This window comes from Cryptomeria japonica, chromosome 3, assembly GCF_030272615.1.
Source record: "Cryptomeria japonica chromosome 3, Sugi_1.0, whole genome shotgun sequence".
NCBI classification, from domain to species: Eukaryota; Viridiplantae; Streptophyta; class Pinopsida; order Cupressales; family Cupressaceae; genus Cryptomeria; species Cryptomeria japonica.
This window is the reverse complement of record NC_081407.1, coordinates 601,270,658-601,342,746: the sequence shown is the minus strand read 5'-3', so window position 1 is coordinate 601,342,746 and position 72,089 is coordinate 601,270,658.

Here is a 72,089-nt window from a genome sequence, read left to right as displayed (position 1 = left end):
AATCTAACGGCCCATGTGAATTCACAATGGTAAAGTGCTCGTTTTTTATGCCCTACGAAATAGCAAAAAGGTTTTTGGGCCCCGAAGACAGATAGAGCATGAAGTTAAAAGGGGATCAACTCCATTTTGATCCAAGGGCTTGTGTTGTTTCGTGGTTGCGAACCAACCGAAGGATATGCTTCGTGAAATAGCAAAAGGAAGAGAAGGTTGGTCTAGGTGTAGTGCTAGATGGTGACATGTCGATTGACACGTGGTCTTAGAAGAAAGTGAGGGCCCGCCAGGGTGTAAACGACATGTGGCTGACATTGAACTAAACTCGAATAGTTTTCAAAGCTAATGGTTGAATGCCATGTGGTATTCGGTAACCAATGAAAGAGGGGCATAAGTAAAGCAAGCATAAAGGTCTCCCTTAAAGTATGAGCATCTCTGATTTGATCCAACGCTTTGCATTTTTTTGTGGCCCAAAGTTGAAAGAAGGTTAAGCTATGCAAAATAGCGAAAGACCACTAGCCGTCAAGATAAAGGCGCAGTTAATGAAGAAGTTGACGGTCCCGGTAAGAGTTAAATGCCAAGTAGTTAAAGTTCCATCCAGCACCTGGTGCAGCTCCATGAAGGAAAAGTGCTCGAAGGATAAAGTCCACGAAATGATGAAAAGGAAGTGGGGCCTGGTGCTAAGGCAAAGCTGTTAAGTCGATGTAAAGACCGATCAAGTTTCATTTGATTGGATGGTTGGTGTGATTTCGTTTAATGAAATTGCCCGAAATTTATGCTCTACAAAACAGCAAAAGAGTGAAAGGGAAAATGTACAGGTATGTTGTGACCCATTGGAGCGAAAAATTTGAATTCTCTCATGAATTCAATTTTGAAGGGACGGCCGAAGCATGCAGTATCAATGTCGCAGTTAAGAGCCTGAGTACCATATATGATCTCATATCAATTGAGTGAAGGTATCATTCCAAAGAATTATTGCAGAGGAGCGGTTGCAGAGCTATTTTCTTCAGATACAGAGCAAATTCATTCAATTGTAGAGCGGATTCCTTCAGGCTAAAAACAAGTTTTCTTGCACTCTTGTTTGGCAATTTATTACCAGTGTGTTTTAATTGAGGTCTTGATTTGTCACAAAACCAATTGGGGGTAATAATTAAATTGCTTGCATATTTTAAGATGGCACCTAAGAGAGAGTTCTCAAGGAAAGTTAATTACCAGGAAAGGGCCATTTGTGATGATTTTCTCGAATAGTTGACATTGTCAACTAATCAGGCATCGAAAGTGAAAGAACTAGTGCCAAGAGCTCCTCATTTGAAGATTGGAGAAGGGTTATATGATAAGGGCAATTGGTTGAGAGACCCACAGGTTGGGTTGTCTAGGTTGGGGTTGTTCAAAGTTGGATTTGGCATGAGAAATTCCCCAGCCCCACAGAATAGCATCTGGGAGTTAGATGTGGGAAAATTGGTAGTTCTAGGAGTATTCATGGATATGAATCTCCTGACTTAGATTGCACATAATTATGATCCAGTCACAAGGAGCATTAGGGATATAAATGGGAAAGCCCTCATTAAAATAAATAATGAGGAATTCAGAAGTGCTTTTGGGCTTAATGAGTTTACTAATTTTCTAGAACCTATCAACTTCAAATCACTAGCTCAAGTATACAGTGCACAGAGGAACCACCTAAGAAATGGGCCTCTTAAAGAATTATTTGTGAAGATGGGTGGGTTGAAAGTTGTAGGACCCAACACTGCAGAGCCCTTCTCCTTGAATCTGTTCACCCTTAGGGCTAAGGGATTGTACTAGTCACTTTGCCAGATCTTAGGAGAGGATGCTGAGGCAAATATGCCCAATCATTACATGCTAATGATTGCTCAGATTTTGAATCCTTCTCTTGCAGTAACTTTTGATTATGCTTCTTTTATTATTGATGCTATCCATGGAGGGTTGATAGGAATAAAGAATGGGAAGGTTGATAGGCCTTTTGGATGGTATTCCCTCCTCATGCATATGTTTTTATTCAAAGGTGGTGATTATTTTGCGAGTGGAATGGACCTTATAAAAGAGAAAGATGGAGAAAAGATGTCGGTGCAATTATGGAGTACAGTGCTGTCATGGGACAAAGATGATGCTAGTTTCTTAAAATTTGATAAATATTTTGCATCAAAGATTAGGACTCTCCTCTGTTCAGAAAATCCAAGAATCCCCAAGGTTCTTTTGGAATTTATTAGACCAAAAGAATTTGTAGAAAATATAAAAATTGTCCATAATTGGGGTGATATTTACTTGTACCTTGTCTCCACAGTTTTCACAGTATTTGGTTTCAGAGGCACTCCATTTTTATTGCCTTATCCAGTCCCTCTCAAAGTGGGAACTGCAAAAATCCTCAGACAAATTGGTAGTGTGCAAGAAGTAGAGCTAATGGGTAGGGGTAAAGGGACTATTTTCCCTACGGTTACCATAGCCCACCAATTTGTAATAACCAAGGGAAGTTGGAATTGTTTTGAGGATTTTCTTAAACCTTATCATTTGTCAACTGCAGTGTCCAGGTGTGCCAATCCTAAAGATTTCTTTAATGGCATGTTTAGAAAGAGAGCAGTGTGCAGAGGTAGACCCCATCAGTTCTAGTTTCCTGAAGACCTCATTAGAAATGAGTTTGATCTAGATGAGTAGGAGTTGAGGAAGGAAAAATGGGTGGCTTATAAAAAGGCCTTAGATTTTGTACATCAGTTTGATACCAGTTATGACCCATTGTCTAGCTTTTTCCTTTTTGAGGAGAAAATAAAGTTCCTAATTCTTTTCTTTGAGGATGTAATGCAAACTCTAAAAGAAAAGAGGGAGGTTGTGATTAAAAAAAACCCTGAAAAAGCAAGAATGGTTCTAAGTAGGTCTACCCCCACTAGAGAAATCCCTCCTAGTGACTATACGTTGCACAAGAAGTCTAATTATAGTGTGTTGATGCCTACAACAGGGGAGCCCTCTACCTCTAAAGGAAAGAGGAAGATATAAGATGTCATTGACATCCAAGATAGCCCAAAGAAGCAGAGAGTAGGAAAAGAAATACAATCTGATACACCCTTGTACTCTCCATCCCAATCCCCTATTCATATAGGAGATGAACAGGCAGCAGCTGAGTAGCAGATACAGTTAGGTAGCCTAGGAGAAGTAGCCTACACATACGATGAAGTAGAAGAAGGAATGCCAGAAGAGCCCCTTGCTACTGAGATGAACATCACTACCAATGAGTTTAAGGGCCAGGAGTGGGATCCTAAGATCAAACAGGCCAATGAGGACTTATTGGCTGACAATAACTTTGTTACATCAGGACCATTCATGTAGTTTGTATGGAAGCAAAACATTGACAAATACAATGCAAGATGTGAGAAGAGAAAAGGTGAGCAGCGTCATAAAGATCTAGCTGTGGTTGAGGAGGAAATAAAGCAAGAAATGATGGATGAGTTGAAGACCATCACTCCTGAGCAAGGAAGAGATATGGTGGCACAAGCTGGAGTACTTATTCTCCTTGAGTGGGACATAGCAGATGCCTTGGTATTGGAGGCAGTGAGAAAAGAAACCAAACCCATGGAGGGAATCACTTTTAGCAAAGACAATGTTGCATTGGTCATGCAGTCCCTCAAAAGAGATGAAAATAGGAGAAATAAGGACACCCCAGGGTCAAGTTACCTTGGTGGAATGATAGTAAAAAGAGTGCAAAACACAGGGGTGGTGGAAGCTACTAGCCCTGTGCTAGAAACTACAAAGTTTAGTGTTGTAGTAGTAGAAAGGGAAGCTAAGGAAAAAGAAGACCTCCAAGTCAAGTTGGAGATAATTTTGAAGGCTTACAACAGTGCTAAGGAAGAGGTAAGGGGTAAAGATAGCATCATTGCTAAGCTGCAAAGCCAGTTGATAGGACAGTACCATCAAGGTGAGTCTTCAACACTGATGATCTCCTCTTCTCCTGCAAGACCTCCACCTACCAACCCCATTATTGAGTTCCCACCATCTCCAGCACCTTCTAGTTCTCAAATGATCGAGATCACTCCCTAAGAATTGGAGAATTTAAAACAAGCTCAAGCCTTGTATGCCAAGAAGTATGAAGAAAGAGTAAGGGCTACCATTTCAAGTTTTGTAGACACCATGAGTGCCTCACTATTATACAACAACATCAGAAAAATTTTGGATATGTGGAATGAGCTTAATGGAGATAAGGCCATTTTGATGCCTATTTTTGACAAGTGGAAGCCTAGAGAGAAGGATTTGGAGCTTATTTGTGTATCTTATGATGAAGCAGGGGCTGATCCTATAATCAAATCCACTTGTGACATCACCAAGGACCTAGTAAAATTGGCAGAAGGGGTGGACAATGCTGAGAAGAAGATCAATTTTTACAAAAAGGAGTACACTAATCAGGTTTTTGAATTGCTCCCAGGAGTTTTTGTTAGCCCAAATCAATTGAAGGTTAAACAAGTGTGGCTTAAGGAATTAGAGGCCAAATTGTCAGCCAGAATAAAAGGAATTGTTGACTTAGATGATGCTTCCTTTTTTGTTGTAACAATTTAGGAGATAGAGAGAATCAAATCTCATTACAGTTTTCTCAATTCAGAGGTTAACAAGATGAGGAATTCATGGAAAAGGTTAACCAAGGCTAAAGCAAAAGTGATTAATTTCACATGCCCGGCTGATGATGTATACAACGCATGGACAAGAAAATATGCCATCCAGGATGTAGAACAGTTAGAAGGTGCTCCTGAACAGTTAGAAGAGGTTGCAACCAGACAACAGGTAGAAGAAGCTGCAGAGGTCGAAAAGGACTTGTAACTGTTTTTGTAAAAGATTTTGTAACTTCTTCTTGAGAAGCAATAATTGTAACAAATTCTCCTAGGAAAGTTCGAAGCTATGTGCATCCATATTGTTATAAATGGATACCAGGACTAGTGAAAAATGATCGCAAAGAATTGTAAGAAAATGCTGCAGAAATTTATCTGAGCTTTTCCAAGTTTTAATGGAGAATATTCGAAGGTTTCTTGTAATACTTTTTTGAAGAAAATATCAATATACAAACCATTGGTTTTGAGTAAAAACTTTGTGCTATCTTCATATATGTTTGCATGTGTTTATTGTTTCATTCTAAATGATCCAGGGTTATTTCATTTGAATAGAGGTTGTAAGGCAATCTTCAGTAGGTGTGTTTCTTATCTTTTCTCTTCAAGAGGGAAATTAAATATGCAGGAATCACTTCTTCCAGTAAATTCCTTGTGAGATATTTTGAATCTTGATGAGCATAGTTTACTTTGGTATGCATAAATTCTTATATGTGTCAAGCATATATAGGGATCTACAGAAGCCAAACTAATGGGATACATATAGATATTCGACTCTTAGAGTGTTATTTGAAACTTAGATGACTCTGTGACCTTGGATAAGGCACTGGTATAGATCGAGGTTGTCTATTACATGTTTTGTAGGTCAAAATACTGAATATGAGTACAATTTTCATTCCTTTGTTTCAGTAAGTTTTAAGTTGATTATATCCACTGGTTTTCTGGATTGGTTTGCTGTGGATTTATCTTTTTAAAGTGTGAATTTAGTTCACAAAGGTATACCCGCCTGGACTCTGAGTAGGTCTGAAGTGTAGAAGGTTAAATCAAACCTTGTCATATGTTTTCCTAAGAGTTTCCTTCCCTTTAATATCTCTTCTACACAGAGTTATCATATTATTATAAGGATATTGAAGTGAATCAGATTTTGAGAACAACAGTTCTTATAAGTTGCATAGACAAGAAATAGTCTAACAGCTTCAATTCTAGCTATAGGTGAAAATTTCTCACCATAATCAATTCCTTCCATTTGATAATATCCTTTACAAACCAATCTAGCCTTGTTTCTTACAACTTGACCATCTTCATTTAGTTTATTCCTAAAAACCTATTTAGTTCCAATAACATTCTTATTTTTAGGTGCGGGAACTAAGGTCCAAGTCTCATTCTTCTCTATCTGATCTAATTCATCTTCCATATCTTTTAACCAATGTTTATCTTTACAGGCTTCAATAATAGATGTCGATTCAATTTGAGAAATAAGGCATACCTCTTCATTTGCAAGTCTTCTTCTTGTCATAACTCCCTTGTTCCTATGTCCAATGATTTGATCTTCAGAATGATTTAATCTTACATACCTTGGTGTCTTGTGAACTTTAGGTTCACTGCTCTGATCATTAGTCACAGTTGAATTTTCTGATTGTGTCGGTGTAACTGTCTCAGTTTCCTATACCGGTTGAGGCATTGTCGGTTCTCTATCATATGATATAGATTGATTTATGTATTTTTCATCCACTTTCACATTAGCACTCTCCACAATTTTTTGAAATCTTTTGTTATAACATCTATATGCTTTTCTTTGAATTGAATAACCAAGAATTATCCCTTCATCACATCTAGGATCAAACTTTCCAATTGAATTATCTCTTTTGATATAGCATTTACTTCCAAAAATTCTGACATATTTAACAGTAGGTGTATGTCCAAACCATAATTCATAAGGGGTCTTACTGGTTTCACCTTTGATGTGAACTCTATTGAATGTGTAGACTGATGTAATCATTGCTTGTCTCCAAGTAGATGTAAGGAAATTTGGCTTCCATCATCATAGATCTTGCTGCATTCAAAATGGTTTTGTTCTTTATTTCCACTACTCCATTCTGTTGATGAGTCTGAAGTGTAGATAATTGTCTCCTAATTCCATTTGTCTCACAATAACTATTAAATTCATGAGAAGTGAAATCACCACCTTGATCTGATCTTAGACATTTGATTTTCAATTCAGTTTCTGTTTCAACCTTTGCTTTAACGATCTTGAATTTCTCGAAAGCTTCAGACTTCTCCCTTACAAAAGTCACCCATATCATTCTAGAATAGTCATCAATAATCAGCATGAAATACCTATCACCTTGAAAGCTTCTAGTCCTTGTTGGACCACATAAGCTAGTGCGAATCAAATCAAGTACATCATTAGATTTATCATGTATGCTTGTATGATGAAAGAATAAGTATCCAGTCAACTACTACGAGGGGGTTGGGAGTGAATCAGTAGATAGAAAAACTGATACAAACTTCACCAATCTCAAAAACCAATCTCTCAAAATAAACTTAGAACTAACAATGTAATACCCCTGTCAAGATAAAAACTCATAAGATAAACCTGTTGACTATTACAACAAATTCATAGTAAACAACTTTTTCATTTCTTAATACTTCCGGTTATCACGACTTATCAAAATAGTTAAGTAGTTAAGTAAATCAACCATGAAAACATAACCACAAAAACATTCACCACTTGACACAAATATTATTGACGTGGAAACCAGAATAGGTAAAAACCACGGTGAGATGAGACTCACAAGATAACTATCTGAACTCTTCTCAAGTTTACCCTGTTAGGAGCCTAGCCTGTTAAAGCTTTACAAAAAGTCATGTTAAGAAATGATCCTATTAGGAATCACCTGTTTAAGGGATTGACTATAAATGCCTTGTTAGAAACAATAACCTGTAAGGAGTAACCTAGGTAGAGGATTTGAAAATCCAATCTAATGGATCACCTTGTTAGAGGATTTGAATAACACCAAGCTTGTTAGAGCTTACCCAGTTAGGGGATTTCAATTCTACTATAATTGTTTGAAAATAATAGGAGTTTGTTTATCTGTCTGAATAGCACTACACTTACTTGATTAGATCCATTTCATGCTCCTATTTGCCTTTACTCAAACTGCAGATACATCAACCAATTCGGCAACCACACACTCAATTGAACAGTGTCTATCTCTTTGCCAACTCATTAAACTAAACAACTTCATCGACCTTATAAACAAATCAATTAGGTCAGCAACACAACACAAACCTAATTCTCATAGAGATTACAAAAAAATTGGTTCAAGTATGACTGTTGGATTACATAGCAATCTCTTCACGTCAATCAAGAAAACCTTGATCGCTCCTTGATCACCGCTTCATCAAACTTAGTAACTCAACACGCGCTTTGCATTAGATGCAATATATTTTCTCATTCCCTCGATGGAAACTGTTACAACAACTCACCAAAATCTCTTGGAATTGTCTTCATAAAATAATCATACGTGTCATAATCATTACCGCTCATCATCAGATCATAAACCAATATAGCCAATTCACTAGACTTAATCGGTTAGGGTTTATAAAAAACAACAGGTAGGCTTTATTGGTTACCAGTTCACTCCACAAATTCTTCCTACCGATTACAGTAACAATATTACAATAATATCAACAATATCATTACCAGTTTAATTGACATCAATGACAACATAACATATCATTAATGCAATCTTCATGCAAATTCCAACAATCTCCCCCTTTGGCATTGATGGTAATACAAATATCAATACCATTGATTACTGCAAGATTGTGAATAGGAATCTCAGTTTACATTACCAAGTATTCACCATCCTCTCCATGTCTCCAGCTTGTCGCTATTTCTCCTTCCCATAATCACATAATTCTTCAGCCCCTTTGATAGAAATGCCAAATTGAAAGTAAAACATGTAATGTCAAATTTCACTGTGCATCATCAACATTCTGCAACTTGATGCTCCCCCTGTGGAATAAATCCACTTCTACACCAATCCTTTTGTAAAATTATACAAGTAGCTCTGAGACTAATGTAATCTACATTATACGTAACTGACTTCACAAAGAGGGACAACCCCTAACTGACTTCTAAGATACTCAAATGTAGTCTTTGGCAGAGGTTTAGTAAAAAAGTCTGCAAGATGTTCCTTGGTAGAAACATGCTCCAAGATCACATCTTTACTTTGTACTTTTTCCCTCAAGAAATGATACTTCAATTCAATATGCTTGGTTCATGCATGCAAAACAAGGTTCTTGGAAATATTTATGGCACCTGTATTATCACATAAAATCTTTATAGGTTCTGAAATCTTCATCTTAAGAACTTCCAAAATGTGCCTTGTCCATATAGCCTATGTACAAATCATGTAAGATACAACATACTCAACTTTAGTAGTAGATTGTGAAGTACAACTTTGCTTCTTACTACTCCATGAAACAAGTCTTCCTCCAAGAAAAAATGCTCCACCGATTGTGCTTTCCGGTCATCAACATTTCCTGCCCAATCTGCATATGTGTACACATTCAAGTCAAAATTTCCTCCATATGGATACCATTACCCATAATCAACAGTACCTTTTAGATATCTAAAAATTCTTTTGGTTTCTATCAGATGTGTTTCCTTAGGATTCTTCTGGAATCTAGCAACTATGCCAACTGCATGAGCTATGTCCGGTCTGCTATGAACAACATAGTGCAATTTCCCAATCATTGATGTGTATTCCTTCTCATCAACATATTTGGACTCATCTTCCTTAGATAACTTACAACTTGTAACCATAGGTGTCCCAACTGGTTTACAGTCACTCATGCCAAATATCTTCAAGACCTCTTTCACATACTTAGACTGTGTGACAAAAATACCATTCTTCATTTGTTGTATTTGCAAGCCTATGAAATTTTTTATTTCTCCCACTAAAGACATTTCAAACTCATTTTCCATTTCATCTGCAAAACTGTTGCTCATGTCATCATTACCTCCAAATATGATATCATTGACAAATACTTCATTGACTAGTATTTTATCTCCTTCAGATTTGAGATAAATGTTACTATCATCATTGGTTCTCAAAAAGCCTATCTTCATCAGATGTGTATGAATAATTTCATACCATGCTCTCAGTGCCTTCTTTAATCCATATAAAGCTTTATGCAATCTGCATACCATGTCTTTCTTATCAGTCAGAGCATAACCATCTGGTTGCTCAATGTATACTTCTTCTCCTAGTATCCCATTCAAAAATGCAGACTTACCATCCATCTGGTATACCTTAAATTTCTTGTGTGCTGCAAATGCAAGTAAAGTTCTGACACCTTCTAGTGTTACCATTGGTGCAAAAGTCTCACCATAGCCTTCTCCTTCCTCTTGTGCATAACCTTTGCAAACCAACCTAGCTTTGTTGTGAACTACAACACCATCTTCATTCAACTTGTCCTGAAAACCCACTTAGTACCTATCGCAGTTTTATTTACTGGTCGGGGTACTAGGGTCCATGTGTTGTTCTTCTCAATTTTATCTAATTCCTCCTCCATAACTTTAACCCAATGATCATCACCAAATGCTTCCTTAGCAGTTCTTGATTCAATAGTGGAGATCATGCAAGAATTCTCTTTGATTCGTCTTCTGGTTAGTACTCCAACATCCTTATCCCCAATAATCTGTTCGGGATTGTGATTCAATCTCACATATCTTAGAATAACATGATCATTATCTTTAGGTTCAACTTCTTCATTATCATCATATTCTTTTGAATTTATCTATTTCGGTTGAATTGGTACATCAATATTTGCTTTACCGGTTTCAGATTTTACAGTTTCTGGTTCCAAAAAAAAAATGCAAGGATCTTCATCCTTTTTCTTTGAATTGGTTTCCTCTGAGACTTTAGGATTTTCATCCACTCGAACATCAACACTCTTAATAATTCTTTGTGTCCAGTTGTTAAAACACTTGTAGGCCTTACTCTTGGTGGAATAGCCAAGAAATATACCTTTATCACTTTTAGCCTCAAATTTGCTAATATAATCACCTCTCTTAATAAAACATTTGCTTCCAAATATTCTGAAATAACTAACGTCAGGTGATCTACCATACCAATATTCATAAGGAGTCTTGTCCTTACCTCTCTTTACCAGAATCTGGTTCATAGTGTAGACAATTGTGCTGACAACTTCTCTCCATAAATTTTTTGCTACACCTCCTTGTAGCAACATTGTCCTAGCAACTTAAACAACTGACCGGTTGTTTCTCTCTGTGATACCATTCTGTTGTGGTGTCCTTGGTGTCGAAAGTTGTCCTTTGATACCATTTTCTTCACAATACCTAGTGAATTCCTAAGAAGTAAATTCTCTGCCTTGATCTTCTTACCGCTCTCTTTCTTGGCTAGGGCCTTGAATGCCTTGAACTTACCAAAAGCTTCAGTCTTATTCTTGAAGAATGTGACCCACATCATCCTTGAGAAATCATCAGTGAAGATCATAAAATATCTGTCACCTACAAATATTTTTGTTCTTATTGGTCCACAAAGATCTGTATGAACCAAATCTAACAAATGTTCTACTCAAAAATATTTGCTCTTGAAAGTTGAGGATGTCCTCTTTCCCAACTAACATTCTTTGCACAAAGTTTTAACTAGTTTGTCTAACTGAGGCAAACCTCTCAATGTATTTGAATTACTCACTTTAACAATGTTATCAAAGTTTATATGACAAAATCTCCTATGCCATGTTGAAAACAGAATACCAGTGAGAGGGGGGTGAATCAGTGGTTCCTAACCTTTGACTTTACTGATCTAACTTTAGACTATCAGTTATTCACTTAACCATTAAACAATCATACTAGTAATACAAGAAAGAAAGCCATAGAGATCATTCACACAAAAGTAACTCACAACTCCAGATTTATGAGGAAAACCCAATATGGGAGAAACCTTGGTGAGAAAAGTTGCTGGAGACTAGTGCTCCAATCCAGCCTCATAGGTAAAATACTGACTTACAAAGATTCTGGGCACCAACCCAAGGAGAACCAACTCCTAAAATTTTAGGGAACCAACCCAAGGAGCACCAACCCTTGCACCAAGCTTCAACTTGGCGATGTGTATTGAAATACTATTTGAATACAATCAAGGCTTCTTGTTGTAAATGAATTCTGCAACTCTTTAATCAAACAACTCTCTGCTGGTTGATAGTCTTTTCTCCTTCATTGAATCTCACACTGTCGGTTATGAGATTACTCTCTCTAATTCTTGACCTCTGTTATCTTTCTCTCCCTCTCACATATAGTCTCTCAACATACTGTGTCACACTTGTATGTTTCTTGATCTGCCACACCTTGCCGGTTATGCTCAACTGCAAGATTATAGTTCTGCGGTAGAATCCTCTCACTGGTACTCTTGGTCACACACACTGCAAATTTCTTAGAACTCTCTCTATGGCTCACAATTCTTCTCCTTTCTCACTCTCTCTTCTTTTCTCCTTCTTTGCAACATCAAATCCTTCTGTCTTGAGCTCTCATTTCTTATACCGTGATTTCCTGCCAGAACGCAATTCAAAAACCTGAGTGATAAGGGTATCCTCTTTCTGACACAATCTTCATGAGATCCAATCCCACCAAACTTGGATTGATCACCTATCCTTCAAGGATGAACTTGTACATAGTTTCCATTATCCAATGCACATTTTTTGGAAATGGTAATCTCGAATCAAATCTTTTGTCATGAAATCAGTCGGCACATGAAGTGCTTCAGTAGTTTCCTTTTCGAGGACTTCCTAAATTGGATTTCCTTTGCATTGATTCAAGCGCTAACTACTCCCTGATCTTCCTTTGTCATTCCTTCTTCCTCAAGCCACAATCAGTCAGATACAATCTCATGATTTGTGGCTCCTTCATTAATGGTGATTATCTATTTCATCAACCCTGTCGATGAGGCTTCACCAACCACAACATGTTTTCCACCTATTCTCCACATGACATCACAATGATCAAGACATGGACAACCAAGACACAGTTGGTTTGGAAAACACATACTGGTACATCCCTTTGCCAGTCGATTTTTCTTCTTCTGTTAACTGATAGAGCACACTATACCGGTAGCACATCTTCACCTTAGTGATTTGTGACAACTTTCAAATTCTGCCTCTTCATCATAAACAAGCAACCAACCTTCAAATCAGTTTGTACTTTACCGGTAGGCCTTCATTCTTTATGCTCACCCTTAATTGAATATCCATCATGCTAGTTGACATAAATGACAACTTAGTGCCAAAATGCCAACAATCTCCCCCTTTGGCATTGATGTCAACTTCTCACGATACACTCCATACTGGTACATTTCTCCCCCTTTGACACAATGACAAAGGGTATTATGAACTCCCCCTTTGATCCATACCAAGCTCCCCTTGAGCCACATAAAGCCTGCCTAGATAGATGACACAACTCCCAACTTGTGTCGGAGGTACTCAAAAGTGCTTACCAGTAATGGTTTGGTGAAAATGTCTTCTACTTGTTCACCAATAGGAAAATGATCCATCCTTACCTCTTGTCCTTCAACCTTCTCTCTAAGAAAGTGATACTTGATAGCAATGTGCTTCATTCTGGAATGCATGACTAGATTCTTTGCTATGTTGATTGCACTCAAATTGTCACACCAGATGAGAATAGGATCAATGATGTCCACTTGTATGTCTTTGAGAGTCTGCTTCATCCAAATCACATGAGAGCAGCATGTAGCAGCAACAATGTACTCAACTTTTGTAGTAGATAGAGAGACTGAGTCCTACTTCTTTCTATGCCATGAGACCAACCGATCACCTAGAAAGAATGCACCACCACTTGTGCTCTTTCTATCATCAATGCATCCTGCCCAATCAGCATCAGTGTATGCTTCCAAGATAGAATCTCCTTGTTTAGGATACCACAAGCCATAGCGGAGTGTTCCTTGTAGATATCTAAAAATTATGCTAACAACATTCATATGTGACTCTTTTGGTGCAGCTTGGAATCTAGCCACCATGCACACTTCTTGAACTATATCCAGTCTTGAAGCAGTTAGATACAGTAGACTTCCAATCATGGATTTGTACAGAGTCTGATCCACCACCGGTGATTCATCATTCTTGCTCAATTTACTGTCTGCACTCCCCTTTTTGAATCCCTACTCCTTTAGGTACTGATCTAATCTTGAATACCATGCTCTAGGAGCTTGCTTTAGACCATACAAGGCCTTCTCTAACCTGCACACAAATGACTCATCATCATACAGCAGAAACCCTTTTGACTTCTCCATGTACACTTCTTCCAAATTTCCATTTAGAAAGGTAGATTTTACATCCATTTGCTATACTTTATAACCTTTGTAGGCAGAGAAGGCTAGAAACATTCTATTTGCTTCTAATCTAGCTACCGGTGCAAATGTTTCTTCAAATTCAATTCCCTCTACCTAAGAGTATCCCTTGCACACTAGCCTATATTTATGCCGAACAATTTTACCTTCTTCATTCATCTTATTCCGGTATACCCATTTTGTGCCAATGATGTTCTTGTCTTTCGGTCAAGGGACTAATTCCCAAGTCTTGTTTTTCTCAATCTGTTGCAGTTCTTCTTCCATGGCATCCATCCATTCTTGTGTTTTGCTAGCCTCATTGAATGTTTTGGGTTCAACTTCAATCACGAGGCATAGGTTGACTTGTTCATCATTCCAGGCAAGTTTTCTTCTAGTCTACACACCATCACTCTTATTTCCCAGAATTTTCTCTTTGGGGTGATTTAGCTGTACATACCAGTTGGGGACCTTCTTGGATGCCACCTCTAGTTCAGTATCTAAGTGAACTTTATCATGTTCATTACCAAAGTCATCATACCAGTTAGCTTGTGGTTGACATCCTCTGTACATATCTTCATCAACTTTTACATGCACTTGTAGGCTTTGCTGTTAGATGAGTAACCAAGGAAGATTCCTTCATCACTTCTGGAGTCAAAACTTCCTAGATCATCCACATCTTTCTTGATAAAGAACTTGCTTCCAAATAATTTGAAGTATTTGTCTAATGGCTTCCGGTCATACCATAACTCATAAGATGTCATTTTGTTGTTTTTTCTTAATTGAACCCGATTCAAAGTATATGCAGCAGTATGAACAACTTCTTTTCGATATGTGTCTAGTAGACTAGCCTCATTTAACATTATTTTGGCCATCTCCTTGACTGTCATGTTCTTCCTTTTGATAACTCAATGATAAACCACGAGTACCAAACTGGTACTGAGAGGGGGAGGTGAATCAGTACAAACACAAATTTAGTCCAAAACCGGTTTGACAGCAAATACCCCAAATGACTGACAAACAAGGATACCTGTAAAATAGAGTGCAACCGGTAACATCCAGTATAGCTCAATCAGTCATGAACCGGTCACTCAATAAGCTACCCTCTTAGCTCAATACTATAGTATCATTTTATTCTCATGCATAAACAGGTGAACTTTAACCATCAGATCTGAACAACAGTGAGTTCAATATGTTTTATAGACAGGCATAAAATATAAAACCTTCATATGCTTAATAGGTAAAACAAAGCATCACAAGACAAAAGCATTTCACATGACACGCATATTTTTCATGTGGAAACCCAACTGGGAAAAAACATGGTGGGGATGAATACCCACAAGCTACTTTTTGAACTCTTTAGAAGTCTGCTCTGTTAGGAGAATTGTCCGATTAAAGACATTACAATAGGTTCTGCTAGGAATCTATCCTATTAGGGATCACCCGATTAAGGGTTAAAACTCGGTAGGGTCACCTTGTTAGAGGATTTCAAGAACTCAATAGCTGAAAGGATCTCCTAAGCTCTCTAGCTTCTCAGAACTCATTAGCTTCGAGTTACCCAGTTAAGGGATTTGAATCAAGCTGGTTAAGACCACCCAATTTAAGGGATTTTAAATCAAGCCAGTTAAGGCTACCCTGTTAGGGGATTTTACAACTGTTGAAGTGGTTAGAGATCAACAGGAATTACAATGATCTGTTAACAACACTCAATGCTAATGCAGATCCATTTTGGCTCCTCTTCACCTTCTACACATTCACTTTGTAGATATCTCTTCTCTCCTTTGGTTTGGCAAGAATCACGTATCACTTCCCTTGGATACACACTCACAACTTTTGCCAACAACCTTAGAAAGAAACACAACATCAACCTTATAGGAAACATACAGGTCGGTAGAAAAAACCTTAAACCCTAAACCTATTAGGTTAAGCAATTCAAAGGGTTCGATCCTGACCGTTGAATCATACTGCATTAAATGCAACAATCTTGAATCGATCTCAAGACATTCTCCATCATCCATTATCCATCAATTTCATGGTGGCTGATAACCCATCACGCGTTATCACTGTTTGACAAACTTCACACATTCCCGAGGTAGATAGGAATAGTCTTCTTCATGCAAGATCCTTCACGCACATAGAGCTTACGTGGCAACATGATCTGTCCTCCATCATACTGCTAACTCATCACACAAAGATCACCGATTGAGTCACACAAACTTGAGGTACTCCAACTAGAAACCCTGAAGTGGAAGCTACCTATCAACCTATAGTCATACAATGCTTCCATGTGCTGGTTCCCATAACTACATGTCGGTTCACCTTAAACAAATATGCCACTTCACTTTGGCATATAAACTAGTTCATACAAATGTCAGTTCCTCTCTCTCTTCACTTATCACATGTGCCGGTTCACACTATGTTTCATATTGACATCAATGACAACATACAATATCATTATGTCTTCATGCCGGTTCACATAATACCAACACCTTTCTACCACACCATTTAGTTGTGGTGTTCTAGGAGCAGAGTATTGCCTTCCAATTCCATGTTTTTTGCAATAATCTTCAAATTCATTTGATGTGAACTCTCTGTTGAGCATCAAATCTGAATTAAGTAAAATATCTTGATTTGAGAAATTAAACCATAAAAGCCCCCTATTGTTAGAAGAAATCATCATTTTCATTAATACCATGATAGCTCACAAGTCATCAAGTGGGTTTAATAGTGTCCTATAAAGATATCCGGATTCAAATAGTATCGATGATACCCAACGATGTCTCATCAATATAGAAAGGCCATCAAAGAAAGAAAATGCCGATGAACTTCAGAAAGGACTCACCGAAGATAGTACTTCCATCAACAAAAGATATCGAGGAAAGTGGAGATGGTTTTCATCAACGGGAAAAGGTCTTCGAGGAGATAATACCATCGTTGCAAAGGGACTCACCGAAAGAAATGCTCTCATTGAAAGAATAAGGTCGATTAGACAAAAAGAAGTTACATCGATAAAATGTATCGATGAGGAAATAGGTTTCGAGGAGGCTAAAATGCATGTCTTCGATACGCGTGGTTTTGCAGATACAACTTTATTGGTGGAAGACGACAATAGAGGATAAAGAAAGGCTTCAGTGAGACAATAGATCTATTCATCGACGGGCATAATGATATCGATGGAAGAAGTATTTCAGTGGAAAAACAAAGGAGGTATCGGTGAGGAGACAGGCAATAATGACCGAATGCAGCATTTCGATGAAGGGAGAAAATACCTAGTCGAAGTAATGTTCGAAACAAAAGTGTTAGTTAATGGTTATATGTTGAAAAGCCACAACACTTGGTGATAATGTATACTCTCATATAAAGGAGGGAGCTTTTGTAGTATGGAGGATAATTAGAACAAGAAGTAGATTATAGCCTCAAGCTTTCCATTGTATTATTTTGGCGAATATATATAATATAATCAGTTGTTTTTCCTTTGCATATGTGTTGCAGATTACTACATTTTTCTATAGGCAGTTGCTTATAATATTATCTAAAGGAGATAAGGTTATTTGTGTTCTTCCAGTAAAATTATGTGTTTCATATTGTAGATTTGGATCAAAAAGATTTACTTGCGAATTGTAATTGTTCTTTGTATTTCTTCCTTGGATGGTCTCTTAAGGTTAGAGTTAACTTCATTCAGGCGGTTTACAATATAGACATTGAAGTAGAGCTCATAAGAAACAATAACTGACAGACTCATCGAGAGGGGGTGGGTTTAAAAACTGTCTCATAAGTTTACACAATAAGTCCTAAAGAGATATAAAGACTCTGTAGCCCAAACAACAAAGAAAGGCACTGGTCATCTATAAGATACAACTCATCAATTCATACTTTCACATTAAAAGTAATAGGAGTAGCTGAGTAGGAATCCTAGAATAAATTAGCAATAGTGTATATATATATATTTCAAGCACAAAGATCAAATAGCTTCTACAACAACAATCTTGAACTCATCTGCTATATCTCCATCCTAGGAGCTTATGCCATTCTGAGAGAGGAGGAAGTTAGATCAAGACACTAAATCTTCTATAAAAAGCATTAGTTGAAGGAACAACTAGTGATTAGGTACACCCGCCTAGGTCCTGCAAAGCCTAAAGTGAGAGAGTTAGTAACCAGATAGGTTCACTCTATAAGTTGGCCAAGTCAATTGGAGGGTTTGAGCATAGGAGTTGGCATTTCCTTAGAACCTATCTAATCTATTGATTTGAGACCCAACAGATTGGCGACTCTGTTGGGGAGATTCATTTAAAAGGTACTATGTTGTGGGAAGGAACTCATATACAAAATACAAATTCCTTTCGAGAAGAAAGGTGACAACTCTGAAATAAGAAATTTAATGTATGAAAGGAGGTCAATAACACAAGGCCACCCCATAGTCCAATTAAACTTTGATCAGAAGAGAAGTAATCCAAAGGAGAAATCAATAGATAGTCCAATGGAACCTAAAAATAACTTTATGAATGGGAAGTATAATCAGCACTATTCTGAAAACCACTCACATCGAGCCTTGAGTAAATAGAATTATACAGTTCCCACATACCCCAAGGATGAGGATTTGGCAGTTGTGGATAGAGCGCGAAAAGGGAAATACCCTCCTAGCTTTGAGAATCACCGTCTAAATTCAAGGGCAGGGGCTTCGAGCTCCTCAAGCTCAAGCAAGGTGGATGCATCAGACCGTATGGCAGACTTGATGAAACAAATGATGGAAGCAACCATTGAAATGAAAGATGATGGAAGAGTACAAGAATGTATAGAATCATGTGGTAGATTGGGTATAAATATCAATGAAGATGATATTGATCATGACTTGGTGAGATATAGGGCGAGGTGTGAACAGGCAGCCCAAGGATCAAATAGAGGGAGAAGTAATACAGATAAAGCCAATGCAAAAAATAATACTTACAAGGTGTTTGAAAACCCTCTATATGATCCTAGGCCAAATGACTTTCCACATAATATTATACCTCCTAAACACCAACACAACCACCCCAACAACTTCCCATACCCCAATTTACCTCCTGAGTATCAGCATAACCAGTTCAATGCCTTTACATATCAAAACCACTTTCAACCACAAAACCAATTTCCTCTTGGTAATAACAATGTGAGACCAAACTATGGAAACTTTTTCCAAGGTGGATATGGGCTGATGAATACAGAATGCATCAGGCAGTTTGACTTTTTAGGGATGGTGGTGTGTCCTCATCCTATCCCTAATGAAATTAGGACTGCAATACCAAAGTTCACTGGGAGTAATGCCATCTTAGGGGAAGTACATTGCAAATCTTTTGACACAGTTATGGAGGATTTATGTCTCCCATATGAGGATGTCAAGATGAAGTTGTTCATGTAGTCATTGATAGAGGATGCTCGAGATTGGTTCAGAGCATTGCCAGATTTTTTAGTAAACAGCCTTACATAATTCAAAAGACTTTTTCTTGAACAATATGGAGACCACAATAGCCCAGATTTTGCCTTACATGAGATCATGAGCATTAAGAAGGATACAAATGAAGCAGTGGCCGATTTCAATAAGATATTTAATAGAGTTATGAATATAATCCCTAATAGAATAAAACTAGTTCCTGAAGTTAGCATTTTGTACTACATGAATGCTTTTGACAGTAAAACAAACTATGAGCCTAGGACAAATAATCCTACAACCCTTCAAGGAGTCATGAAAGTGGCCATAACTATAGAGAATAATAGAAAAGCAGCTGGAACTATAGGAAGAAGGGAGGATGCAAGGTTGTTCAATCCAAAGGCCCCTAAACAAATAAAGGATGATGAAAAGTTGGACAAGGTGTTGAATGTTCTCAAGGATTTGTCTGTTAGAGTGCATAAAATAGAGAAACAACAATTTTATCACCATGATAGGCCCAGATTGCATGATATGACTTATAATACCACATGGAAACATGGAAAACTAGTGGACAAGAACCCAAAAGAAGGTAACCAAATACCAGATCCTTTGAGAAGAGTGGTGAACCAGGTGGTTGATGAAGATATGTGGTGCTTAGCGTGTGATATGCCTCATTCTCCTTACCAATGTGCGGTGGAAATGAAGTTACAAGGATGAGAGGAATAATGTGAAGAATATGGAGATGATCATGTGATAAACTTACTATCCTTTGAGGACTGTGACTCATCTAAGGGGAGTGAAGGAAATGATGTAAATTCTAGGGGGATTAATCAACAGTGTTGTATGCAACAAGTATTCTTAGATGAGGAAATGAAGTCAGGCTGAGGATCCCTACTAGAGAAGAATGGGAGAGGATTACTACAACTATTGTTGAACAAGCCAAAAGGACTTATATGCTAAGAAACATAACTATAAACCCTGAACAAGGCAAACCATCAGGCATGTTCATGAAGAAGATTAATAAAACATCTAAACCAATAACTAAGCCAAATAGAACCCAGGGAGAAAACACAAAGTTAATTAAGGAAAAGGAGTTGCAAGTTTATATGATGCAAAAGGGTGATAAGGATGGGACGATGGACACTTTAGTACTGCCTACTACAACATCATTTGATATTGCCAATACCTTGACACAGATGAAGGTCTATGTCCCACTACTTGAGTGATGAAGTTCCTGGAGTATCGAGAAAAAACTTTGAAAGTGATCAATGGTGTATGTAAGGCAGAGACCAAAGAACATAAACAAAATAGCCAAAATAATGATAACCCTGTTCCAACCATATATTTGGGGTCAACAATAACAAAAAATCCCTCTCAAGTAGACCTATTTTATGTAAACCTAATGATCAATAACAAGATGATAAAAAATTGCATGATTGACTCAGGAGCTGCTGTAAATGTTATGCTAGTAGGAGTCATGAGAGAACTTGGAATGTCAGTGGACACAATTTTTGGTAAATGCTACGCCATGGATAACCATTCCATCCCAGTAATTGGTGTCATAAAGGATGTTGAATTCAAATTGGCAGCATGTCCAGAAGCATCTTATAAAATGAATATCACTGTGGTTGATGTCCCTCCTAACTATGGTATGTTATTGTTAAGACAATGGTTGAATCTGATAGGAGGCCATGTCCAGCTAGACTTATCATATGCTACTATACCAGTAAATGGACAGGAGGTAAGGCTTGAGAGAGAACCTTGCTCTGAATACATCATTGAGGAGGTGGAACCTGTCGATTCAGTATGTTTCATCCAGTCAGATATGGACAACTTCAAAGTAGAGTTGATGAAAACAAAATTGAGAGGATTGACCCCAATAGAGTCTATAGTCAAGGAGAGTAAAGATCAAGTATGGAAGATGTACTTTGATGGATCATGCAGCAAGGAAGGAAGTGGGGCTGGGATCGTATTTATTTCACCAGATGGAGAGATGTTCAAGTATTCTTTTAAACTGATATTTGAGTGTATAAATAATATTGTAGAATATGAAGCTTTACTCACTGGACTAAATGTGGCTACCAAGCATGGAATCAAATTGCTCAGTGTCTTTGGAGACTCGGAACTAGTAATATCTCAAATCAAACAAAAATATGCCTCCAAACATCTCAGGTTGAAACAATACAAGGATGATGTATGGGATACCATAGAACTATTTGATGCCTTCCAAATAAAATGGATTGACAGATCAAAGAACATCATGGCTGACTTCTTGGCCAATGTTGCTTTGAAGGAAAATGATATAACACTGAATGGAGTCTCAGAAATGGAAATAAAAGTTAGGCCTTCTATTCTGGATAATCTGTACAACTGGCAAGTTTTTCATGCTGACAATGATTTGTTAAATTTTTTGCACTGTGTGGATCACTACCAAGCACAAGCTATCAATTTTAATAACTTTGTAGAGATGACAAATGGGAAGGAGACTTTGTTGGGACAAGAAATCATACAGTTAAAATCTAATAAGACACCTAGAGGATTAGTTGCATTAGAAAGATCTTTCAACATACAGGACAAAGTCGAGATCAAAGGAGCCTCAGTCAAAGAGACTGATGTTGAGCAGATTGATTTGGGAAGCAAATAATCACCAAGGCATGTTTTTATTGGTAATAAATTGACCCCTGAAATGAAGCAGCAGTTAGTAAAGTTATTCAAAAAATATAAGCATGTATTTGCATGGTCTTATGATGACCTCAAAGCGTACAATGAAGATCTTTTCCAACATGAGATACCTCTCAAACCTGATGCTAAACCTTTCAGACAAAAACGAAGACCTATAAATCTAACTTTACTACCTAAAATGAAAGAGGAAATAATAAAGATGAAAGATGTAGGGATAATCAAACCTTGTAAATATTCTACCTAGGTTTCAAACTTGGTGCCTGTCAGAAAGAAAAATGGGGACATAAGACTATGTGTGGGCTTCAGAAATCTAAACATATCATCATTAAAAGATAATTATCCTTTGCCAAACATGGATAATATGCTGCAGAAAGTAACTAGATCTGATTTATTGTCCATGATGGATGGATTCTCGGGGTATAATCAGGTTAAAGTTAAAGAAGTTGAACAATATAAGATATCTTTCACAACACCATGGGGCACATATGTATATGCAAGAATGTCATTTGGATTAACGAATGCAGGGGCAACATTTCAAAGGGCAATGGATGTAGCATTCACAGAGCTAATTGATGTAATAATGGTGGTGTATCAAGATGACTTAAAAAATTATTCAAAAGGGGCCAAAGACCATTGTGATCATCTTGAGAAAGTATTTAAGAAAGCTTCTGAATATGGAATTTCCCTCAATCAGAAGAAATGTCATTTCGCAGTTGAAGAAGGAAAGCTCCTGGGACATATAGTGTCCAAGGAAGGGGTGAAGATTGATCCTGAAAGAGTAGCTGCAATAAATGAAATACCTATCCCTAAGACTATCAAAGTTGTTCAACCATTTTTGGGACAAAACAATTTTGTCAGAAGGTTCATCCTTAATTTTGCAGATATCATAAAACCTATAGTGAGGATGCTAGAAAAGGAAGCTAAAATTGGTTGGGATGCAGAGGCATTGGATGCATTTATAGATATAAAGAGGGCAATATCTAAGGCACCAGTATTGGTATCCTCAGATTTTAATAAACCTTTTTTGATTTTTCCATTTGCATCTTGTCATAAGGTAGCAGCAGTGTTGTTCTAAAAGAACTGGGATAATTGTGAACAACCTATTGCATATTTCTGTAAGTCACTGAATTCATTTGAAATTAAATATGACCTAAATGAAAAATAATGTTATGCCCTGGTAAAAGCAGTAAAACAATTTAGATCATATTTGGTAGGTGCAAAAGTTATAGCATATGTTCCTAATGCAGCAATGAAGGACATATTTAGGCGAACTGAGGTCACGGGAAAAAGATGCAAATGGATCAACCAGATTCAAGAATTCAACATTGAGCTCAAGATTTCACAAGTTATCAAAGGTCAGGGATTGGCTAAACTTATGGTAGGAGCAGAGGGTGAGGAATTTCAGGTAAATGAGGTTGGACTAGATGAAGCCATTTTTAGTATTGAAAATACAGCCTAGTATGCAGATATCATGTATTATCTCAAGCACATGAGATGTCCAAATGATATGACTGATAATCAAAAGAGAACATTAAAACTCAAATCCATGAAATATGTGATCATCAATGTAGACTTGTATTGGAAAAATAGAGATGGGATATTGTTGTTGTGCCTAGATGAACACCAAGTAGAGAAGATCCTACAAGAGATGCATGAAGGAGTTTGCGGTGGTCATTTCTCAGCCAAAACTACTGCACACAAGATATTGAGAGCTGGCTATTTTTGGACACGAGTCTTCAATGATTCCATTGCTTATGTTAGGAAGTGTGAGGCCTATCAGAATTTTTTGGGCAAAATGAAATATCAAGGATCACTCCCACTAAGACTGATGCAGGTTGAAGAACCATTTCAATAGTGGGGAATAGACTTTATAGGAGAAATATCAGAAAAGTCAAGTGGAGGACATAGGGGGATTTTGGTTGCCACAGGCTACTTTACTAAATGGGTGGAAGCAATACCTACTAAACAGGCTACTAGTAAAGTGGTGGTGAAATTCATACTGGAAAATATCATTACTAGATTCGATGTTCCTACAAGAATCATCTCTGATAACGACATGGCTTTTAGGTCTGAAGAATTTAATACCTTTTGTGAAGAGTATGGCATCACAATATATCATTCATCCCCTTACCACCCTCAAGGTAATGGGCAGGTTGCATCAATCAATAAAAATATCCTAAAAATCATCAAAAGGGTGTTGGGACAAAATAAAAAGGCATGGGACTCAAAGCTGAATTTAGCATTATGGGTAGATAGAGTGACAGTAAAAAAATCTACAGGGAAGTCTCCATATGAACTAGTTTATGGTAAAAGGGCAAGACTCCCTTTGGATAACCTCCTACCTGTACATAAATTCATAACACAAGAAGGAATAGAGATTGATGACCCTTTACAAGAGAGGTTGATGAAGCTGGTAGAGCTTGATGAAGTTAAGGTAGAAGCTCAAGAACAAAACATTAAAATCCAGAATCAGATGAAAAGGTTATATGACAAAAGAACAACAGATAGAAAATTTAAAATTGGTGATTTGGTTTTGATGTAGAATGCCAGGAGTCAGGATAAGGGTAAACATGGAAAGTTTGAAGGTTTATGGCTTGGACCGTATGTGATTACGGATAAAGCCGGAGAAGATTCTTATTTTCTCCAAAATACTACAAGAGAAATTCAAGAATTGCCAGTACATGGACAGTTCTTGAAAAACTTCTTTTCATAAAAGGGGCCTTCTTCATGTACAATAGTTTAGGTTTCACTGCCATTGTAAAAACCACAATTTCCTTTAAATCTTCTTTCCTTATACATAAACCAAAGAGTTTAGATTCTTGAAGGTATCCGTAGCATACCCCCATCCCCAGTCAGAGCCACTATTGAGCATCAAATCTGAATTAAGTAAAATATCTTGATTTGAGAAATTAAATCATAAAAGCCCCCTATTGTTAGAAGAAATCATCATTTTCATTAATACCATGATAACCCACAATTCATCAAGCGGGTTTAATAGTGTCCTATAAAGATATCTGGATTCAAATAGTATCGATGAGACCCAACAATGTCTCATCGATATAGAAGGGCCATCGAAGAAAGGAAACACCGATGAACTTCAGAAAGGACTCACTGAAGATAGTAATTCCATCGACAAAAGATATCGAGGAAAGCGGAGATGGTTTTCATCGACGGGAAAAAGTCTTCGAGGAGATAATATCATCGGTGCAAAGGGACTCACCGAAAGAAACATTCTCATTGAAAGAATAAGGTTGATCAGACAAAAAGAAGTTACATCGATAAAAGATATCGATGAGGAAATAGGTTTCGAGGAGGCTAAAAGGCATGTCTCTGATACGCATGGTTTCATCGATACAACTTTATTGGTGGAAGACAACAATAGAGGATAAAGAAAGGCTTCGGTGAGACAATAGATCCATTCATTGATGGGGCATAGTGATATCGATGGAAGAAGTATTTCGGTGGAAAAACAAAGGAGGTCACCAAAGCCCAAGGTTTCTTTGACATAAAAACCCGATGGATATCAGATAGGTATCGGTGAGGAGATAGGCAATAATGACCGAATGCAACATTTCGATGAAGGGAGAAAATACCTAGTCGAAGTAATGTTCAAAACAAAAGTGTTAGTTAATGGTTATATGTTGAAAAGCCACAACGCTTGGTGATAATGTATACTCTCATATAAAGGAGGGAGCTTTTGTAATATGGAGGATAATTAGAACAAGAAGTAGATTATAGCCTCAGGCTTGCCATTGTATTATTTTGGCAAATATATATAATATAATCAGTTGTTTTTCCTTTGCATATGTTTTGCAGATTACTACATTTTTCTGTAGGCAGTTGCTTATGATATTATCTAAAGGAGATAAGGTTATTTGTGTTCTTCCAATAAAATTTTGTGTTTCATATTGTAGATTTGGATCAAAAAGATTTACTTGTGAATTGAAATTGTTCCTTGTATTTCTTCCTTGGATGGTCTCTTAAGGTTAGAGTTAAATTCATTCAGGCGGTTTACAATATAGACATTGAAGTAGAGCTCATAAAAAATAGTAACCGACAGACTCATCGAGAGGGGTTGGGTTTAAAAACTATCTCATAAGTTTACATAATAAGTCCTAAAGAGATATAAACACTTTGTAGCCCAAACAAGAAAGAAAGGCACTGGTCATCTATAAGATACAACTCATCAATTCATACTTTCACATTAAAGTAATAGGAGTAGCTAAGTAGGAATTCTAGAATAAATTAGCAATAGTGTATATATATATTTCAAGCACAAAGATCAAATAGCTTCTACAACAACAATCTTGAACTCGTCTGCTATATCTCCATCTTAGGAGCTTATGCCATTATGAGATAGGAGGAAGTCAGATCAAGACACTAAATCTGCTATAAAAAGTATTAGTTGAAGGAACAACTAGTGAGTAGGTACACCTACCTAGGTCCTACAGAGCCTAAAGTGAGAGAGTTAGTAACCAAATAGGTTCACTCTATAAGTTGGCCAAGTCAATTGGAGGGTTTGAGCATAGGAGTTGGCATTTCCTTAGAACCTATCCAATCTGTTGTTTTGAGAGCCAACACTCTTCACCCCTGTCTGATCTTAGGCATTTTAATCTGTACCTACTTTCCTTTTCCACCATCTTCCAAAAGATCTTGAATCTTTCAAATGCTTGTGATTTATCTTGCAGAAAGGTGACCCACACCATTCTTGAGTAGTCATCAATGAAGAGCATAAAGTATCTTTCACCGGCAAGTGGTCTTGTTCGATTTGGACCACACAGATCTGTATGCACAATTTCAAGTGGTCTTGAGGTTTTGTGCTCCTTTGTCCTAAAACTCACTTTAGTTTGCTTACCTTTTACACATTCATCACAAAATGTGTTTATCAGCTTGATGATGGGTGAAATATTCCTCACACACCCCTTTTTGCTTACTACAACTAAGTTATAAAAATTTATGTGGCCTAATCTTCTATGCACAAGCCAACTTTCATCTACTTGTCCTAACATACATTGGGACTCATAGCATTCCTTCAGATTATACATATTTCCATATGTTCTCTTTCCTTCTGCCACAATTTTACCGGTACTGTCTTTCTTTATTTGGCAATCGGTTGAGTCAAAGGCGAATTTGTAACCTTTGTCACACATCTGACTCACACTCAATAGATTATGATTTAGACCTTCCACATAGTATACATCATGTGCCTTCAGTTTTCCATCAATGCTTAGTGTTCCTTTTCCCTTTATTTTGATGGACGAATTATCTCCAAACCTTACTGATCCACATTCCAGTCTTCAAGTTTAATAAATTTCTTTTTGTCACCAGTCATATGGTTTGAACAACCACTATCTACCACCCATAGATTTTTCCTTTTAGCATGCAAGGTAGTCTGTACTATGAGACTTGATTCTGACTTTTCCTTTTCTTTCTCAACCCAAACTAGTTTGATTTCCTTCTTCTTGTCAGCTTCTATATTGAGCTCAGGTTCAGTTATCAGCTCTTGATCCGGATTTACCTTCATCTACTTGACCTTCTTGTTTTTGCATAACTTTGCTATGTGTCCAAATTCTTGACAGTTATAGAGTTTTATATTTTCATTTAAATGGACATTCTTAAAATTATTGTAGGGTACTGGTTTATTCTTCCTACAATCAAAACTATTATGACCATATCCATTAGACTGATAACAGACAACATTCATATCCCAAAGTGCATTAAATGGATTTCTACTTTCATAACTCATAAAAGGATTATTGATTAACCTACAGTCATCTATTTTGTGCCCAAATTTGTTACACCAGTAACAGTAACCATGAAAGTTTGAAACATACCATTTAGGTTGTCTTGGTCCTGAATGGGACTACCTTATTGGGGGTCCTCCCTTCATGTTGTTGAGTCTGGTGAATCCTTCACGGTTAACTCTTGCATTTCTCCTTGAGTCTGCATGTTGGTACATGAAGTGTGGCCTCCAGTTCACTGTTGTATACCGATCTGCGTGGCGATTTCCAACAATATTTGCATATGTCTTTTTGCCGATATCCTTGCCTACAATGAATGCCTTCTTTTCTTCACCTTTAATTGAAGAGCTAAACATTATTTCTTTGTTGTATTTATCTTTGTGGGTTGAACTTTTACCTTCTTCAAAGCCTAAGCCACCAGTGTCTTTGGATTGCTTTTGTTTTCTCAACATCTTATCTAAGGCCTCAGTGTTGCCTTCATACTTGCTCCTTATTTTTTATTTCTTCCTTACTTTCTTCAAGCTCCTTTCTGAGATTTACTATTTTTTCTTCCATCTCTTGATTCTCATTTTCTTTCTTTGTCAGATCAAAGGCTGTAGCTTCACAAATCCTCTTAGTTTCTTCCAGTTGCAATTTCAAGTCAGATATGACTTGACCAGACTCATCCAGAGACTGCTTCAAAAGATCTTGTTCATCTATGGCAACAAGCTTAACCCTCTTGATTTCTCTTCTTGTTTTACTCAAATATTCAAGTGCACTAATAAGTTCTCTCTCCAAATCCACTTCAGCTTCAATATCCTCTTCTTCCCATCTTCATCAGCTGGTCTATCAAGTGCCATGAAGAGATTGACTTTTCTGTCATTCTCATGGTAATCATCTTCTGATGCATTTTCATCATTTTTTGTGTCATCCTCAATGGTATATAGACTATTCTAGTTCTAGTAGCCTCTCCTTCCCTTTCGGTAGTCATTCCTTTCTCTATTTTTTTCGGTAGATCTTTTGAACTCTCTTGACTCATCTCCATCAGTTTCTTTGTGAGGACAATTTGCAGCGAAGTGTCCTACCTTCCCACAGTTGAAGCATTTAAGTGGTAGCTTTCCTTTGTACCGGTTGGATCCTCTTTTGAGATTCCTAACAAAGTTTGCAAATTCTGCATTAGAGTCTTCACTAGATTCTTTATGAGTAACAACTTCTTTTCCCTTTTTAGTGATATTGAATGCCGCTTCTTTCCTTGAGGAAGTATCACCGGTTGTTCTCATCTCATAGGTTGTCAGAGAGCCAAATAGCTCATCCATTGTAAAATTATTCAAAACCTTGGCTTCTTCTATGGCTAACACCTTAGTATCATATTTGGGAGTGAGAGATCTACGTATCTTCTTGACAAGAATCTCATCTGCAATCTCTTCTCCAAGTCCTCTAATAGTATTCATAGTTTCATCAAATCTGTGAAGATAGTCTGCAATCTTTTCATCATCTTCATTTTGATGCTTTCAAGTTGGCCCCTTAGTGTTTGCATCTTGGCTTCTTTGACTTTTGCATCTCCTTCATACAACCTCTACAATTTGTCCCATGTCTCCTTTGTTGAAACACAATGCATGACTTTGACAAATTCATTATCGGACAGTCCACTCAAGATAGCATGTTTTGCCTTTGCATTATTCTCATACTCCTTTTTTGCATTTGGATCAGTGGGAGGAGAATTAGGAACAACATACCCATTCTTGACCAACATCCACACATCAAAACCAAGAGAGGAAATATAGGTCTCCATTCTTCTACTCGAGAAGGCATAGTTGGATCCATCAAACATCGGGGCTTTTGAGGAACCAGCCTCACTTCTTTCCATTATGTTCAAAGTCCATAATCTACTCAAGGCTTAAAGATAACCGGGAGCCTATGCTCTGATACCAATTGTTGAACACAAAATACCACTGAGAGGGGGGTGAATCAGTGGTTCCTAACCTTTGAATTTAGTGATCTAACTTTAGACTATTAGTTATTCACTTAACTACTAAACAGTCATACCGATAATACAAGAAAGAAAACCACATAGATCATTCACACAAAAGTAACTCATAACACCATATTTAGGAGGAAAACCCAATATGGGAAAAACCTCGGTGAGAAAAGCTGCTGGAGACTATTGCTCCAAACCATCCTCATAGGTAAAATACTGACTTACAAAGATTTTGGCACCAACCCATGGAGCACCAGCTCCTACACTTTTAGGGCACCAACCCAAGGAGAACCAACCCCTATACCAAGCTTCAACTTGGCGATGTATATTGAAATACTATTTGAATACAATCAAGGCTTCTTGTTGCAAATGAATTATGCACCTCTTTAATCAAACAACTCTCTGTCGGTTGACAGTCTTTTCTCCTTCACTAAATCTCACATTGTCGGTTATGAGATTACTCTCTTTGATTCTTGATCTTTGTTATCTTTCTCTCCCACGCACATAAAGTCTCTCAACATACTGTGTCACACTTGGATGCTACCTGATCTGCCACACCTTGCCATTTATGCTCAACTGCAAGATTATGGTTGTAGACACCTAAAATTGTCATGTCTAATTAAATAAATATTTTATTTATTTAATTATCTAAGCCTAATTCTTCTATTAATTAAATAAATCTTTATTTATTTAATTAATTCATTTATCCTCTTCTAGCCTTATTTCTCATTTAAATAAATACATTTAGTTATTTAAATTATCCCTTTCCTAAATTAAATAAATATTTTATTTATTTAATTATCCTACTTCTTCTATTAATTAAATAAATATTTATTTATTTAATCAATTCATTAGCTTTTTCTACACATGACACATGTCATTCATCTCTTAATTCATACACTACCTACCTCTTTCATTATTTTGGTATTTCTTTTACCTACCCTCTAATCTTAGCCGACCTCCTTTTACACCTCTCAATCTTATCCCTCCATTTCATATGGTGTTTTCTATTTAAGAAGATACCTCCTTCATTATCAAACCCTAATCACTCAGCCTAATTGACAATTTGGAGGACTCGACTACACTACGATCCTACTTGCAACCACATTCCGTTCTTTGTTGAGCTCTTGTGCACATAAAATCTGAGAGCAAATATATCAAGCAAGATCAATGGAGATAGGAAGAATGGAGATCCAAACCCTATTGGACATGTGATGGTATAATCTTTGTGATTTCATTTGATTTGCATTGTCTTAGGTAATCTTCATATGTTATGGTGGATCTTTGTTGATTGTTAGGCTAGGATTTTGTGGTTGAATTCATTTAGCCTTTCAATATTGTTATTATTGTTATCCATTTTCACCATACACAATGGTTTTTCTGGTAGAATCCTCTCACCGATACTCTTTCTCATGCACACTGCAACTTTCTTAGAATTCTCTCTATGGCTCACAATCCTCTCCTTGATCACTCTCTCTTCTCTTCTCCTTCTTCTTATCATCAAATCCTTCTATCTTGAGCTCTTATTTCTTATACCATGATTTCTTATCAGAATGCAAGTCAAAAACTTGAGCGGTAAGGGTTTCCTCTTTCCAACACAATCTTCATGAGATACAATCCCACCAATCTTGGATTGATCACCTATCCTTCAAGGATGCACCTATACATGGTTTCCATTATCCAATGCACATTTTCTAGAAATGGCAATCTCGAATCAAATATTCTATCATGAAATCAATCAACACATGAAGTGCTTTAGTAGTTTCCTTTTCGAGGACTTCCTGAATCGGATTTGCTTTGCATTGATTCAGGCGCCAACTGCTCCCTGATCTTCCTTTGTCATTCCTTTTTCCTGGAGCCGCAATCAGTGAGATACAATCCCATGATTTGTAGCTCCTTCATTAATGGCAATTATCTATTTCATCAACCCTATTGATGAGGCTTCACCAACCACAACGCGTTTGCCACCTCTGCTCCACATGGCATCACAATGATCAAGACATGACCCACCAAGGCACAGTCGGTCAGGAAAACACATAACGGTACATCCCTTTGCCGGTCGAGGTTTCTTCTTTTGTTAATTGGTTGAGCAAATTATACTAGTAGCACATCATCACCTTAGTCGTTTGTGACAACTTTCACATTCTGCCTCTTCATCATAAACAAGCAGCCAACCTTTAGATCGGTTTGTACTTTCGGTAGGCCTTCATTCTTTATGCTCACCCTTAAGTGAATATCTATCATGTCGGTTGACATCAATGATAACTTAGTGCCAAAATGGCAACATTCCAAAGCCAACTATTATTTATCTTTGCAATTAAACAGTTGTTGACTTTAGGATTAAGGTGAAACAATTTACCTTTAGTTTGCTTCTCGGTTGCAATCAGTTCACCTTTATTGCCACAAATTTTGCACATACCACTTTTAAGCTCCAATGGGTATCCTTTGTCATTGAGTTGTGCCACACTCAAAAGATTATGCTTTAAACCTTCAACCCAGTAGACATCATCTACACTACTCTTTCCATTAAGAGAAATAATTCCCTTACCTTTAACCATGTAGGGTGAGTCATTACCAAATCTTACAACTCCGCCATCAAATTCCTTCAGAGAAAGCAATTTTCTCTGATCACTGGTCATGTGATGTGAACAACCACTATCAATGATCCAATCATTAGAGTTATCCATCCTGGATACTAATGCCTTCTAGTTTGACATCTCTTCTTTAATGGCTACAAACACAATATCTTCATTAGCATCACCATCAAATTCCTCATCAATGATACCACCATCAACAACAATAAGACAAACTCTTTTGCCTTTACCCTTATACTTCTTGAATTTCTCTTGTTTGTGCTCATTATCACCATTAGGACAGTTAGTAGCAATGTATCCAATCTTGTTGCATGCAAAACATTTCAAAGATAATTTGCCTCTATATTTACCTATACCTCTAGGCAACCGCTTGGCCAACAATTATTCAAGCTCAACTAAGCTATCTTCATCATTAGCTTCTCTGCTGGATCTGAATTCATAACTATGACTGGCATCTCTACTTTTCCTCATAGATGGGTTAGAAATAGAAGCTCTAAATGCAGACTTAGATTTTTGTACACTACCATCATAACCATTTAATTCAAAAGCAGTAAGATTTCCAATGATGGAGTCAAGAGTTACCTTAGTTTTGTCAATGGAATTCAGCTCTTGAATAGCTGCAACTCGGATAGCATAGACCAATAGTGGGGTTATCAGTACCTTATTGATCATTGTGTTATCTTCCACTTTACCTCCTGCACTCTTAATTTCACTGACTATCTCTTTTATCCTTTGACCATACTGCTGGATATTCTCACCTTTAGCCATTTGCATGTCATCAAACTTTCTCCTTAGACTCTCTTCATTAGCAATCTTAACATGTTCATCACCGCTATAAATCTCTTCAAGTTTTTTCCATACCTCATATGCAGTTTCAAGACCATGAACATCTACATACTCTACATCAGACAAAGAACTGATAATAGCCTCCAATGCTTGATGATTTTCTTGTTGCTCTTTCTTTTGATCATCAGTCAACATCCTAGTAGGTGCAACATAATTAGTATCGGCATGTTCCCAATACTGACTTCCCAAACTCTTGATATAAATTTTCATTCTATCACTCCATATCCTATAGTTCTCTCTATTAAACTTCAGACCTTCCTTCTTCATCATGATCTGCAAATCTTTACCTCAAGTTGTTAGGCTTATGCCTTAGAGGACCTGGATAGCTCTGATACTAATTGATAATATGATGAAAGAATAAGTATCTGGTCAACTACTGAGGGGGGGTGAATCAGTAGATAAAAAAACTGATACAAACTTCACCAATCTCAAAAATCAATCTCTCAAAGTAAACTTAGAACTAACAATGTAATACCTATATCAAGATAAAAACTCATAAGATAAACCGGTTGACTATTACAACAATTTAATAGTAAACAACTTCTTCATTTCTCAATACTTCTGGTTATCATGACTTATCAATATAGTTAAGTAGTTATGTAAATCAACCATGAAAATATAACCACAAAAACATTCACCACTTGACACAAATATTTTTGACATGGAAACCAAAATAGGTAAAAACCATTGTGAGATGAGACTCACAAGATAAATATCTGAACTCTTTTGAAGTTCGCCCTGTTAGGAGCCTAGCCTATAAAAAACTTTATGAAAAGTCCTGTTAAGAACTGATCCTGTTAGGAATCACTCGGTTAAGGGATTGACTACAAATGCCTTGTTAGAAGCAATACCCTGTAAAGAGTAACCTTGGTAGAGGATTTGAAAATCCAATCTAATGGATCACCTTGTTAGAGGATTTGAATAACACCAAGCTTGTTAGAGCTTACCCAGTCAGGACATTTCAATTTTGCTGTAATTGTTAGAAAACAATAGGAGTTTGCTGATCTATCTAAATAACACTACACTTGCTTGATCAGATCCATTTCATGCTCCTATCTGCCTTTACTCAAACTATAGATACATCATCCAGTTTAACAACTACACACTCAACTGAATTGTGTCTATCTCTTTTCCAACTCATTAAACTAAACAACTCCATTGACCTTATAAGCAAATCAATCAGGTCGGTAACATGACAAAAACCTAATTCTCATAGAGATTACAAACAAATCATTTCAAGTATGATTGTTGGATTACATAGCAATCTCTTCACATCAATCAAGAAAACCTTGATCTCTCCTTGATCATTTCTTCATCGAACTTAGTAACTCATCACGCACTTTGCATTAGATGCAATACATTTTCTCATTCCCTAGACAAAAATTGTTACAACAACTCACCAAAATCTCTTGGAATTGTGTTCATACAATAATCATATGTGTCATAATCATTACCACTCATCGTTAGATCATAAACCAATATAACCAATTCACCAGACTTAATCGGTTAGGGTTTATCAAAAACAACAGGTAGGGTTTATCGGTTACAACAATAGATAAGGTTTACACTGTTACCGGTTCACTCCACAAATTCTTCCTACCGGTTATAGTAACAATATTACAATAGTATCAACAATATCATTACCAGTTTAATTAACATCAATGACAACATAACATATCATTAATGCAATCTTCATGCAAATGCCAACATGCTGTTAAAACAAGTTCTAACTTGCTTTCCCAATTGACATTCTTTACATACCAGATTATGAGGCTTCATAATCTTAGGTATATCTCTAACTACCTCAGTTGAACTGATCTTAACAATACAATAAAAATTAACATGACATAAACTCTTATGCCATAACTAACTCTTATCAATATGAGCAATCAAACATGTCTTATTACTAGTGTTCAAGTGAAAGATATTACCTTCAGTCTGAGTACCGATTGCAATCTCAAAACCAATTTTGTTAATGATTTTGCATTTTCTAACTTTAAACTGAAGTTGGAAACCCTTGTCCACCAATTGACCAACACTCAAAAGATTATTCTTTAAACCTTCTACATAATAGACATTATTAGTATTATGTTTTCCATCCAGGGAAATAATACCTCTACCTTTGATCATACATGCTTTGTCATCTCCAAATCTGACTTGACTACCATTGTATTCTTGTAGGGACAAAAATTTTCTTTTATCTCCAGTCATATGATGTGAGCATCCACTATCAATTACCCATTCATCCTTATCTTCAACTTTTTCTTCCAGGACCTTTTCTTCATTTATGATAGCCGGTTTCGGTTCATCTTCCTTTAAAGCATAGAACACCCATTCCTTTCCATTGTCAGATCCACTAGCAGAGTTTGATGTAGGTTCATCCTCAGAGTCATCACTTACTCCTTCCTCATCTGCTATGTAGCATTGTTTACTTTTCTTGAATCTATATCTATTTTGATTAGGCTTAAATGATTTCTAAACTCTCTCTTCAAATCTTGCATTCCTTTCAGGACATCTAAATGCAAAATAACCAATCTTATTACATGCAAAATATTTAAAAGGTGCTTTTCCTTAATACTTACTTCATGTCGGTCCTTTAGGTACTCTTGTAGCAAATAAGGCTTCAACTTGCTCAAATTCTTCATCTTCTTTCGTCATATCTTCCAATTCTTTTGCATATAGGGATTTCCAATCACTTTTTCCGGTAGATGATGATGATACATGAAAAGCAAGTTCAAACTTTACAACTCCAGAAGATCCAAATTCTTCAAGCTCAAAAGCAGATAATTTCACAACTATTATGTCTCTATTAACTGAAGTGTTTGCCACTATTCTCAACTCATTTATTATAGTTGCCTTCATCTTGTAAGTTGGTGGGATAACTCTCAAGACTTTGGAAACTATTTGATCTTCACTTAGAGATCCTCCACAACATTGAATTCCCATAACAATCTCATTTACTCTTTTCATAAACACAACAATTCTTTCATTATCTTCCATCTTCAAGTTTTTGTAATGCCCCGCCAGAAACCCTAAAGTAATGCAACACTACAAGGCAACTAAAGAGTGAATTTTTTTTTGTTTAAAGATGAAGTACATTCATTATAATATTGCATGTATAATAACACAAGCGGAAGTCTAAGAATGACATCCTAAAGGGTTACCAACGAAGATTACTTCAAAATAAAACTACATCACAATGCTAATCCAATTATCCATCTAAATTAGGGAAATTCAATTACGATAATTAACTCAAACTCTAAAACTAATTCCAAATAGATAGGTTTAAAGAGTTACAATATTATACTTCCAATGATTCATTTATACATAAGATGCAAGATAACTGAAATAACATACATCCCATTGAACTTTAAATTACAACATTCGATAAATTACAAGGCTTCAATAGAACAATTAAAGTACATAGGTTACAAAGCCAAGGTTACAAAGCTTAAAGCATGCGATGACCACATGGTCACAACTGAACAATAATCTCGAACATGAGGTAATACAAGAGTCACGAACCAAGAAACACTAGTAGAGCCGATCCTCGCAAGAAGGTAAGAACCAAGATATCCAATGGGAAGTGGCACTACCACCCGACCATGTGATTCTGTAATGGAACCACCCCACCATGCTAGGAGATAGCAGAAGACCCTCAAGCAAGCAATAAGACAAGTACAACAGTACACAAGACTCTGCAGAGCTCAAGTGACTCAACTCACAAAACACTAGTGACCCTAAAGAGAGAGTGTCATCACATGGCTTAAGATGGATACCCTAGGTAGGTCTCCATAGGTCCTGACCCCCATCCTGGATTATCTTGGTAACCTCTCCCAAACCCTCAACTCCATCTAAGCATCATGCAAACCCTACCAACCTTTTGTGAAGACAAGGTGGTAGGTTTGCCATTCCAGACCTTTCCACACACCTTGAGCCTATACAAGCACTCAACTGCGTGTGGGGTATAATATCTTAATTAATTTAATAACTACCCACCTCCTAATCAATTTTTAGGTTATCACTTGTTAACTAACTTTCAAGGGGTTATCTTGCCAACCAATTCGGGTGTGGCCCCCGCTCGAAAGACACTCTCTCTCCTAGGACACTAACAAGAAAGGTATCTCTCTATAAGAACTCTATGGCAAAACTGATAGCCATAAATAATCCTGACATAACACAGGTGAAGGACTCACAGTCACTAACCCAGGATTGACCATTTGGAAACATAACACATAATGGCTCACATCCTCAGGGCTTAAACAATGACACTTGACTAAGGGGATATACATCATACGACAAAATGACAACTCACCAGAATTGCAATGAATTTTAAACTTGACTGTAATTACTATAACACAAGATCCTAAACAGGCAATCTTTTCTTCCATTAGTCAAAAAGCATAGCATACTTGCAATAAAGATTTTCCAAAAATAAAGAAATTACATTTATATTAATATAAGGAAAACACTGAAGTCACATGTCTAATAAGGTTAATTAAACCCACATTTAAAATTTAATCCCCTAATCATTTGATTATGATTAAATTATAATCTACCCAAATTGACTATAACCATAATCTATATTTAACTTTCCAATTCGAACATGTATATATATAATAATATAATATAATTTCCATATAAATATATATTCATCGAATATACTATTATATGATTATATTATATTACATTATTAAAAGAAAAATATAATATTTAATTTAAACAAAATTCACATTTATTCCCAAAATTTGCAATAAATTTTATTTTTCCAAAAATACAAAAAAATAAAACAAATAACCAAAATAATATTAATATTGATATATATATATTAATATTATTATTATTAAAAAAAAAAAAATTTTTAACATTTAAAAATGATAATTAAAAAAAAAAAAACATACATTGGGAGGGGGTCGCTGTTTAAGTTCTAGTAGGGACAATGCCCCTATTGCTACCGAAGGTAGCAAGTGCTACCTTACGGTAGTACTGCTACCAAATGGTACCAGGTGCTTCCGCAGGGCAGCACTGCTACCTTATGGTATTAGGCGCTACCATACGGTAGCACTACTACCGTGGGGTAGTAGGCTCCACCTCCCCCCTGCCTTCTTTTTTTGCATAATTTTTTTTTTTTTAAGATTCATTTTAATAAAATTAAAATAGAGAGATTTTAGTTCTCTGTTCCTCCCCACTTTGAGACAATAGAGTTAAATCAAACACCATCAAATTAATTAATTTTTCTTTCATTCAACAAAATTGATAAATCAAATTTAATAACTGGTAATGAAATTTTACCCGCAAGAAAAATCTCTGAGACAAAATAGAGATAGGAATTAGTTTCCCTAAACAAACAAATTCATTCCCAAATTCAAATTGGCTGGGAAATAAATTGATTACCATCCCCCACTTGGAATTTTTGTCAAAACAAGAATGGGACAAGAAGAATTTAACTCAAAAATTTTCCCCAATTTTGGAAATTACCAGGAAGAATTTTTTTTTTAACAATTGAAGACATGAGGGGAATTTCTTGGCGAAATTTTGCTAGCATGACTCTACCCAAAATCACAAAAATAAAAACTGCAATCACCAGGAAATGAAATCCTTTGCATAATAAAAAAGAAGAATGGATTTTTAAACCAAAACTTTTCATGAAATTGATTTGGGAGAGTTTGAAGTTGCATTATAATAACAAAATTGATTGGGATTTTTCGATAAACCTCATAGCAAACAAAATCCATAACACAACACTCATTTAATCAAACTTTTAATAACATCCAGAAGAAGGGAAAGAAGCATATAATTTTAAAACAACAAAGTAGAAACCATCCAACCTGTGGAGCTTCCTGGAAGAAATTTGTGAGCTTCTCTCCTTCAACAGATTACCAGACCAAAACCAAAATTCTCCTTCCAAGCAATTTTCCAGAATTTTTTTTTTCTTGCAAACAAGCATCGTCTTCCAAAAATATTTACAGGGATAAATAGGAAAAATATTTTAACCTAAACTTTTAGGTTGAAATATTTTTCTCACCCAAAACATTTAAATAATTAAATTGACTTTTTTTTCTATTTTCCTTCAAAAGTAAATAGGAATTTCTTTATTTGAAAAAAATACATTTCTCCCCTCATGAAATTCAATTAACTTTTCAACAAAAGTGAAAATCAATGATTTAACTCTATTTTTTATTTTTTTTCTTTAAATCTAAAAGCAATAGAACTAACCTTATTTATTTTACTTTTTTCCATTTGATTTAAACATGGTTACTTTTCCAAAATAAAATAATTATAGATTTAAATCTAATAAATTAACCGAATAAGCTAAGTTCAAGACATAAAGGCATAATAATGTATAAATTACTTATACCAACAATGAAAAGATGACTTAAACTTAAATAAATAATCAAACCCACTATGGCACGCAAATCGAGGAAGATACTAGAAGACTCGAAGGCCAAACAAAAGGAATGGATGACCGACTAACAACAATCACAAGAGTAGACTGAGGGTAAGAATTAGGGTCAATAGCTATCTCCTCCACTCACATCGAACATATTAAGGCACACTCAAACCTATGAAGCTAGGTGGACACGATACCCTGTACCTACCCGATACTTGTACTTGCAATATCCTGCATCATTGAATCACACATGCATGTATATAAATATAGAGTACACGACACACACACCGATGAAGGAGAATCATGACATTCCTTGTCTCACCAAAGTGAGTGAAGGAAAATCATCCCCTTGCATCCAATACAATCGCAGACACGCAACATATATATGACACATCGCATAGATAAAGTAAAGTGTCAGTACAATGCAATAATCCATAAATGCTACAATCACAAGTACTAAAATACTGAAAATAACTCATACATCTCATATCCAGATAAACATGAAATAATATCCAATGCGTCTGAATAATGTTTAGTAGTAATATATCAATTGAAAAGTAAACTGCAACAAAATATCAGTCTAATAAGTCCGATCGAGAAGGGGTACTACATTCTCCCCCCAAAACTAGGCTTACTCCTGGAAGCCTAAAACAGATAAGAATAGAACTCTCTCATCTTTGCTGCATCTTCCCAAGTCACCGAGGTCTCATCATTTGGGTCCCATAGGACCCTTACCTGGTCGGTGGCGCAACCCCTAAGGGTCAAATCCCGATGCTGAAGAATTCACATGGGCTCCATGGAAAGTTGCCCATCCTCGACTTGCAAGGAGTTCCAATCAAGAACATGAGTCATATCAGGGTGATAAGGTCAAAGAACTGAAACATGAAAGACATCGTGGATATGAGATAGACTCGGTGGCAAGAAAAGATGGTATGCAATAGGTCCTATCCTCTCAAGGATCTCAAAAGGGCTAAAAAAATGAGGCACCAACTTAGAACCCTTTCCATAACGGATTGGACTCTTTCGCAGACGCACTCTCAAGAACACATAGTCACCAACAGAAAACTGACGATCTACCCTATGAGCATCTGCATACTTCTTCTACCTATCCTGTGCAGCTGCCAAATGCTCCCGAATCCACTCAACCTACTACTCCATCTCTTGAAGAATATCTGGTCCTATAATCACCCTATCCTCTAACCAATCCCAACTCAAAGGAGTACGGCAAGGATGACCATACAATGCCTGAAAAGGAGACATACCTATGGAGCTATGATATCCATTGTTATAAGCAGACTCCACTAGATAAATATAATCCTTCCAACGCGACTGCTGGTCCATAACATACATGCGAAGCATGTCCTCTAAAACCTGATTCACATGCTCAGTCTGACCATCTGTCTCTGGATGATAAGCTGAACTGAAGTTCAACTGAGTCCCCAAAGCATGCTGAAGTGAGGTCCACAATGCTGAGGTAAAGACAAGATCTCTATCAAAAATGATCTACCTTGGAATCCCATGCAATCTCACTACATCTTCCAAGAACACCTGAGCCACCACTACTGCCATATAGGAAGCTCAAATAGGAACAAAATGAGCAACCTTGGTCAACCTGTCAACAATGACCATGATGGCATCATGGCGATGTGAAGAAACAGGTAACCCAATGATGAAATCCATGGAAATTATGTCCCATTTCCAATCTGGTACTACATTAGGTTGTAAAAGCCCTACCGAGTGCTGATGCTCCGCCTTCACTTGCTGACATTCCAAACACTTTGACACAAAATTAGCAATGTCATGTTTCTTGCCCGCCCAATGATAAATCTGTCTAAGATCTGCGTGCATCTTCTTGACACATGGATGTGCCAAATAAGGTGCACGATAGGCCTCAGTCATGATCATAGTGCGAAGACCCTCCAAAGGAGGTACGTAGATCTAACCAAGATGACGAAGAATACCATCTGCCTCAAGACTATAACCAGAAAATCTACCCTCTAGAGGCCTTCTAGATTCCAACACGGCTCCAACATCCTGATACCAAGAATCCTGAGGAAGAACTCCAAGAATTCTCTGCCTCAAGTCCACCCCAAGGGACAATGCTAAAATTTTATGCCGCCTATGACTCAAAGTATCAACCACTATATTCTCCTTCCCCTGAATATATCAGACCTCAAAATCATACTCATAGAGGAATTCCATCCACCTTCATTGTCAAGCATTCAAGTTCAATTGCATGAAGATATACTGCAAACTATGGTGATCACTATGCAGCTCAAACCGACACCCTAACAAAAAGTGACACCATCTAACCAACGCATGCGCTACAGCTGCCAACTCCAAATCATGAACTGGATAGTTCAACTCATGGTCCTTGAGTTTGTGAGACTCATAGGCAACCACACGTCCATCCTGCATAAGCACTGCACCTATACATTCTAAAGAGGCATCTATGCATACCATAAAATCTCAGGATGGATCAAGCACTGCCAAAATTGGAGCACTGACAAGGAATTCCTTCAACGCACAAAATGCTGACTCACACTGCTCTGACCAAACAAACTTCTTCCCTTTCCTTTGAACAAAGCGACAGTAATATCCAGCCAAACCCATAAAAATCCGAACCTCTGAAACATTGGTCGGCGCTGGCCAATCCACTATGGCTTTGATCTTTGAAGGATCCACAAATACACCCTCTCCTGATACCACATGACCAAGATAGTTCACCTCAGTCTGGAAGAAATCGCACTTCACCAAATTGGCATAAAGATGATTCTCCCTCAAGCATTGCAATACCTGTCACAAGTGACCCTTACGCTCTTCCATAGATCTAGAATAAATCAATATATCATCCAAGAACACAAGGACAAAATGATCAAGGTAGGTGCGAAACACCCCATTCATGAGGCACATGAAAACTGAAGGCACGTTTGTCAACCCAAATGGCACCACTATGAACTCATAGTGACCATAACGAGTACAAAACACTGTCTTATGAATGTCTGCATCATGAATGCGCAACTGATGATACCTAGATTTCAGATCAATCTTAGAGAACACCTTGGCTCCCTTCACTTGATTGAAAAGATCATCTATACAAGGCAATGGATATCGATTCTGGATGGTTACCTTATTCAATTGTCAGTAATCAATGCATAACTAAAGAGAACCATCCTTCTTCTTAATGAAGATAACAGGCACACCCCAAGGATAGACACTAGGACAAATGAATCCCTTGGTCAAAAATTCCTCCATCTGCAACTTCAACTCACTCAGCTCCTGAGTAGTCATCCGATATGGAGCTCTTGAGATAGGTTCTGCACCAGGAACCAAGTCAATGCAAAAGTCTATGTCTCCCTTCAGAGGCATACCAGGAATCTCCAATGGAAACACATCAGTATACTCTCAAAGAATAGGGTGACCATCAAGAGTGATTTATCAACTCTCTCCCTCATCCATATCCTCAAGAGTTGCTGCAAAAAGCTGACATCCTCTACGCATACACCGCTTAAGTTGCATAGCGGAAATCATATATAAGGGTATCGATCTCTAAACTCCAACGATCTCCACTTTCCTTCCATGGTCATCTAAACACTCTACTATCTTCTGACGATTGTCTACATGAGCACTATGAGATGATAACCAATCCATCCCCAACACAACTCCATAGGACCCCAAAGGAATGACTCGAAGGTCAACAGAAGTCACAAAGGGTCCTAGATCCAACTCACAACTAGGAACAAAGGCATCTATGAACATGCACACCCCGGTAGCCAACTCTACTTGCCACCTATCTGCCTGCTTAGCAGACGCGAGCCCACACCGCTCCATAAGGGATGAAGAAATAAAGGAATCCAAAGCACCAGAGTCAAAAAGCATTGAGATAGGGATATCACACAACACACCTATGGTCTCAATAACAGTACCCTGATTCTCAGCCTGGCAATCATCCACCACTACAAACACTCTGTGGGATCTACCAACATCCCCTACTGTAGGCTCTGATGCAGCTAGCCTCTGACTTCCCATCTGGTGGGAACGCTGGGGACACTACACGGCTATATGGCCGAACTGCCCACAAGAGTAGCAAGCTCCTCTACCTGGTCCTCTACCTCTAGTCGGCCCACTGGACTACTGAAAGCTTCCCTTGCTAGGGGCCTGAGATGCACTCTAAGAAGACTATCCTAGAAAACCCTATTTGCTCCTCTACCAGTTCCTGTTCCTTCTATGATGAGGGTTGCCACCCTACTGGCCCTGGGACTATTTCAGTCTCTGTGGTTGTTGTTTTTTTTGTTGCTGCTACTGTTGTCCACCCTTAACGAGTGCCTGAGGAGTCCTAAATGGTGCAACTGACTGGGACTGATTCCCACAAGCTCTGTTCCCACTGAAAGGGACACTCCCTATCTGTACCCCCGACTGTCCACCATGCGCATAGCTGATGTTCTGCTCAACCAATCTAGCTTTTGCCACAGCTACCTCGACTGAAGCTAGCTCAAAAACTCTAACCCCTCCACTGATACAGTCATTAAGACCTCTCAAGAAATTTTGCATGAGCATAGCCTCATCGTTGCCAATCTCGACATACCAAACTGTCGTAGAACTCGTTTGCCCAAGTCTGCCTCCACTGCAGTGAGAGAAATTGTGCCCTAAATATCTCTAAGAAAATCTCCCAAGAAATGGTGTTGATACTCATACTGATCTTCTCCTCCTCTAACCTCCACCAGATCGAAGTAAAATCCTCAAGACGCATGATGGCACATCTCTCTCTGGTGTTGCTACTATATGGAAACATAGCGAAACACCTATCCAAACTAATCAGCCAAGTCTCTACCTTGAGACCTGTGCCTCAACCATCAAAGAAGGGAGGATTGGTTATCATCAGGTCCTTAATGTGACTCAAGGGAGCCGGGTCATGGCCAACTGGGACCTCCCTCCTTCTACAAGACCTCTCTCTCTCTCTCTCTCTCTCTCTCTCTCTCCTTTGAAACATGTTGATGTGACTCCCCAACCTGAGCATGGATGGGCTGCTCACCTTCAGGCCTAGGGCCTAGCCTAGCTAGAACCTCCTGAAACATCTGTCTTAGCTCTTCCCTTTCGGGAACCTACTCTTTTGCATACGGTGAATTCTGATGAACTGACTGTTCCTGCTCCACACTCACATGAGTGGGTGGTGGCAAAGGACTATGGTAGTCTGAACCTCGACCCCATCCCCCACCTCTACCTCTATTGTGGCCACCAGCATGGCCAACTCCCTTAGCTTTCCTAACCATGACCAATACTGCAAAAGAGAAAATGGTTTAGATCTACGACCAGGATAAGGCAAGGGAAATTCCAAACACTAAGACCTACACAAAAGGTCAAGCTGAATGGGCTCACTACATCCCAAAGTACCCAGTGTTGAAACTTGGGCTCTGATACCAAATGTAATGCCCTGCCAGAAACCCTAAAGGAATGCAACACTACAAGGCAACTAAAGAGTGAAATAAATTTTTTTTTAAAGATTAAGTACATTCATTATAGCATTGCATGTATAATAACACAAGCAGAAGTCTAACAATGACATCCTAAAGGGTTACCAACGAAGATTACTTCAAAATAAAACTACATCACAATGCTAATCCAATTATCCATCTAAATTAGGGAAATTCAATTACGCTAATTAACTCAAACTCTAAAACTGATTCCAAATAGATAGGTTTAAAGAGTTACAATATATATATATATATATATATATATATATACTTCCAATGATTCATTTATACATAAGATGCAAGATAACTGAAATAACATACATCCCATTGAACTTTAAATTACAACATTCCATAAATTACAGGGCTTCAATAGAACAATTAAAGTACATAGGTTACAAAGCCAAGGTTACAAAGCTTAAAACATGTGATAACCACATGGTCACAACTAAACAATAATCTCGAACATAAGCTGATACAAGAGTCACGAACCAAGAAACACCAGCAAAGCCTATCCTCGCAAGAAGGTAAGAACCAAGATATCCGATGGGAAGTGGCACTACCACCCGACCATGTGATACCATAATGGAACCACCCCATTGTGCTAGGAGATAGAAAAAGACCCTCAAGCAAGCAATAAGACAAGTACAACAGTACACAAGACTCCGCAGAACTCAAGTGACTCAACTCACAAAACACTAGTAACCCTAAAGAGGCAGTGTCATCACATGGCTTAAGATGGATACCCTAGGTAGGTCTCCATAGGTCCTGGCCCCCATCTTGGTTTATCCTGATAACCTCATCCGAACCCCCAGCTCCATCTAAGCATCATGCGGACCCTACCAACCTTTCATGAAGACAAGGTGGTAGGTTTGCCATTCCAGGCCTTCCCACACACCTTGAGCCTATACAAGCACTCAACCATGTGTGGGGTAAAATATCTTAATTAATTTAATAACTACCCACCTCCTAATCAATTTTTAGGTTATCACTTGTTAACTGACTTTCAAGGGGTTATCCTGCCAACCACTTCGGGTGCGGCCCCCACTCGAAATCCACTCTCTCTCCTAGGACACTAACATGAAAGGTATCTCTCTATGAGAACTCTATGGTGAAACTGACAACCATAAATAATCCTGACATAACACAGGTGAAGGACTCACAGTCACTAACCCAGGATTGACCATTTGGAAACATAACACACAATGGCTTACATCCTCAGGGCTTAAACAATGACACCTGACTAAGGGGATATACATCATACGACAAAATGACAACTCACCAGAATTGCAACAAATTTTAAACTTGACTATAATTACTATAATACAAGATCCTAAATAGGCAATCTTTTCTTCCAATAGTCAAAAAGCATAACATACTTGCAATAAAGATTTTCCAAAAATAAAGAAATTACATCTATATTAATATAAGGAAAACACTGAAGTCACATGTCTAATAAGGTTAATTAAACCCACATTTAAAATTTAATCCCCCAATCATTTGATTATGATAAATTATAATTTACCCAAATTGACTATAGCCATAATCTATATTTAACTTTCCAATTCGAACATGTATATATATATAATAATATAATATAATTTCCGTATAAATATATATTCATCGAATATACTATTATATGATTATATTATATTACATATATAAAAGAAAAATATAATATTTAATTTAAACAAAATTCACATTTATTCCCAAAATTTGCAATAACTATAATTTTTCCAAAAATACAAAAAAAATAAAACAAATAACCAAAATAATATTAATATTAATATTAATATTAATATATATATATATATTATATTATTATTAATATTAATATTAATATTAATATATATATATATATATATTATATTATTATTAATATTAATATTTATTATTAAATACACATTATTATATTTTTTTTAACATTTAAAGAAAATAATTAAAAAAACCAAGCATACATTGGGGGGGGTGTTGTTCAAGTTTTAGCAGAGACGGTGCCCCTGTTGCTACCTTACGATAGCGCTGCTACCAAACGGCAGCAGGTGCTAGTGCAAGGTAGCACTGCTACCTTATGGTAGCAGGCGCTACCATATGGTAGCACTGCTACCATGGTGTAGTAGCTGCTACCTTACAGTAGCATTGCTACCATGGGGTAGCAAGCTCCGCCTCCCCCATGCCTTCTTTTTTTGCATAATTTTTTTTTTTTTTTTTTAAGATTCATTTTAATAAAATTAAAATAGAGAGATTTTAATTCTCTGTTCCTCCCCACTCTGAGACAACAAAGTTAAATGAAACACCATCAAATTAATTAATTTTTCTTTCATTGAACAAAATTGATAAATCAAATTTTATAACTGGTAATGAAATTATACCAGCAAGAAAAATCTCTGAGACAAAACAGAGATAGGAATTAGTTTCCCAAAACAAACAAATTCATTCCCAAATTCAAATTGGTTGGGAAATAAATTGATTGCCATCACCAAATTGGAATTTTTGCCAAAACAAGAATGGGACAAGAATAATTTAACTCAAAATTTTTCCCCAATTTTGGAAATTATGAGGAAGAATTATTTTTTTAACAATTGAAGACATGAGGGGAATTTCTTGGCAAAATTTTGCCAGCATGACTCTACCCAAAATCACAAAAATAAAAACTACAATCACCAAGAAATGAAATCCTTTGCATAATAAAAAAGAAGAATGGATTTTTATATCAAAACTTTTCATGAAATTGATTTGGGATAGTTTAAAGTTGCATTATAATAACAAAATTGATTGGGATTTTTCAATAAACCTCATAGCAAACAAAATCCATAACACAACACTCATTTAATCAAACTTTTAACAACATCCAGAAGAAGGGAAAGAAGCATATAATTTTAAAACAACAAAGTAGAAACCATCCAACCTGTGGAGCTTCCTGGAAGAAATTTGTGAGTTTCTCTCCTTCAATAGATTACCAAACCAAAACCAAAATCCTCCTTCCAAGCAGTTTTCTAGAATTTTTTTTTCTCCTCCAAACAAGCATCCTCTTCAAAAAATATTTACAGGGATAAATAGGAAAAATACTTTAACCTAAACTTTTAGGTTGAAATATTTTTCTCACCCAAAACATTTAAATAATAAAATTGACTTTTTTTTCTATTTTCCTTCAAAAGTAAATGGGTATTTCTTTTTTAGAAAAAAATACATTTCTCCCATCATGATATTCAACTAACTTTTCAACAAAAGTGAAAATCAATGATTTAACTCTATTTTTTATTTTTTTCTTTAAATCTAAAAGCAATAGAATTAACTTTATTTATTTTACTTTTTTCCATTTGATTTAAACATGGTTACTTTTCCAAAATAAAACAACTATATATTTAAATCTAATAAATTAACCAAATAAGCTAAGTTCAAGACATAAAGGCATAATAATTTATAAATTGCTTATACCAACAATAAAATGATGACTTAAACTTAAATAAATAATCGAACCCATTATGGCACACAAACCGAGGAAGATACTAGAAGACTCGAAGGCTGAACAAAAGGAACAGACGACCGACTGACGACACTCACAAGAGTAGACTAAGGGTAAGAATTAGGGTCAATAGCTATCTCCTCCACTCCCATCGAACATATTAAGGCATGGTCAAACCTGTGAAGCCAGGTGGAGACGATACCCCGTACCTACCCGGTACTTGTACCTGCAATATCCTGCATCATTGAATCACACATGCATGTACATAAATATAGAGTACACATCACACACACTAATGAAGGAGAATCATGACGTTCCCTGTCTCACTGAAGTGAGTGAAGGAAAATCATCCCCTTGCATCCAATACAATTGCAGACACGCAACATATATATGACACATCGCATAGATAAAGTAAAGTGTCAGTACAATGCAATAATCCATAAATGCTACAATCACAAGTACTGAAATGCTGAAAATAACTCATACATCTCATATCCATATAAATATGAAATAATATCCAATACGTCTGAATAATGTTTAGCAGTAGTGTATCAACTAAAAAGTAAACTACAACAAAATATCAGTCTAATAAGTCTGATCAAGAAGGGGTACTACAGTTTTCATACCTTACTCGGTAACCATCAAGTTTAGCAATTTTGACAGTAGGATCATCTTCATTCAGAGTGTGCAATTTATCCCACATAACCTTTTTCGATGATTTATCAGTCAATCCCATGATTTTTTGATCAGTAAGTGCACACAAGAGGGCTTCTCTAGCTTTGCAATCATTTTCAATATTCTTATCCAAGTCTGTAGGAGCAGGATTGCCAGATGTCGGATCATAAGGTGTATATCCTTTCTCAGTGATATCCCAAATATCCTTGCCAAGACATCTAAGATGAGTCTTCATTCGGATTTTTCATATCCCATAATATGTTCCATCAAGCCTAGGGATTTCTCTTATGAAAATATTTGCCAGTGGATTTGAAGTGTTAGTTGCCATAGGATCTACCTCAATCGGTTAAGCTTCTGCAAAATAGGACCAAAGCTCTGATACCAATTGTTAGGATAACTGATGAAAAACTCAGAGGGGGGGTTGAATCAATTGTTGACATATTATATCAATTAATCCACTTAATAACCTTTAACCAGATCACATAAACCTTAAGTACTGGAATATCAAAAACGGATACCGATAACCAATAAAACTTAACAATGAAATAGATAATCAACACAATGAAACCATACCATGTAACACCATGATTTGTACGTGGAAGACTCAGAAAGGGAAAAACCATGGTGGGAAGCCTACCCACGGTCAGATGATACTTCTGCAGAAAGTATGTGATACAATGAGGGGCTTGCACATGTAGGAAGGCACACTGCCTAGAGCATATTGCTCATTACAAAACAGTCTCACTGACTACAGAGAGGGTATAACCACCTCAAGATAAATGGACAACAATCCAGGATAATGAACTACCAAAGATAGCATCTACCATGCCTGATTACAGTCCCAGTTAAGCTCAATATCGGAGGCCTTTGACCTCTTCCTTAATCCTAATTCGATCACCTATGATCAACCAAATATCCTTCGCATATGATATTACATTCCAAGACCACGACACATTATCTATAATGAGATCTTACATCATTTTATACCAACCCTAAGGCCTAAACCAATTAGGTCAGCTACCTAAAAGATATTACAATAAGATCATTACATACATCCATTTACAATGATATGCCATGTCGGATTAAGACCAAAACAACAATAACCAATCCATAAATCATCCTGGTAACGTGTAGAGAGCATATTAACATGATATTGGTCCATAACCTAGATAGGCACTGGACCTAATCTGGGTACACCATGCCAAAGCAATGCCTTCACTAAGTCGAGGCATGATCAAAGAACATCTTCAACATCCTGAAATCCATCTAGAATCTAGACCAACACCACTTATGCATCATGTCAAGATTTCTCAGTGAAAGCTCTGCCGGTTAAACCTTAAACCAATGTCGGTATGGGTTTACAAGAGTGTATGATAGCATCTGATTACCAAGTCAATACCAACTGACCAAAACATGCTCCAAAATAATGTAACACAAAAAATCAAACATACTCCATTGATCCAAACATGTCGTAAGTGTCCAATAGATAGTCTCTTCTATCGCTAACACTAGATCTTCTACCGATAACGAAAACCTTTGTCGGTAACCAAAATTTGTTTGTCAGTAACCAACCATAATAGCTAGTGTTGACATCAATACCAAACATCAATGCAACATGTAATCAATTCATCCATAATTCCAATACTTTAATCATATGCCAAAACTCTACTGAAGTAAAGAGCTAAGAAGTAAAACATTGTGTTCATTTTTGTGATTTTGCAACTCGATGAAATAAGAAGAAAGCTTTTGGCATCTATACTTTGTGTTGATTTCATTTGTGGCTTGTGGTGAGAGTGTTCTTATGTCATTTTCATTATTAATTATTGTTGTATTCAAGTGAAGGAAAGTTGAGAATATTGTTAAAGTGTAAAGGTAGTTGTTGATTTATGAACTTTGTGTCATATCTTGGCTATTGTTGTTAAAATAGGAATTGGTGAGATTTATATCAGTTTGAAGACTTTGTGCTTCATATTGATATTTTTTAGTTAAGATTAGCTGAAATGCATTAAGGTTATTCTTTAAAGACTTTGTGCTTTATTGTGTGATCTTCGAAAAGAAGATCGTGATTTGAAGACTTTGTGCTCTTATCGTTATTTTCAGAAAATTGTTATCATTAGCATAATCATAAATCAATTTAAAAACTTTGCGCTTTATTTTGGTTTATTGTTTAACACATTGGGTTACAGAAGAAATTATCAGAAGAAAGGTTGATAGGAGAGTAGCGACTTCAAGACTTTGAGCTTGAGCACTCTTTCCCATCCCAGAGAAGCAAGGATGGACTTTCAACCCTTCATAGAAACATTTATTCTTTCCTTATCCATTATTTTACTCATTCTTGCTTTTAAGAATTAACTTGTAATGTCAAGATTGTAAGAATCATCGCTGCTCTATGTTGTAAATTCTTTCCTGAAATAAGAGGAAAAGAATAACATCTATCTTGAAAAGAAGATAGGATGATGCACCACCCATGCTTAAAATAGAGATTAAAGGTTTTATCTTGTTTTAATATAATAGAGTAGAAAGTTAAAGGGGGAGCCACCCCTCAGAAGAATAGGGGGTATTATATCCCATGTTGTTGTGATTGAAACTATAATTTTGTAAGTGTTACCAAATTTTGCTACATCTAAATTTGGTGGCTTGTTGCAGGCTTTATAAATTGCATTTGAAGAAAGATTTTCCACAGTTAGCCAACAGTTTGAGATAATTTCACCTCATTTTTTGCATGTTCTTAGAGTACATTTGACCTAAGGGGTTCATCTTCATGCAAAATAAAGAAAAAGGGGGGATTTTTTTAATCTTTTGGCTATATTTAGCATCAATGTAACATACAAATTTCAGAGGTGGGAATGCTTTTTCAGGGGCTATTTTTGGCTGCTTAGGTATTAGTTGAAGTCACACTTGCATATCTTTTCAAATGGGGGATATTTTTGTCATCGGGGATTATTTTTGGCAGGTTTTTGCATGCTTTTTGCATGCTATTTTGGGAAAATTTGCCCAAGAGTTTCTTCATGCAGATTCTAGGAGTTGTCTCCTATATATTCTTCTCTCATCTTCTTTATTGGGAGTTTTTTCTTTCTTTCCTCAACATGATTCTGGACTGATTTAGCCCCTTTCATTCTCAAGGATAGTATTGAGGCTCACTTTTTCTAAGATTGTAACTGTAGCACTCCTTTATTTTCAGTAAAATAGCAGTGTTTTTCCTTTTTGATACTTCTTGTATTATTTACTGAGTGGATGATTTGATGATTTATTGTGATTTATCTTTGAATCCTTTAATTTGTCTCATTAAATTAAAATTTAATGGAAGAAGATGCATGTTAAATGTAGGTCTTAGATTGTGTTGACTATTTTTAATGGTTTGAAGCTACGAAAACTAGTTGGTTTTCCTCCAAGAAAAGCATTGAGTTCAACCCTTTTTAGGAAATACTTATGCATTTCATGTTTAGTTGAATTGTGATAATTTCATGGCCTATATGTTGAAGGTTTTGTGAGAAAAAGTAGGTTGCAGGTCTCAGGAACAATATTTGGTGCATCACCTCGTAGGATAGGTTTAACTTTAGCATTCCTTCTATCATTTTTCTTAGAAGAAGTTAATTGCAGGAGATTTATCAGAAAGGAAGTCGGCCTGATCTCCAGAGGTCTACTTTCATGATAGGCATGCCGAGAGGCCTGAAAGTATTCACATGTTTCATAGGATTGATGGGTTTCATACTTAGAATCATGATGCAATCCTTCATGACAACTTTTTTTGACATGCCCGGTGGGACTTTGGATTGTTTCAATCCAAATATTTTCCACTTAATTTTGATTTTGGGTGTGAAAATTGGAAATTCTAGCCTTTGGAGGCAAGATCTACCCACACCTGGCAACTCCGAGTTACAAATCTATTGGTTTCAACAGACAAAGTGTTGGTATGTTTTAAGCAATTCCTATTTTTTGAATTATATCTCTTTATATAAGGAAATATGTCTAATTTTTAGGGACAGTATCAATACCCACCTTCATATTATGAGAATAATGCTCATGTACCTCCTTATCAGCAATACCCAAGTAGCCACAATGTTGATTTTAATCCAAATAGCCATATTACAACATATAACCAACATTATTATCATGCTTACCACCCACCCACCCCTTCTCAATCTTCCAATCAGTTCCAAAATGATAATTTTAGAATTAAAGACATCAATAACATATTGCTAGACTATACTAAGTGGATGGATGAGATTAGCAAGAATTTAAATCATTAGTAGGATGAGTGGGCTTATCAAGCCTATCTCCATGAGTAAGAAGAATTGGATCTTCAAGCCCAATTTTATGAGAAAAAATTGGAGGCATAGGGCAAACATATTGCAAATCATTTTGCAAATCAGTTGGCTCTAAAAAAAAAGAACAAGAAGAAAAACTTGTAGAGGAATTAGCTGCGCCAAAAGAAGAATATGAGGATAAGCTAGCAACTGCAAAAGAAGAGGTGGTGATGTCTTTATGGGATATATTACAAAAGGTACCTACATAACCAAATCTTTCTCTTTCATTATAGGGTTAAACAAGAAAACAATCCATCTTGTACTTTTTCAAATCCATTCTTTGGTATGGAGTTACACACCATTTGTTTCATGCAAATTGAGCCCATAAATGAACCTATAATTTCCCAAGTACCTATTGTTGAGAAAATTTATCCTATAGAGGAAAAGCCAAGAATCTTTCCATTCCCAAGTTTCAGAACCCCTATTCTAGTGCAAGAACTTGTTCTTGAACAAATACATCCTTATGAAGAGCCCATTTAAGAAGATCAACCAGCTCCTTATTTTCAAGACCATCCAATAAAAGAAAAGGTTTGATAATATGCTTTTCCAAGCTTTCAGAGTTTCTCCCCTATGCAAGAAGCTACACAAAGTGTAAATCATGCGAAATAGCCCATGAATATTCAAGAACAAGTTGTAGTAGATCCCATCCTCACAACTTTTGCCATGCAAAATCAACCTATTAAGGAAGAGCCTCGTAGGTTTGCATTCTTGGTTTTTAGACAGCCTCTTTCAGTTCAAAAACCTGAACAGTTCATTCCTAAAGAGTCCATTGATGTCTTGATTCCTCAAGATATTCAAGTCAAAGATCAAGAGAAGGAGGTTACAAATGAAGAATTGCAGGTTCTAAATCTTGAAAAAGATGATAATTGTCAATTTCTAACTGATTTGTTTGATGAGCTACCACTTTTTGTGGAAGATGAGGAAAATGAACTTCGGATTGCAGCCGTAACAACTTCGAAACAAGAAGAAGAGGTTCAAAACATTGTTGTTTTAACCACTCAAGAGAACTGCAATAAGATGACAGACAATCCTCTTCTCGAGCAATTTGAAAAGAATGATGAAGAGGACTCATTTTGGGATGATCTAGAGGTATTTGTTTCAAATTTAGATACTAATCTTACATCTCTAGAGGAAACAAATCAGGAGCAACAAGTTGTTATTAAGGAAGTAGTTGTCGAACCTCAAATTCAAGTTGATTTATTTTCTATAATCACTTTGTTTGTTGATAATAATGAAGATAACACATATGGATTAACAAACATGGCAAGTTATGAGTAGTAAGAGCATGAAAATGGTAATTATAGGGTGTTGGTACATGAGAAAATAATAGCAGACAAGATGATAGAGAAGGTTCAAGAAGTTGATAAAGAGGTTCAAGAAGAGCGAGATGGTAAGCAAGAAAAGGTGGTGATTCAAGACATAATTGACCAAGAAGAAACTAATAAGGAAAGCCCAAGCTTTGTTCACACAAGGGGTTGTCCTATAAGATATCTTTCCAGATTGGAGGCCAAAAAGATAGCACAAGACGAGCTTATGCCTAAAAAATGAAGCTTCAGTAGAAGAGAATCATTCTCAGCTAGTCTATGCTCTTTCAAATAGTATGTGTGAACATAATGAAGAGACAATTTATTATATTTTAATTCTTAGAGCAGTCTTACAGCTTTTTGTGAAGCCCCTCTTCATTCATTATTTCTTCTTATTTTTTCATAAGCTTTTGAAACAACTTAAGCTGGGAAGAAAAGGATGTTACTTTGAAAAAATAGTGAATGGTTGTGTATAACCAGGTTTATTTCTTGGTTAGGGTAGGGTAGGGTAGCGTAGATTTCAGTTTCAATTTGCAATTTTCAATAAGTGCTCCTAGCACATTTCAGTTTCAGTTTTAGTTTAGTTTAGTAGGTTTTTCAAATAAGTGTTGATGCAAAATTTTTAGGCCCAACTATAGGTAGAGCAATTATAGTTTGCTTTCAGTTTTTTTTTGCTATGAAAACCCGAGCTACAAGAGAAATTATATAGATTCAGGATATTTTTCAGAATTGAAGATGGTATATTTGACTCCATGCCCAATGGAAATGATTTAAGGCACTAGTCTATTTGTTTAGCAGGCAAACACCCCTGAGAGGTTGCCAAAAATGTTACTAAATTTTGCTATAGCTAAATTTGATGGCCTATTACAAGCCTTATAAGTTGCATTTGAAGAAAGGTTTTCCGTAGTTAGCCAACAATTTGAGACAATTTCACCTCCTTTTATGCATGTTCTTAGAGCACATTCGACCTAAGGGGTTCATCTTCATACAAAATCAAGAAAACGAGGGGGGCTTTTTTTTTTAATCTTTTGGCTATATTTAGCATCAGTGTAACATGCATATTTCAGAGGTGGGAATACTTTTTAGGGGCTATTTTTGGTTGCTCAAGTATCAATTGAAGTCACACTTGCATATCTTTTTAGATGGGGTCTATTTTTGTCATTAGGGACTATTTTTGGTAGATTTTGTTGGCCATTTGGTAGAATTGATTATGTGTTGCATTGATTTTTTTTCATTGATGCCAACACTAGCTGTTTGGATGCTTTACCAACACCCTTCTAGTCCCAGTAGGTTGAGTGGTTTTTGGTTAACTTTGATCCAACATGATCTGGTAGGCTCTGGTATAGTTTGATGATGGAATTGGCTTGTTCATGATACTTATACTCATATTTGGTCAGTTGGTTTTGGTCTGGAGATCGAATGCTATCCTACTTGCTTAGAAGATTGGTTTTTGGTTCCAGTGAGGGTTTCACCAGCAGAGATTCTGATAGAGATCTTTGATGAATTGCATAAGTGGTGTTGGTGTAGCTTCTAATGGAGTTTTAGGATGTTGTTGGTGATCATGTTCGAGACTTGCCGACTGGAGATCATTGTTGAAGCATGTGGACCTATACTTGGTCTCGGTTGATCTAGGTTATGGACCGACTTTAATGTAACATGTAGATAGGACCTATTGATGCATTTTCATGATGTCTTATGTGTTGATATTATTTTTTTGGTCTAAGGCCAACATGGTTTGTAATTATGTAATCGGTTTATTATCTAGTGGTCAACTTGATTGTTTATGGTCGAGGATTTGTATATATAGATGTAAGATCTTATTGTAGATCATCATGATTAATGTAAGAGGTCATGGTTAAGGAATGTAATGTGCAAATAATGTAATATCATTTAGGTAGAGGAGTTGGTCGATCATTAGAGATCGAATTGGGTTTATGTAAGATGATTTAGTCCTCCAGTATTGAGCTTAATTGGAACTGTACTCAAGCATAGGAAATGTTATCTTTTGCAGTTCAACACTTCTTCAGATTGTAGTTTGGATTTGTATGTAGTCAGTGAATCTCCTTTTGTGATGAGCAGTGCACTCTAAGTTGTTGGCCTTCCTACAAGTGCAAGCCCCTGAACTGTAATTCACATACTTACTGTAGAAGTATTATCTGACTGTGGGTAGGTTTCCCACCATGGTTTTTCCCTTTACCGGGTTTTCCACATACAAATCTTGGTGTTATGTGTATGGATTTTATTTTGTGATTATTGTTTATGCTTGATTGGTTTAACTGCTATTCTGGTATTAATGTTTTGGGTTTCAGTATTAAAGTTTAAATTTCTAATGGTTCCTATGATCTATGACAATAGATTCACCCCCCCCCCCCCCCTCTTAGTTGTCTTCTGGTTATTTGAATTGTCTAACAGATTTTTGCATGGTTTTTGCATGATATTTTGGGAAAATTAACCCAAGAGTTTCTTCATGCAGATTCTAGGAGTTGTCTCATATATATTCTTATCTCCTCTTCTTTATTGGGAGCTCTTTTTTTCTTTCCTCAACATGATTGTGGACTGATTTAGCCCCTTTCATGCTCAAGGACAATATTGAGGCTCACTTTTTTTGACATTTTAGCAACATCACTCCTTTATTTACATTAAAATGGTAGTGGTTTTTCTTTTGATACTTCTTATATTTTATTACTAAGTCGATGTTTTGATGATTTATTGTGATTTATCTTCGAATCCTTTAATTTATCTCATTCAATTAGAATTTAATGGAAGAAGATGCATATTAAATGCGGGTCCTAGATTGTGTTAACTATTTTAATGGTTTGAAGGTGTGAAAGCCAGTTGGCTTTCCTCCAAGCAAAGCATTGAGTTCAACCCTTTTTATGAAATACTTATGCATTTCATGTTTAGTTGAATTGTGAGAATTTCATGGCCTATTCATTGAAGGTTTTGTGAGAAAAAGAAGGTTGCAGGTCTCAGCAACAATTTTTTATGCATCACCTTGTAAGATAGGTTTAACTTTACCATTCCTTTTATCATTTTTCTTGGAAGAAGTTAATTGCAAGAGATTCATCAGATAGGAAGCCAACCTGATCTCCAAAGGTCTACTTTCACGATAGAAATACCCATAGGCTTGAAAGTATTCCCATGTTTCATAGGATTGTTGGGTTTCATACTTAGCATCACGGTGCAATCCTTCATAACAACAGTAAGTTCAAATAGGTTACAAAATTTTCAACCAACAAAATGTAGTCAGGGTAGCAAATAACTACTCTTTGTTGTGTTAGTATTGCATGAAGATTGCATTGATGAAGTATAGTGTTGTCATTGATGTCAATAGCAACCGGTAATGAAGTTATATTATAACCGGTAGTGATGCAGTAATGCAACTGGTAGTGAAGCAGTGTTGGAAACTGATATTACTATTGAAGCAGAGAGATCAACCGGTAACCCTAACCTTTGGATAAGCTGAATCCAAACTAGTGGATCACCTGGTTAGAGGATTTGAATAAAAAGAATGTTAAAGCTTATCCAGTTAGGGTATTTAATAGTTGTAATGGTTAGAGAACAACAAGGTCTTTGTTGATCTGGTAATAACATTAATTTACTTAATTAGATCCTTTTATGCTCCAATCTGCCTTCACAACATTTTGTAGATACTCCTTCTGGTTTGGCAACAACAACTCACACTTAACAAATTTTCCAACATAATTTACATACAACTCATCGACCTTATATACAAATACATTAGGAAAAAAAACCTTACATTCTGATTTTGGAACCAGAACTGGTAAATCCAGAAGTTAGTGAACTGAATACTGCATCCCTAGTTCAATCAGAATAGGTAGGTTCTATAGAAGATAAAGAAAGTGGAGAAGAAGAAGAATATGAAGACCATGATCATGTTATTCCAAGGTATGTTAGAATTAATCATAATCTTGATTAGATTATTAGAGATAAAGATGCAGGTGTGTTAACCAAAAGAGGGATAAGAGATAATTCTTGTATGATCTCCACTATTGAGCCTAGAACAACAAAGGAAGCCTTTGGAGATGAACACTGAATCAAGGCTATGGAAGAAGAACTTGACCAGATTGAGAAGAAAAATACATGAACATTGGTACCTAGACCAGAGAACAAGAATGTATTAGGTACAAAATGGGTATTCAGAAGAAAACTGAATGAAGATGAAGTAGTGGTCAAAAACAAAGCCAGACTGGTATGCAAAGGTTATGCACAAGAAGAAGGTGAAGACTATGGTGAGACATTTTTACTAGTTGCAATATTGGAAGGTGTTAGGACTCTACTTGCATTTGCAACATATAGAGGATTCAAGGTATATCAGATGGATGTGAAGTTAGCATTTCTAAATGGAATATTGGAAGAGGAAGTCTACATTGAACAGTTATGCTTTGAATGAAGCAAAGTATATGGTGTGAAATTTACACAAAGAAATTTATGGTTTGAAGAAAGCACCTAGGGCATGGTATGAAAGACTACATTCTCACTTAGTGAAGATTGGTTTTCAAAGGACCAATGAAGACAGTAACATATATATCAAGACAAAAGGAGATAAGATACTAGTTAGTGAAATATTTGTGGATGATATAATTTTTACATGAAGTTAATTAAGCAGATGTGGAAGACATCAATCCTGAAGCCTATTGAAAATCTTGAAGGATTGGTGTAGAGTGGAGCTACTCCATAGCAGGAGCAGCTAGTTGCAGATTGGTGAAGTATGAAAATGTATGTTTTACCTTCACTTTGGCATTATTGTCAAAGGGGGAGAAGAACTGTATAGTGGAAAAGAACTTTTTATGATTGATTATTAGCTAGTTACCAGCTGAAGATATGGAGATATAGTTGAAGGAGAGTATATGTGAAAATGTAAACCAGGATTCCTATTTTGTGTATATGTTTTACTCCAAATCATCACAATCAAGTGGTATTGATATATGTATTGCCATCAATGCCAAAGGGGGAAATTGTTAGCATTGCATGAAGATTACATTGATGAATTATAGTGTTGTCATTGATGTCAATAGAAACCGGTAATGAAGTTGTATTATAACCGGTAGTGATGCAGTAATGCAACCGATAGTGAAGCAGTCTTGGAAACCTGTATTACTATTGAAGAAGAGAGATCAACCAGTAACCCTAACCTGTTGATAAGATGAACCCTAACTGATGGAGCTTGGAGAATTGGTAGTGTTGATCTATGATCGAATGATGAGCGAAGATGATTATGACACACAGGCATGATGCATGTGATGAGTTTCAAAGTGGATTTGGCACATAGAGATAATTGTTTTATCTTGGGAATGAAAAAATGCATAGAATGAAGTGAATAACATGTGATGAGTTACAGGATCCAATGTGTGGTGATCAAGGAGTGATCCAGGAGTGGTCAAATTTGTCTTGAATAATGTGCAGTTGATTGCTATGTAATCTAATGGTCATGTTTGAACCAATATGTTTGTAATCTGTATGAGATCTTAGGTTTTGTGTTGTGTTACTGACCTATTGTATTTGTACTTAAGGTCGATGAGTTGTTTGTAAATTATGTTGGAAAATTTGTTAAGTGTGAGTTGTTGTTGCCAAACTAGAAGGAGTATCTGTAGAATGTTGTGAAGGCAGATAGGAGCATAAAAGGATATGATTAAGCAGAGTAGTGCTATTACTAGATCAACAAAGACTATGTTGTTCTCTAACTATTACAATAGTTAAATCCCCTAACTGAGTAAGCTTTAATAGGATTCTTGTTCAAATCCTCTAACAAGGTGATCCATTAATTTGGATTTAAAATCCTCCATAGAGGTTACCTCTTACAGGGTATTGCCTTTAACAGGGTATTGTAGTCAATCCCTTAAGCGGGTGGTCCTTAACCCTATTTGTTCTTAACATGACATTTTTCTAAAGCTACTAACAAGGCTTGGCTCCTAACAGGGCGAACTTCAAAAGAGTTCAGAATACTTGTGGGTATTCATCCCCACTGTGGTTTTTCCCATTTGGGTTTCCACATTAAAAATCATTGTGTCAAGTGGTGAATGGTTTTGTGAGTATGTTTTGATATGGTTCATATGTTTAACTCGTAAATCCACTAAGACATGCTTAGATGACCGAAAGTGATTTGAAATGAGCTATTACTAATGTTAGTAAAATGTTTTGATGTTTTGGTTAAAAGGTATTTGAGTTTCAGATCTGTTATATTGTGTCATTGATATTTTAGTCAACCGATAAGCTTGACAGTGCAGTTGCAGTTTTTAGTTACAGTGACTAAACTAGTTAAGTTTTGTAAGTTGTTTCTGAGTTTGATTTAATTTTGGTGAAGATTAGTATTTTTTATATCTATTGATTCACCCCCCTTCTCAATAGTTAACCAGATCATTATTGTTTCATCATATTATCATGGTGAACTTCTTCAGATCATAGTTTTCTTCAATATCTGAGATATTACCACTATATCTTATCAGTAATGTTATGAGGATTTTGTCAATCACATGTTCATCATTCAAGGTGCCTCCAAGTTCTCTGATTTCATTCACAGCACTATCAACCTTCTCAAAATAGCTTACAATGTCATCTCCTTCTTCCATCTTTAGGTTTCCATATCTTCTCTTAGCTGCTACCATTTTTCTCAACTTAACTCTCTCATTTCCTTCATACATATCTTTCAACCTATACCAAACCTCATAAGAAGTATTCAAAGAGATAACTTTAATCAATTTAGTCTGATAATGCACTAAATATAGCATACCTTACTTTTTCATTCTCTTCAAAAGCTTGAATCTCATCCAAAGTATTAAGACCATTTGTCGGTTGAACATACTTAATTTTCACGAACTTCCAAGTGTTGTAACCTAGAGAAAATTGATAGCCTCTCATCTTCACTTTCCATAAACTATAATTGGATCCTTCAAAGATCGGAATAGATAACTTGTATGCCATCAGATCAAAATCCACCTCAAGCAGTTAAGCTCTATATAAAGTAACCAAAGCTCTGATACCAATTGTTGAATATCTGAGCAACTGAGAGGGGGGGTGAATCATTTGACAATAAAATCTACTTGTAAAATTTATTCACAGATATGGAACTACTAGTAGAATTGATAAAATAGATAAACATGAAAGCATATGCACATAACAAATCAGGCACAAGAAAAACTAGAATTTATGTGGAAAACCCAAGAAGGGAAAAACCACAGAGAATGCTAATTCTCAATATATAAACATCAGTTAAGGTGATTTTTACATAGGGTGGCTCACTACCAAGATGCTTACTGCAGGTGGTCTCACTACCAATAAAGGATCACTTTCAGAGGGATCACTGCCCAAAAGAGGCTCACTATTGAAGAAAAAATAAAGATAAAGATAATCCACCATTGAAACACAATCTACATAGCTAGAAGTACTTCCGGTGACAATCCATATCACAACTCTAACATATCAACTAGATCCTTTCAATATCACATGTCTTCAACACAAAAATTCATACTACAACTCATCCAAATCATACTCCTACATATACTGTCTCTCAAAAATCATAATCCTCAATGTCAGCTAGGACAAAGATCTAAATAAGGTCTCCACTAAATATTCTGGTGGTGGGAAGGAATGAGAAATAGACCTTATTACATAGTTCCTCATCAAACATATCAATATGTTACATACATCGCTAAAGACCCAAAACATTATCCACACGATATACAAGCGTCATTACACAACTTCAATGTCTGGACCAAAAACCTTGACTTTCAGACCAATCCGGACCCAAACATAGCACTGAGTAGTATCATCAACATATCTTTCGAAAAGCCAAGATAGCCAGGAAATATGAGAAACCTCCAAATGCTCAACACATCTCATACAAACACTGCTACTCAACATACCACATCCAGACCACAAGATTTGACATCAATGACAACATATGGCATAATGCTAAAAAAAATATCTTGTATAAGAAACTAACTTGGTAAAAAAAAATTTAATAAATTGTTCATTGTTTTAATCTTTATTAGCGCTCTTTAGTTAATTTATTGATTTTAGATTTCTTATATATAAACAAAACCAATTTCAAGAATATTATTATATTAGATTGTTACAATTTTTTTAATTATTATTTTTTTACATTATTATTTGAATCCCACAAGTGTTATTGTGATTACTATATAATTTTTATCACTGTGTAAATAATGTCACATCCTACGGTGACCTTAGGTTAGCAATATAAAGGTAAGGATGAATGTAGTTTCCCAAGCCATCTATAATTGAGACTTGATATGGTAAATAAGGCCCACTATTAATGGCTAAGAGTATAGTCTGCATGCTACAGATCCAATGATTAGATGTCATAAATTAAACATTAAAATTTTTTTATGCTTGATTAGATTTGGCATCTTTAAATGTCAACAACAAATCCAATCTCAGTTTTTAATATAACCATTGACATAGAATTGGGTATGCCTAGCAGAGTGTATGATTACCATTCCTTCTACAATTAGTTCACCCATTGTCACACAGTTCACATCATTGTATAAAAATTATTTTTCTAGTAAATACTCACTTGAACTATCAATGAACTCATGGGTAAATATTAAATATTATCTCCTTTGTTCATCACCCACTGATTTTTCATCCCAATCATTGATCTTTCTATGCATCTATTTCTGTATAAATATATATATCTGTGTGTGTGTGTGTGTGTGAAACAAAATAATTGAATACTAAATGTTTAAAATTATTATCACAAATGATTTCATCTTGACGCTAAGTTGGGAGCTCAAGAATCCTATGAGACATGAAAAAACCTTTGAGCCTATGGGTTTCCTGTAATGAAGGTGAATCTCTAGAGAAAGATGATTCTCTTGATGAACTTGCTACAAACTAACTTTCTTGATGGGAAAAAGGATAGAAGGATAACTGTAATTTAAACGTATCCTAGGAGGAGATGATGCACCAAACGTTCTGATTTTATTAGCTATCCTAAACTCACAACAACACTCAATGAAAGAAAACTTGTTATTCACAACCTAAATCAGATCATGAAATACATAAACAATTTATAAGAAGGCCTTTTGTTTTTAGCATTTGCATAGAGGAAATGTTCAATGTTTCACAATTTCAAACTAATTGAATCAACCTCACAGCTCATAACCTATATTTAACATGAATTATTTTGTCTTAACCATACATGTATAAGACAAATTTAGAGGATTCATAAAAGAAACAGAGTAAACACATCAAATCACTCATTCACAATACTAAAACATAAGAGATTTTAGAAGAAAAACTGCTACTCTCTTTATTGAAATTTGAAAGGAATTGTTGATACAATTTTCTTCTATAATCTTTCAAAATGTTGAGTTACAATTGTTTTCTTAATCCTGAAAGAGCTTGGATAGCTACAAAACAAGCTAGAAGAAAGAAAATAACTAAAAGAAAATGAAGAAGAGAGAAGACTTATAGGAGAAGTCTTGAAATGAACTCTGAGTGAACTGATTACTTCATTGAAATTATCTTCATTTTGCATGATCCTATCTTCTTGGGGTCAAATTTTATCAAAAGACATGCATAAGAAGGATTGAGACTACTGCAAACTGGGAGTTAATTACTTAAAAAGTTGTCCTAACCCATGTGTAACCTATATTGGGTCTTTAACTAATGTAGACTAATGAGCACTTAAATATGACACTTTTAATCATAATTTGTGCTTAAAAACTTTGAATATTTTGTTAATTAATGTGTTTGGTGGAAAACTATGCATGCATATGTATTTCTTTTTCTCTTATAATCTGGTAATTAAATATATTAGAAATAGTATTTTGTGTTAAATGTATAATTTTTATGTTTGATTAATGAAGAAACAACTGATCTTTAGTATTTTTACTATTATATTTTGTCCTATCTTTCCTGGATATGTTTTAGACATATTTGTTATTGCAAGACATGGAGTGATGAACTGCTTGTTCAATAGCATGGAATCCTTGGTCACTCTTGATTTCTCCAACTATCTGAAACCTTTGTTTTCTCCAAGTCTATTTTCATCAATTGTTCTATGGAACTTTGAGTTTCATTTGAATAATAATATATCCCATAGCTTTTAGCAAAAAGCTAGTTAGTTATCTAGTATGTAATTTAGTCATTAGTTTCAGAGTCTCACTTCTTATAATTTCAAAACTTGTTTTACTCCCTCTTGGGAGCCAATTGAAATGAAAATTCAAAGTTGATTTGAAATCTCTGTGTTCATGGATCCCACCAAAGAAAGAGCAGGGCCCACTCAATCGAAGGGAGGTGATCCTAAGTTGATTCTTTGTTTTTATTTAGATTAGTATGTTTGATTTAATCGCGTTATTTTCTCTATGTTCATGTTAATTATAGAAACTCAAAAGCAATTGTAATCTGTAATCTTCATTCCTAAGTTAATTCAATAGTTTTATGAGATAGATCAATTTGTTCATGTAAGTTCATATTCATGTTTTATTATAATAGTTTAGATTTATCAATTGTTATAATAGATGACAATGACATGATTAAAGTTGTGATTAGATAGAAGCTTTCTTAAACCTTTTTAATGGAATTTAGTTTGCTTTAAATGTTCTGTAGAATAGATTTCTATTTTGTTACAAGCATAAATTGTTGGCAATTGACAATCATCAGATTCATTTTGTTGTCATTGATGGCAACAAGATTATATGGAAGTCATATACCGACATTAGGAGGCATATACCGACAGACACCAACATTGGAGTATCCAGGACTACACCGGCACCGACACCAACACCGACACCAGAATCAGTACTTGAAGGAAGCTGACATCAAGGAAGATTCATTTAATAAATAATTTTGTAATTATTGTCGAGGCTGACATTGAATATCTTTTGTAAAGCCGACATAAGGCATATTGTTTGTAATGGGTATATAGGTCATTTTGCTAGGTCATTTTGTATATGACATAGGATTTGACATAGGAGAATATAACATAACTACATAATGTGAAGTATATGTATGTATATCATTCATATGAAAATGTTATATCATGTAATGATCTGTAGATAATTTGGAAAGCATTTTTGGAGGAGAATAGATAACGGTTTATATATGTGTGGTATAAAAGGATAAAATCTTGTGTTACCAAAAAAACATTGATTCACCCCCCCTCTCTGTGTTCTTGGATCCAAACAATTGGTATCAGAGCTTGGTACCTCAGAAGAAGTTTAACAACTTGAGGAAGACCTTGAAACTAGAATATTTGAACATGGCTATGGAGAAGCAACTTGAGATGGCTCTTAAGGATTATGATGTTGAAAGAATAAAGAACTTGACATTGCAAGATAAATTGAATTCAACCAATGAGTTCATTCTTATCCTGCAAGAAAGGTTATCATGAGCTCAAGACAAGAGAAAAGAACTTTTGCAAAACCTAGATGATGAGGAAAAGAATGAACTTAAGGAACAATGTTAGAAACTAAGTCAAGCAAACATGCTCATGAAGATTGAAATGCAAGATTTGACTATGAGGTTATCAAAAGATATCGAGGACAGAAAGAAGAAGGAAGGTAATATTGTTATATCTTTGAAGAACAAATTTGATGAATTTAGTAGATTGACTCATGAGAATAATCTGTTGAGAACTAATTTGGCACACTCCCAAAACAATGAACAAGAATTTGAAAGACAAATAACTACTCTAAGAGATGATCTAACTACTGCAAGTGAGTATAAAGAAAAATTCAGAATTGGTGCTACACAGTTGGATGACTATTGAAAAGACAAAGGCATATTGATTATTCTAGATGACTTGGAATTGCACAAGGTGAAAGCTTCGGTACTGCAAATGAAGATCAGACAACCAGTATGCAGAACTCATCAGAATAGAGGAAACTAGTAAGTCAATCTAATTCTTATAAATTTAATGGTAGATGTTTTGTTTGCTATAAATTTGTGCATATGGCTGAACAATGTAGAAATAAAGCAAATGAAGAGTACAATTCTGTTCCGATCAATGCACAAATTGCAAGAAATATGGTCATAGATCGAATATTACAAAATGAATGTTAAATGTCATGCATCTAGAAAGTTTGGAAATTTTTCTAATCACCGTAGGTCAAGGAATGACACTGGATTTGTCAAAGCAATTCAAAAGAACAATGTTACATGTTATGCATGCAACAAAATAAGTCATATTGCTAAATACTACAGAAGCAAGACTCAACCGGTTAGAAATGATAAAGATAATGAGAAAGGAAAGAAAAAGTTAGATGAAATACAACAAGATCACACCAAGAGATGGGTTAGAAAATCTAAAGAACCAAGTGGAGATGGATCTACACCGGTAACTCCACCAGTAGAACAGGGTATTCCTCCACAAACAAGAAATTCCACTGATAACTAAGGCATAATCCTTAGGGGTTGGCAAAATCATTGCAAAATCTTGCATATTACCCTAGAGAAGATCTAAGGAGATCTGAAGAGTTGTGTTCATCATTGATGAAGGTTCACCCAGAATAGGATTATAAAACTTGCACCCGGTAGGGTTGTTGGAGAAGCATTTATTACAGAGAAAGATTGGGGTTTTATTCACTAATAAAAAGGGTATGTGAATTCATTTTCACTCACAAAGAATTCAAGCATTCAGAGCGAAGAAAAGGTGAATTTCAGGTGAATTATGAGAAAGCAAAGGCATTATGAAAGGATTTTGAGCAGTTATAAATCTTCCACCGATGTTCACTTTCAGATATTTTTCAAAAATGGCATTTGGATCTTTAGCTCTTACTTTCATTGCAAACCCCACCATTGTTGAAGTAAACGATAAGTTAAGACCTATATTCAAGGAGGCTCCCCTGATTGCTAAGAAAGAAGACTCTACGAGAGCATTTTCTAGGGTTCCTGACAACGTGATTTATGTTGAAGATGTGAGGGCATACATTCACTGCACCCTGGAGGATATAGGTACAAAGAAAATCAAAAGCATGTATCAATCTGTGATACTAGGAGACTCTAAAACCATCAAGCCGGAATACAAAGCAATTGAAGATCTAGGGTTAACTGATATTCTGTACATACTAGAATTCAAGGATGAAGTCATCAGACATGTTCTGAACATGGTTCACAATGAATTTATCTAGTTGGATCGGCCTTACATGATCACGAAGGAGGATATTCAATAAGTCACCAGCTTACCCAAAGTTGGACAAGAACCTGACAAGAAAATTTCCAACACTGAGGTCAAGAAACTCACCGATGCAACTCATGATAGTAGATCAATAAGGATCAACACAATCATCGATATTGATATGAAATTCGCAAGCATGATAATAGGTTATAAGGTAACTCAATCTAATCGATTGAATTCTGTTGCTAGTTCATGCATTCATGCTGCATATCAGATGCTGAGGAATAATGCAAAGTATGATTTATGTGAATGGATGAGGAGTGAATTGATGTTGAACCTTGGAAAGATCAAGGGAATAAAGAAAGGAACTTTTAGATATGGTAATCTCATTGTATGTCCGATGCTTTACTTTCTGAATGAGCCACCTGGTCTTGGCAAGAAGCATTGGGCTCATGACATACCGGTAGGTATGTAGATCAAGGAAGCAATCACCAGTCTTGGTACCAACAGAGATGAGAAACTTTGGGGGTATTTTAAAACATTCCAAGAAAACATGAGGCAGAGGGAGAGAATATCAAAGAAAATTGTGGAGAAGTACTCCACTGATATCTGTTTTATGGTGAAAACCGATGAAACCCTTATGGAGGTAGTTGAACCTAGGACAATCTGGGTTACTAAGCTTGGAAATGAGGTAGATGATAGCATTTTTGAACTCTATGCAAAAATGTTGCTTGAAGCTCCATTGGATGATAAAACAGAGCATTTTGGTACATCAGAAGAGATGCCCCTTGAATTCAAAACTGGCTTCAATAGGAAGAGAAGAGAAAAGAAAATAGAAAAGATGTTTGCATATGTACATGATGTAATTCATAAGATAGACACTCAACAGGGTTTTGGATCCAAACCGATAGTGGCTAGTACTGTAGAGGTGAAGAAGCCCGAAGCTTACATTTCTACCATCACTTCTGATTCTGGCCCTGAGGACAATGAACCTCTATCTTTCAGAAGGGTACAAAGGAAGAAAGTGGATCAACCACCAGTAGAGAAGAAGAAGGTGGAGCCTAGGAGGAGACTTGTCAAAAAGGTAACTAAACCTACTGCATCACCACCTCCGGCAAGGAAGCCTATACAAAAGAGGAAACCAGTCACATCTACTTCGGCAACCATGAGCAAAAAGAAGAAGAGTGATGATATTGAAACCGATAAGACTAAAATGACCTGTACTAAATTAATTGATGAAATTAAAAAGGATGGAATGTTGAAAAATGTATCTAAGTATTATGAATATTTAGAGGATGATGAGAAAAATCAAATTGAAGAGGCAATTTTATTATACATGGATATATGTAAGAAAGCCTTAGTATAAATTTTGAAGGAGATAACTCTATCTTTGTATAATAAATTTGATGCTAGAAGACTTGACGTTGTCAAGAGGGATAGGGAGATTAAGGAAGTAACACTTTTGGAAATGTGTGGTTCTATAAACAATGAGGAAATGGAAAGATGCATAGATGTTGCAAATAGGACAGTTTTCAATAGTAAACCCCGATAGATAAGCCTTATGATGGGCATAGTAAATGAAGTGATAAATGAGACCAGTAAGGGTTGGACCAAATTCTTCCAAAAGAATCCAGATTTTCTTACATCTCAAGAAGAATTTGAAAAGGCTACATCTTCCACCATTCCAAAAAAATCATAAGGGAAAACTATTTTTGGGTAGTTCAACTCCAATTTTGAGTACACCAGCAGTAACTATAGATATACAAACACAACCGGCTAAGGTGAGTGCACAGTCCATACCGACTGAAACTATTTTTAGAAAGGAAATGTATAGGATACTGTAAATATTGTGGATAATACTCCGCCGACAGTAATTGACACTGCACCAAGTGGCGAAGCCACCAGTGCAAAAGAGGTTGAGGATAAGTTAAAGGAAATTGAATCTATACCGATAGTTAAAACTGATTCCCAGGCAAAGGTTTTGGTAGTTGATACTTCTCAAGTTGAGAAGAAATTAGTCACTGAGATGAGTCCAACTAAGTTGATGATGATGACAACTCAGAAATTATTGAAGGAGGGTACTATAGACAAGGGAATAATTGATCAATCAGTTACAGTATTGCACAGATTGATACCTGGTTGTCAAATTGAAGATGGAGCAAGCCCTTCCGGCAAGCTCAAGACTCTAATAGAACATATTTCTAACAATTTTCAATCTCTAAGGTAGATTGCGGACCGACAGAATTTAGAAAGATTCACTACAGCTAAAAGAGAAGCCTTTGACCAGATCATAGAAACAAAGAAAAAAGAAAATTGAGGCCAAACTCATTTTTATTGAGGTTTGTTTAAAATAGTGTACACATATCTATAGGGTCTATTGTAACATAGGAACTCTTACAGCTAATGTAGATAGTAGACTAAAGGATTTATATGATAAGATAGCTAACATTGCTAATCCTTTTGATGTATTAACTGCACTGACCACATCTATTGATGGAAAATTTTTGTCCTTGGAGAACCAATTTTTTGCTTTTGAGAAAGAAAGAGATAAAGTCATTAGGAGAGAAAGAAGTCTTAGAGGACTAGTGAGTCCCAGATTAGATTCATTGGGTGTTCATAAGAGAGAGTGCATGGATATGATTGCTAAACCCACACCGACAAATGTCAAAGAGAAGGAAACACTTTCCCACTTACTAAGTGGACTGGCATCCATTTTTGAAACTTTCATAATTGGCTGGGATACATATCTTCAGTTTTTGGATAAGGCTTGCCCCGAAAATTTGAAGTTGGTCAAGCTCTAGTGAAATTAACAGTATTCATTTATTCTTTCAACTGAATTCTTTCAATTCTTTCACTGGTCTTTGGCATTTATGCCAAAGGGGGAGTATGTATATATGTGAAATGTGAAAAATATCAGAAAAATTAGACAGGATCACATGGGAAGGATATCGGGATATCAGAAGGAGTGTATTGCTCAGGGGGAGAATATTTGAGTTGAACTGACAGGGAATCCATTTTTCACATGAGTGTTGCCATCAATGCCAAAGGGGGAAATTGTTGGCAATTGAAACTCATCGGATTTATTTTTTTGTCATTCATGGAAACAATATTAGATGGAAGTCATATACTGGCATTAGGAGGCATATACCAGTAGACACCGACATTGGAGTATCCAGGATTACACGGGCACCGACACCAACATCAATACTTGAAGGAAGCCGACATCAAGGAAGATTTATTTACTAAATTATTTTATAATTATTGTCAAGGCTGACATTGAATATCTTTAGTAAATCTGACATAAGGCATATTGTTTGTAATGGGTATATAGGTCAGTCTGCTAGGTCATTTTGTATATGACATAGGATGCGACATAGGAGAATATAGTAGAACTACATAATGTGAAGTATATGTATGTAGATCATTTGTATGTGAATGTTATATCATGCAATAATCTGTAGATAGTTTGGAAAGCATTTTTGGAGGAGAAGAGATATCGGTAGTAGTGTTCAGGGTTTATAAACTGGTACAGAGCAGAGCTAGAACCAGAACTCTACTTGGCATAGCAGATGCATTTTTGAGTTCAATTTTATTGTTTTACTTCAGCAAAAACTTGTAGTTAGTGAGACTCTTTAGTGATGAGCAGTATTCTCTAGGCAGTGTGCCTTCCTGCATGTGCAGGCTCCTATTATATGTAATTCTCTTTCATATGGCCAGTGAACTGATATTGTGGGTCACAAATCCCACTGTGGTTTTTCCTCTTTGAGGTTTTCCATGTATAAATTCTCTGTGTTATAGTGTTCATTTATGTGGATGATTTATTTGCTTCATGTTATATGTTTATTTGTTTACCGATTTATATATGTGTGGTATAAAAGGATAAAATCTTGTGTTACCACCAAAATGCTGATTCACCCCCCCCTCTCAGTGTTCTTGGATCCCAACATAAAATAGATTCCATTTCCCATAAAGTAGAATAGAATTTGAATTTGCGTTGTAGTTTAAATGTGATTTCATATTTAGCTAGATAATTTGATGAAATTGTTATGATCAAGTTATGTTTATATTGCACTAGAAGAACTAGAGTCCTCTGTAAAATAGATTTAGTATGTTTCTTTTTCAGTTTTAGAATTGTGTCATTATCCTAGGATTTAGTTCTTAGAAAGATATCCTGAGAGTTCTTGATGGAGCA